Raw genomic sequence first — 56,462 nt, 5'->3', positions numbered from 1 at the left:
GGTCATCAAGACAAGAAAAGCATTACAGCAAGACAGTACTTTTTGTTATATATATTTACCCCTCGCAACTATATTTACCATAACAGATTTAATAATAGCAGGTTCATTTTAAATGTTCATGTTATGTTCAGCACATAAACACACACATTCCATGTGCCTCAAATCAATGTCGCAGCCTGGCTTCTCATGTGAGCAGCGAGACCACAATGTAAATAAAGCTACTCATGCCTACACATGACCTCACCAGACAAAGAGCCAGAAACTCTTATGTTTGAATAGGGTCCTTTACATGTTGTGCACTCAGGGCCCTAAATTAGGTTTACTAAGAGAAAAAAAAAAAGAAACACTTACAGTACTGTGCGTGGGTCTCAGGGCATTATATCTATGATCATTGGCATTTGATTTGGATTGGAATGTGACCGACGGTTGGATCTTATACATAAACAGACTCTCAGAGTTAAACTCGTACAACGTGTGTATGTAATGCTCAAGAATGTGTTGAATAAACCTGGAGTAATGGACCTTTTTCACTGCAGATCTTTTGACATACAATAATAATAATAACAACCGGTTTTACCAATAACAGAGACCCACTCTGGATTTAAGAGAGCCAGGGTCATACATATAGTTGATGTGGAAGGGACACTTTAACCTGTAGAAGCTGTTTATGCCCATGATTTTACAACTACGTAGATGTTACCTGTATTTTCTGGACGTGTTCCAATAAAGTGGTGAGATGCTCATTGATATGCGTCCCTGTAGATGTGCCTTTCAAGTCCTCTCTCCTGTGTACTCTCACTGAATGACCAACACTTGCATCAGTCTATGGGAGGGAGCTGCACTGACTGGTGTCAAATTTGAGGAACTGAATAAGGGAGGAGCAAATTCACAACAGCAACAAGAAAACAGCCTATGGGAAACATCGACACAAATCTTACTAGAAAGTTTCCTTTTTTCCCTCCCAGGGATTTTTTTACCCTCTCGTTATGCAACATGAGCAGAAATATGATTGTGAAACCTGGGTATTTAGTGTAATGACTGTTAACTGTCTGTCAAATACCTATGTTTAACTTCTGTTTGATGCCTTGCTCGAAGGCACCAACAGTAATTTAGGTAGTGTTCTTCAGCCTCTACCTTTACCTTCTCGACCTTCTCCTGCTGCCACATGCCTGAGGGTGCCTGGGGATTCGGGCACCACCTAAGTGCGAGTATTGCTAGAAAGAGCAGAGACATCTGCGAAAATGACCTCAGTTAAAATCCGATTCCCATCAAAGACTGTGGGGAGAAACATGTTGAAACACAAAGCACCTCCATACAATGCATCAGCAGTACTCAGGTTCACACTGAGATCATGCTGACCTTTATTTTTACATTTTTTTGTTCAGGCCGTTTGCGGAACAAAGGAATCAGCTTTCATAGCTTGCTCACTCATTTGTATGCCTTCAAATTGCATTGGTCCGACTAAAATCTGACCAGGTTATGCACTGGAACAGTGACGCCACTGTTACATTCTGCCACATTTACCACTGATGTACGGACAACCAACTAAAAAAAATACATACACTAACAGTTGTTGTCACATAACTTGCCATTTATAATTTTCCAACAAATTAAAATAACCTGAATACACTAAACATACACAAGGTGAGGTCAAATAGATCTTACAGTGTTGGTACACGGAGCTGTAGAGTGCTCATGAGTTTAGAAGAAAATACTGGATGAAGACAACAAACAAACCCAGTTTGAGATTTCCCAAATATCAGACAACATGTTACAGCAGGTCTGGTACTGTCTTATCTTGGCACTTGGGGGGAGGGGAGGGGGGGGGGGGAGATCACTCATACAGCTGTGGCCTACAATGCTGGCACAGTGTGGGATCGACATTCTACATACAAAATAACCATCAAACTCCTACCACTCTTCTCACTCATAAATATTATACCATGAAAATGTCCTGCTCCTGCATATTCATATATTAACCTTCAGCGTGTCTTTTGTCTGGTGTCACCATAAAAAGCTCAGTAGCCATGGTTACCATGCCACCAGTGACACTTTTACCTTATAAAGAGGGAGGAGCAACCGGGATGTCTGAAAAGTAGGGCTCCATAGGAAACCAAACCTAAACCAGCACGAACGAGCCAAAGCAACAGTTATGTCAAATCAACCAGAGAGACATAATCAGTGGCTCCCCATCCTCCTCCCTCCGTACAGGTCCATCTGCAGAATCTCACCAGGAGACTGACGCAGTGTGATTGGGATCGATCTGATGGTTGTGTGGGTAGAGTCATCGTTGATGTGATGAGGAAAACACTTCCTGCCTGTTAGCAGATGGGATGAGAATGTGTTGCACAGCGAGCTCAGGCAAGCAAACGTGCTCGGAACACAGCATCTCAGATCTTCATTGTTCGAGAGTAAAGTGGAAGCAAGCGGGCACAAACCATCCCATCACATCTCTGGAGCTCTGGTCTCAGATGTAGAGAGAACCGTCAGCAGGTCCCACGTAACCAACCCCAATCAGAAGAACATCAATCAAAGTCCAAATACCCAGGCCCCCAAAGCTGAACAGTTTGCCCAGACCCTCTCTCCACTGGCCCAGATAAAACCGATCTGCCCCAAAACCACCAAGTGTGATGCTACAGAAAGATGAGAGAAAAAATTATTAAAATAGAGTCAGAACTGCAATCAGACATGTTGACTCAAAAACCTTCACCATTATCTCTTTTCTAACGGTGGTGGTTTTACCTGAGCGCTAATGCTGTTGACCATTTGTATCCTCCAGTCCAGTTACAAAATAAACGTTTCAGAAAACGCCTTTTACCTAAAGAGAGAAGAAGACATTTAGTGGCCATAATGAGACATTCTCAATGCTCGTGACATTTGCCAAAAGCAATAAGCAAAACAGAGACATTTCAGAAAGAAAAACACAATCTCACTGTCGGCTGGCCCTTCATGTACTCGTTAAGTATTATGTATCTGCCTTTGTGTGTATTTCTTATTCTATTCCTTTTAATTTGTAATTTTTTTTTTCTTTTGCATTGTCTTTGTCAGAGCAAATTTTCATCATACCTAAACAGTGTACATGATCCAACACGTCACAGGTGGCATTGTAGCGCTTGCGTGGGCAGGACACCGTCATACAGTTGGTGGCGTTTGAACAGCGATATTGAGACGGATCGAGCTGCCAGCAGAAGTGACAGGTGATGGACAGGGAGAAGTTGCTTTGCCGTTGTCCTGATTCTCCCTGTAAGTATAGTAAGACCACCAGGTAATCAATGTAAAGCATTTCCCAAAATTATGATAACTTCTGTACAATCACTTTGTGCATCACCACAGATTATGGTTAGGTCAGAAAGTTTATAAGTTGGGTTGTATGAGGTTGTATGGTCAGTGTTTTCAATATAGCCGACTGCTCTGCAAAACTTCCTGTACTGGGAAGCAGCCGTGGGTCAGGCGTAGAGATGAAACAATTAATCAATTAATAATCGATTACTAAATGAATCAACCATTTTGATAATCAAATAATAAATAATTTAAGCTTATTTCATTATTAAACAACATTACTTATCGTTTCAGCTTCTTATACAATATATGAATATATTCGTAATTTCTTTGCTACATATAATAAAGAAATCTAAAGTGAATCATTTTGGTTTGAGGACAAAACAAGACATTCGAGAACATAATTTCCAGGTTTGACAAACACCGATCAACATATTTGAATGTTTTCTGATATTTTATGGACCAAACAATTATTTGATTAGTCGTGAAAATAATGGACAGATTGATCAAATGAAAACAATCGTTAGTTGCAGCTCTAGTCAGGCGGATGCCAGCTCAGCTAAAGCATAGCTCAGACTAGAGACCAGCAACTCCTGTGTCATGCAAATTCAAATGCCCTGCGGACTCAACTGTAGGCAAGTGAGTGGTTTTCCAACTCAGACAAACTTCTCTTTCCTGTCAGAAAAGGCTGTCTGATGGCAAGATAAAGTGAAAATGTTCTAAAGGTAGCATTCAGTTATGCCGATGTAGATTTTTATTAGGCAAGTATTTTATTAAAAGGCTAAAATGTCCACCCCCAGCTGCCTCTCTGTACAGGGGGTGTGCAGAGTGCAATATGTGGCATTGTGCAAGTACCTCATAAAACCTCAAAAATCACACAACTATCAATTTAAATCAAGAAACATTCAAACAACATCCAGTTTTAAAGATTAGACAGTCTTATGTGCTATACTTCCTTTGATTCAAAACAGCAGCATGATCACAAAGTCAAGTGCTACTTACTATGCAGTGAACTCCTTTTTTGGGTCTACAAGTAAAGGAAGCTGGCTTTCCATAGACACAGTTATAATGGTAATTGCACTCAGTGCAATTAGCAGGCAGGCGACTGCACGGACCCCCACTTGGACATTTGAAAGTGTGGTTCTCTTCATCTGCAGGAGACACTGCAAAACAGCAAACACAGTTATGGGAACTGTCTGATTTCTTGTTAAAAACAATCAACTGTGTTATTACAAAGCTACACAACTCTCCTGGTAAATTGAGGAAGGTTGTGGGGAAAGAGTGAATCACTAACATTATTCCCCTGACAAAAAGGCCATTAAAGAAATTGAGAGTGAGCAAGGCTATTTATCCCTAATTGTACCATTATTATATACTGGGCAGTAGGGCTGAACAAAGAAATTGTTAAAAAAATCTTGATCTTGAGTTTCACCCACGTTTTCAGGATAGTTAAGTATTTTTAACTGATCGAGAGTTTGACATTGTTCGGTTTAATACTTGTGATGGCACTCAATAATACTAATAATACTAATAGTAATAATAATAATAATAAGCCCATTATGCAGGGCCTAAAATTTCTTTAGGCACAGTTTGGCACTTGAATGTTTTTAATATTTGTTCATCAGTACAATTTTTTGATTTGTGAAAAAAATTGTGCCAGAAAATTGTGATCTCAATTCTAAGCAAAAAAAAAAGAAGAAAGTGATTCACATTTTCTCCAGAATCATGCAGTGAAGAAAAAAATATGTTACCAGCTGAGCTGAGAAACAGCATGGACTATACTGTTTTCATTGTCTGTGTGTTATCGATGCAAAATCTGGTCTTGAGGACAGTAGGGGAAACTATAAAAAGGTCATTTTGAGTACTTGACACATGTAACAACATCAGTCTGCAGAACAAGCACAACATTATAGGTGTATGTTAGGATTAAAAAAATAGCAAGTCTGGCCTATGGTTTGGTCTGGTTTTTAGCACGGGCATAAAAATGTAGAGATGACTACTGAGCACTCATGTAATAAGTTAATATGTAATAATGATGACCAAGTAACCATAAATTGGGGTTAGAGCTGAACTGTTAGGGTAAAATATGTAATTGCAGTTTTTATTTTTTTTAGGTCAAGATTCAGTTCAACATTTACAAGATTGAACATTACCACATGAGATAGCATCAAAATATGATCGATTATACTGCAAGGATGATATCAATATGAATTGTTTATAAAATGTATGAATTTAATTTAACAACCAAAACAGACATGATTAAAGTCAAGCCTTAGATATATAATAATTCTATTTGTTTGAAATTGTTTAGCCCTAATCATGTGTGTGTGTGCGTGTCTAATGATGTATACCAACTAGGACAGCCACCAAAACTAATTGTAACATGTTTATCTATATTGCTGCAGGAGTCATTCTCCTGTATGCTTTATTTCAAGTAAACCAATCAAAAATGTCCAATAACTATGTAAAAAAAACTGGTGAGCTCAGAGTTCAATTACAGACAATTTAATTCAGTTTAACCACTTTACCATTGCAGCCTGACGTGTGATTAATATTGATGAATGACTTGTGTCGTGTTCACCTGAGGATGCAGCAGGAACCACTGGGCTGGTGATGACAGGTCCATGCTGGGCATCTCTGGTGTAAGGAGGATCCTGGTCAACATGAGGAGAGCTCATGTACCCTGACATGAAGAAACAAGTCAAATTAATCAAAAAGATCTGAGTCTTCCAAGTCAGCTCACTCGTTTAATTTTGTTTGTTGGTATGGGTCACAAAAGACTGTGTAGTAAAATCGCAGACACAACACTTACTGACCTGTCAGAGCTCTACAAAGCCCAGTCACTTTCACTAAATTTGAGACACCCACTGTCTAAGAAGTCCCCCCCCCCCTGCTTCCATGGATTCAGTTCAGTGAATAAAAGGTAATTAAAGTGACTTTGAACATGGAATGTTCTTGGAAACGTCTGTAACTTACAAATCGCACAACGCTTATCACAAATGATGATTGGGAAAGCCCTGCCTGGTCAGATGTCTTCATTTCGAAGGTAAGGTCAGAATTTGGCATAAAGGGTGGTGTTGAAATGGTGTGGGAGATATTTTCTTGTGTCTTTAGGGTTCCCTTTATACAAACTGAGCATCGTTAGAACAACACAGCCTCCCGGAATTTTATTGCTAACCAATAAAAATGTTTTATAAATAGCTATGCTAGTGTTTTTTTTTTTTTACATACAACATATTGAATGACTAGTTAGCCTGTACATACTGTAAAGGGCAATTAACCAAAATGACGTTATATTTGACAACCAGTTGTCAACACACGACGCATCCCACATTATTATATCAATTAAAAAATAAGTAGTTGCTGTAGCTAGCGTTAGCTCGCTGGCTAACCAGTTCATGCTAACTCAGGAGGAGGCTAACGTTGTGGTACAACAACGGCAAAATTGGCCCGACGACGATGTCACTGGGTGCAAATATACCACTGCCCCCGTAGACTCACCGTTAACGCACTGCAAGAGAAGGTCCATAAACAACAGCGTGATAATTCCGTAGGTTTTGGAGCACCGTCCTCGGTCCGGTCTCCATACTTGACAGACTGTGGCCATTGTTGCCCGAGAGCAGCCAGATGCTGCGTTCAGGCTACGTAGGGAAAAAATAAAACAATACACAACATTTATTCACTGTTAAACTGACAGAAATAAGCCAAAAATGTGCTTGGTAATGCACTCACGCGGGTCTGAGTCAAGCAGTCTTACATCTATACAAGACCTGTGAAAACACTCTTTGGAAAGGTGTGCTTCATGTTGTGTCGTGTTTGAGGGGTGCATTGATTGACTTCACAAATCATATAAAAAATAAATAGCAATAGCAATATAGGTGACAGAGATACAATTATCTGTCACCTATATTTCTAGCCAGTTTTATAGTTGTTTTCATGAAGAGCTACATTTAAAAGATTAATTTGCCTCCTATAACAAAAATCGCCAAACCCTACTAAAACATTTGGTTAATATTAAGTTGTAGATGGAGCCTCTGGTACTATTTGTGTTCATGATTTTAATAAATTTTTATCACTTTGGGCCAAAATGTCACATTTAATTTGAAGTTTGTGAGCTTAAGAGCTTGATGTGGAAACATAGTCTACAGCAGTAATTACCAGACACTGGGTCCAGACTCATGGGTTGCAGGATATAATGTAAATGTGCAGGATTTTTTTTTTCCAGTCTTTTATGTGTACGTTTTAAATAACTCAAATACATTTATTTTTAAATAAAACTGAATCACATAAATTGTCGTTTATGACACAGCAGCTTATGTCAGTTGGAAACTATTCAAAGTGGTAGCAGTTGTAAGAGAAATGGCTATTCAGAATCAAAATTTGCACAAACATCATGATAGTTTATAAAGTTTGTAAAACGTGAAACACTACACTAGTGCACTCCTGTGGAAACAGGAAACCATGAGATTTAAATTTCACTGCCTAATGCCGTATCAAGTTTATATAATTGCCTGATATTGAGGCCCTGTAGTGCTCAATAGGTAGACAATCATTGTTGAATGTCGAATTTCCATTGCTGCTCTATTTATAACCATCTCACTGAAACTAGTCTCTCATTACTTTGGAGTGAACTCATGAGGGATTCAGTACAAACTCCTGAAAGGCTGCATGTCTCTACACAATGTCCCTGCTGCTCTGGTTAAAACATTAAAAACACACATTTAATGTGAAGAATGAATACCCACTTTCAGAAAATCTTTTATTTCTATACTTCCCCATTGAGACAGACCTATGATCATGGCCATATTCACGTACACTTTCTCAGGACCACCTTCATCACCTTCTGTGCCACACTTTCTCAGGACCACCTTCATCAACACCACACTTCCTCTCTTTACTGCCTACGTAGCTGTTCACAGAGTGAGTTCTCGTGTTTATTTTTTTATCAAAACTCCTCCTCTGCGCTTCGACAGCGGGACTCTTTGAGCAGGGTCAGGCGAGCCAACACCTCAGCCACCGACAATTCGCCATGGACTTTGTTGTCCCTCGTGCGAACATTGACATTGTTAGTCATCTTCTCCTTCTCTCCGACCACTGCCAAGACACAAGAAGACACAACAGCTTGACACGGGCCAAGTCACACCACACAAACACAGTTATCCTAACACATTTTCTGCTCTGTGGATGGCATCCTGGAAGTTCATTTGCTTTATATTACATGTATTACTGACCAACTGACCAAGGATTGAATAGTGTGATTTACCAAGAACCTTACAATTAAAAAGTCTGGGCCAGGGTTTCACCATTGGTTCCATCATACCATTCACAAACCTATGCATTTTGGTGTCTTTTTATGTCTTGATATGCATCTGCTGATGGTGCAGAGTGCCAGGAAATGTGGGAGGAAAATGAGGGGAAAATAATGCAGAACAGGTTCTTAGGCCAGGAATTCGGTAATGTGTTTGGCATCAGTGACGATACATATAATATGTAGACAAAAACGACAGGATAGTCTTTAAATCAGGGGTCTCAAACTGGCGGCCCCCCACTTAATATCATGGTATAATGAAAAAATGGCCCACGACCTCACCGTCTTTTAAAACACAGTAGCTGAGGCACAGCTGCCAGTGAGGTGGTTGAATATAATATAGGTTTCCTAGCAATGATTTTAATTGCAGTAATAAGACATTTGGTCATAATTATCCCATTATTAAATGTATCATATACAACATTAAATTACATATATAAATACACTTGTTAGGGCCCGAAACGGCTCCTGGTACGAATTGTAATTACAGTTGTCCACACTATTATTTATGTAATTTAAAATACATGTCTGTTTTTGATATGAATACATTAATTTTGCATCATAAATAGTATTATTCAGTACACATGTGATATGATGATGTAATATGGTCAACAGTTGTTGTTTTTTTAAGCACTTTTTGTTCTCTAGGCCGGCCCCCTCTTGATCACAACAGATGCCCCCAGGTCATTTGAGTTTGAGACCCCTGCTTTAAATCAAAGTGAACTTCGCTGATCATTTTTCCCCTAAATGTGGGGTGTTTAATGTTCCTTTATATTTATAGCCACTACAATTACATGTACTGTAGTATACTGTATATCCTATGTCTGGAGCAGCCTGGAGTAGTAAAGAGGGTGGTGAAAATGCTCTCCAACCTATGTCCAATCAGTGCATACATAGCACACTTCCTCACCAAGAATGAAGTTATATTGGGCCAACTGTGCATTTCGGATTTTCTTGTTCAGAAGACAGCTAGAGTCCAGGTCAGCATCTGCCATGAAACCAGCTTCTGTAAACTGCTTACATACCTGACACACAGAAATACAAGTCATTAGTGCAACCCTCTTATAATTCTACAGCTCAAAACAGTGCACTGATTATGCATTGCCTTAATTATATGATCATATTAACTAAATGAAAAGTGGTCAAAACATAGAAGATGAATACATACACTCTTGGCGTAATCCTCACAGGATGGGTTGACAGGCACCAACATCACCTGACGTGGAGACAGCCACAGAGGCCTGGTGGAGGGACAGACGGGCGAGAATTAAATAATCATTATGCCCGGTTAAATATTTAAAAAAATAAATGGCAGAAAAAAAGGCTGGCCACCCGTCAACACCTTTTTAACCTAACCTAAGATGATTGAGAAGACAGAAAACAGCCTCACCATTTCCCTGCATAGTTCTCCGTCAGAATGGCAATCATCCTCTCCACTGAGCCCAAGATGGCACGATGGATGATGACTGGTCGCGCTCTGTCATCCCCATCCTTCCTGTAAGACATGGCACATTAGAGAGCACATTAATAATTGTTGTGAAATAAATAAGCAGCTATGTAATATATTATCATCATTTGGCACCATTGGCATCATTGTGCAAATGTTTTTTTGTTTTTTTTATCATAATAAAGTCTATAATTTTTTTACCATAATACTGTAAAAAATAAAATTCTATATCAGGGGTTTCCAACCTCTTTGACCACAAGGACCGGACAGCAAATTGTCACATTTTTGATGGATGAATGCGAGAGAATGAAAGCTACATCCTTATTACTGTGATTGCTATGGCAATTACTTATTTTTCTCCCCTATTTATCAATTAACTAGTTCCTCATACTTCAACATAGAAACTTATAATTCAAATGAATTGAAACACAATCCAAACACACTGTTTTTTATGCTACTTAATAGTTCCGCCTGCTCCCAACATAGAAGCTTCCTTCAAACTTCAGTGTTCACAAAAAGTGTGAATTTCATCCCTCGATCCAGCTCTTTCATCACCTTCACATATTGGTCACAGTTAAAAATTCATGCATTTTCAGTGTATTCCAAAATGTTATTGGAAATGGTGCGTTTTGCATGGAAGGTTCAGTTCTGGAGTGGATGACATCACATGCTAGGGTGGAGAGAGGTTGTTCAACTTGCTTTCCAGTTCACCAAAATTCTCTCTCCATACATGATTTTCAACCAGTGCATATACCGGTTTCCTACAACATGACTACCAAAGCACAGTGACCTACAGAATTTTAACTGCAACTCTCTGAGTTTCCCCACAGAGCACACTGTAAACTTGACTCTCAGGCTAAAACACTCAAGTCCCCAATATTAAAACAGCAATTTCTCAGCCTTTTTTGACAAAGCCTTCTGACACTCATGGTGAAGACATTTCAGCAAAGCAAACTACAGTCTTCTCTGTGTGTCAGTATCTCTGTATTTTTATTTTTTTTATAAATGGAGCTGTATCTCACAAGGTGCCATTGCCATAGCAACCACTAACTGGCAGGGCTGATTCAAATCAATAGATTAGACTGCACACAGCAAATATTCAGTTAAAAGCTAAAATGTCTGTCGAGTTGTTGTAGAGTGCAGTAGCAGAAAACGCAATGCCAGTCAGTGACGCAATACATTGTCACAGCTCATCATGCACTGGTGCTCTTAAAAGGGACACAGCATCTGTTTAGCCACCTGCAGTATATAACACACCGACTCTGCAGTGCACCAAAGCTTTAATTGAGTTGACTCACCCCACAAAGGTAAGGTTGAAGCGGATAGGCAGCTGGAAGTCAAGTTGAATGGTCGCACATTGGTGGTAACGTCCAATTGCGTCTTTGATCTGAATGTCAATCTTCAACAGGACAGAAAGAATTACAGCCATTTCCAAGCCTCAGGAAGTCACGTTTATTGTGCATTTCGGAGAAAATATCAGAAATGTTCTAACCTTGGGGCCATAAAAAGCACCATCTCCTGGGTTTAATTTCCATGGCTCCCCAAACTCATTCAGGCTGTTTTCCAGTTGCTGTCAAACATGATAAACAACAGGTCAACATACTCTGCCTTGTATACGTTTTCAACATTTTCACTGTGAGCCCTTAGCAACTGGACAATATTCTCTTGACAACATATGACCTCGAGGAATACAAAAAAGTGACTCATCCAGTAGGAGATAAAGTCTTTCATTCATGTTATCCTTTCATACTTTAGAGAAAGTCTGATGAACAAACATGACATTTTACCTTCTCAGCCTGGTTCCAGACAGAAATATCTCCCAGATACTTTTCTGGACGAGTGGAGAGATGAAGCTGGAAGGAGAAGCCGAACACATCGTAAACACAGCGGAGGAAGTCCAAACAGCCCTTCATCTCTGACTCGATCTGTGGCAAATGATAGGAAAAGGGAAGAAAGAATTTAGGTTTGCATGTGTTTAAATTATCTTGTATTGTTCCATAATAATGTTAAAAATCCTGATGTGATCACCTGGTCCATCGTGCAGAAAATGTGAGCGTCGTCCTGCTGGAAGCGCCTGACTCTGGTCAGCCCAGTCAGAGTTCCCGACAGCTCGTTTCTGTGGAGGACCCCGAAATCTGCGAGCCTCAGGGGGAGCTCCCTCCACGAGCGAGGCCTGTGGCTGAACATCAGGCTAAAAAGGACAACCACAGAGAAGGAATTCAAATAAATAAGACATTCATATACTATGAAAATAATTTATTAATATCACTTCTCTGCCTTCTTTCTCTCGAAATTTACCAGTGCCCAGGACAGTTCATTGGCTTGAGAGCAAAGACGTCGTCTTCCACAGGGAAGGAGAACATGTTCTCGCTGTAATGCTGCCAATGACCAGAAGTCTCCCACAGTTTACTGTTGTAGATGTTGGGGGAGGCTACTTCCTGAAAGCCTCTTCTCCAATACTCGTCCTAGAAAAACAGCAAATTTGCTCTGATTTGAGCACAATCACGACTTCTGACACAAAACCAAGAGAAACTGTAATAAAAAAAGAAGGAAAAGAACCAGTTTTGCCCATTTGATGTCTACAAGCTAAATATTTAAGGTCCTGTTGAGCTGTGAGGCAATTAACTGTGAATATGAAGCAGGAAGGGATTGAAATTTGGTTTAAAAGAAGACAAAAAAAAAAAAGAGGAGATACAGTCCCTGAACGCAGTGTGCTTAGTTACAACTGGCTGCACCAATGACTGCCATTGCATTGTTGTCATTGCACAGCACAGCATATTCTCACTTATGGCACCATTGAAGGAAATGCACAGCATGCAGGTTTTTTTTGTTTTTTTTTTAACACAGGAACTGAAGTGACGTGATAATTATCTTGCACCATATCTGTGCACTAGTTTTCTTGGCTTGGCCTGGTGTGTTGATGTTAGCTGTGAACGTCTTCAAGATGTCAAAATGTTCTCTGCAAATACATCACAGAGCCATACACTCTGCGTTGCTCAAGATTCTGATCATGAATGAGTTTCTCTCTAGCCTACGTAGTGATGTGATGTACTGAATTTTCACCTTAAATCTAATGCAACACGGAATCTATCACCCTGGGAGGAAGTCAACACTTTACTTCAATGAACACGATTGAGCTGCTAAGCATTTAATGAGAGGCACAATCTGAAGAAGCTTCACAATGAAGCTCGAAAACATCTTTAGAATGGTTATTCTAAATTCATTCACTGGAGTTTGACAGGAAAAAGCTCAATGGATAGGAATTTAACTGCACTGTTAAGGTCAGTGTTTCACTTGTAGCTCCTTTGTGATTGCCTGTTTTTGGATCTCTATTATGGACAAATGAAAATGTGAAAGCGTGTGAATAAAAAAACCAAACAACCCTTAGTTACAGCAAAACAGTAGGAAGAAAAGAAAGAGGGTTTTGTTGTGATGAAGCACATTCTACTGTCATTCAACCACATGCCTTTTCAGGGATTCTTTTGTGCGACCACACTGTACAACACCACATAACCCACACTCAAACCATATCTCAAGGCTGTTTTGTACATGTTGCACTAAAAAAGTGTGTTTATACTCTATTGTCTTTCTTATTTATTCAACATTCTGGTTTTAATGTATTCGGTAACACTTTAGATTAGGGAACACATATTCACCATTAACTATGTGCTTACTAACATGCATACTAGCCCTTTATTAGCACGTATTTAAAGCTTATGTAGGAAAAATCTTAATTCATGTTGTAATAGAGGTAGAATAAGGTTCTGATGCTTAATGTGCTTAATGACTACTAATAAAGTAAAGCTAATTATATATGTTAGTAAGCACATGTGCTCCCTAATCTAGTGTTTCCATGTGTTCTTATTCCCATTTTCCATATGGGATGTGCAATAAAAGTACATCTGTAGCTTGCAAACCGAGGCCTCAAACCTCCACAGAATGATATTCACAGAATTCACAGAACACTGTTACTTTTAATAATATTGGCTCTGATTTGCATTTGGTCACATGCCTACCCTGATGAACTCAGCAAGGGTGTTGTAAATATAGGCTCCTCGTGGCATGAAGAAACAACTGCCTGGACTGAGGTCATGGAAGAAGAACAGCTCCTGATCCTGTGAGGCAGACAGAGAAGACAATTTAATGAATTCATGTCCTTTTTTCCTCTCCGTGCAGGTAGAAGCAGAGGGGAAACTTGTCCAGGCACAGCAGGGGGGTTACCTAATCACCGCATAACAGTCCATCTGTCTGTGTCTGACCACTGAAGTGTGCCTGTGTGTGTGTTTCATTCACCATTCCCTTAAAAAAGATAATGCAATATATTCGTTTACAAGGTGTCTACATCTGCATAAACTCAGATCATCATCACCTAAATCAAAGCAAAAAAAAACCCCCAAATGATTAAATATTATAATGACTAATGTTTTGTCTGGTGCATTCGAAAACTGAATTAATCCGTCTCATAGAGCGCTCTCAGGGCTAATGAGAGACGAGTCGAGAGACTTCATTAACATCAGTCCATGACAAAGAAAATTAACATGTACAGACACAGAGATGCAACGTGGACCGAACCATGTGCAGCGTATTATTTAACAACAACCAAATAAGAATATTATTATATAATATTTTAAGTATTTTCACAACATTTCAGTACCTATTAACTATCACTTGTATGCGACAGGCTCTGGAAACGGTAGGAAAAAAAATCCATCTACTTTTTAACTTGATAGATAACTGTAAATGATCAAGAAGAGCCTTTAAGGAGGATCAGTGGAGAACCAGGATATTTCTACTCTAGAGAGACAAGGGTTTAAAGTCTGGCTCATTCATTCATAATTCATTGAGAGAAGCCTCCTCTTCCTCTATGTCCTCAAAAACTGAGGTATAAGAAAGATGCTTGATCTGATTTATAACTACAGCAGACGGATCCCTGCTGGGGCACATGATGGGATTTTTTTTTCCCATCTAACTGCTTGGCTGTGAATTTTTTATTTTTTTTGCTTCCACAACACACTGACCAAAAGAAAGGGGTCACTATTTGAAATCACGCCACATAACATCTTTACGACGTGCCACCTTTGTCACCTCCCTCCGACTGGCCTGTACGGCGATAACTTGACTCCCGCGTTTAATATGGAACCATGTTATAATCAGTGCTGATTGAGGTGCTGCTGTCTGCATCTCCCATGCTGTGGAACCAGCTGGGACTCTCAGATGACTCAGAGCTTGTTTTTTTGTCTTTTCAAAGAGGAAATACACAGAAACATAGCGCCCTCAGCTGGCAAAAAGCAGCACCAGATGATTTACAGCACGACAACATGGCTTTCATCCACACGAATTGGTTTCCTCACACCTTTAAAACCATAAACCAAGACTCTCATGAGTGTGAAAATGCCTGCAGAAATTAGATATCAGCTATAATAGTAAACAATATAAATCAAAAATCATTTTGCTCAAAGTTTTAGTCTCTGGTTTAGACCTGGGCTCGCCGGTTGGGCTTGAACATGACTGCATACAGTGACTTTAGAGCTGCAACTAACGATTATTTTCGCAATCGATTAATCTGTCGATTATGTTCTTAATTAATTGTTTGGTCCATAAACTGTCATAAAATGTTAAAAAACGTTGATCAGTGTTTGTCAAACTTGGAAATGAGGATATTCTTGAATATCCTCAGTTCAAAATTTGAACTGAGGATATTCAAGAATATCCTCATCATTAAAACTGAATCATTTAAGGATTCAGTTTTAACAATTTCTTTGTTATGTGGCACAAAGAAACGAAGAAAAATTCACATTTAAGAAGCATAAACAATCAGAAATATTATTTTAACAATGAAAAAAGCTTCAAACTGATTAATCATTTATCAAAATAGTTGACAATTAATTTAGTAATCGATTAATTTTTTCAGCTCCAGGTGACTCACTTTGCCAATCTTGCGATGGTCTCGGTTCTTGGCCTCCTCCTGAAAATGTTCCCACTCCTTCAGCATCTTTGAGTCCGGGAACGAAATCCCATAGATCCTCTGTAGTGTCTCCATGTCGGAGCGACCCTCCCAGTAGGTGGACGAGTTCTAACGACGGAGGTAGAAAGTCGTCAAGTCGTTACTTTTCCCGAAAGACACATTTTAAATAAATTAGACCCCGTGTGCAACTTGAACATACTTTATAGATCCTCATGGCCTTGATCTTGCCTGTATGTCTGACGTGGGGACCTCTGCACAGGTCAATCAATGGTCCACATCTAACCAGGAATATTAAGATACACAGCAGTAAATATTATATACATATATATCAGAGAATAATAAGAAAATAATTAGAGCTGAAAAAAAAAGTATTGATCATTAATCAATTACTAAATTAATCAACTATTACGAAGTTAATCGTTAGTTGCAGCTGTAAAAAAAACATCTGACAAACTAACCTGTAGACTGTAGTAGTGGGGGTGGTGACTTTCTCGTTCAGAATGCGACACTTGAATTTGTTGTACTGAAAGATATCGAGGAAGTTAGAGGTATTTCAGGGGCAGAAGGAATATTCAACACACACACAGAACACTGTTTGTCTTGATTAAAAGATTTCCTAAGAGGTTAATGGAACAAAGTAATTTTATACATACAATGTCAGTCCATTGATTTTCATAAAGAGATGACTAATATACACCAAAAGCTCTCTTTCTCACCTTAAACATTCTCAGAAGTGTCTCCTTGCTGATCTCGAGCCTCTCAAAGGGCTGTTTTTCCTTCATCACAGTCTTACACAAAGTCTCCAGGTCCCCAAACTCAGTGCTGGACACTCCTCTGAAAAACAGAATCATTCAGAGGGGGCAAATATCGATATATTGATCAACAAATTAAGTTGAATTAAACCAGTTTCACTCGCTGGGCATCACTACTTCATGTCTCCTCATGGTGGCGCTGCGTAAATGAATGAGGGACTTTATGCAATATAAGGCGGATATCATGATATATCACTATATGATTGTCTTGCAATACATTGTTTTTCACCTAATCCTTGTATCGTAATTTTTTCGCCGGAGTTTGTTTGTTTGTCTGTCTGTCTATTAGCAACATAACTTTAAAAGTCACAGACGGGTTTGGATGAAATTTCCAGGAAATGTCTGCAATGGGACCAGGAACAAGTGATTAAATTGATCCATAGACATTGTCACTGGTTACAACACTCGCTGTTCGACCCAGGCGTGATGGCAGGGTGTATTTTGTAGGCACTGAGCTGCCTCGGCAAAGGTCTGCGCTCTCCGAGTGCTTTTCTAGTTGGTATTGTGGACCTTGTATCGCATATATCGTATCGTGATTCCCAGCCCTACCAAAAAGCTTCACATGTAAAAGAAAATCTAGCGAGAACAGTAAAGACATTGAGAGTGAAAACTTTCTCACTTTTCTCCATCGAGAAACATGTCGTAGTAGAAGCCATTCTCTATGGGCGGTCCATAACATAAACAACCTCCAAAGAAACGCTCCATTGCCTCCCCCAGGATGTGAGCACTGGAGTGCCAATAAACCTATGGGACACATGAAGAATTTAAAATTAAACCAAGTATGAATTAGATACTGCTGTACAACAGAATAAGACAAAAGTCACTTTATTTATGCCCATAGGTAGATTTATTTTTCCGTTACAAACAGCAGACATTACATAATAATACCTGAAATTAAAACATTATCAACTATAATTTATAGTTCTGTTCATTAAAAATGTTCTTTATACTCACAGCCTGAGCGTCCTCGTGGTCAAAGCGCAAGATCTCAAGAGAGCAGTCCTGTTCGAGAGGTCTGTCCAGGTCCCAGAGCTCACCATTCACCCGAGAAATCACAGCATTGTCAGCCAGGCCCTGGCTAAAAGACGAGTGCAACATGGTTGTCTCAGTATTTGTGTCCAAATGGAACACATCGATTTATATCCCTAACAAAACAGTCTGGAAAACATACTGAAAAGCATTAATTACATTGATCACAATGGTCACAATGGTCACTATTAGCTGATAATATAACTGCAGTGTGAACAGACTTTGTGAAATACTGTCGTGAAGGTCTTGGCCAAAGGTTCAACCGACCTGATATCACAAGCACATTGGTACGGTGTGGTGACCCAAGCTTTGCCTGCCACCTTTCCTCCGTCCGGCAGCTCCACCGTGATGGGCTTGCCGTTTGTAGCTTTCTTGGCCAGGAGGGCGTCGTTCTCTCTCTTCAGCTCCTCATAGAGGCTGAGGCGATCTGATATGTATGTGGGCCAGGGTTTAAGCTACAGTGGGGAAAAAAGAAATAACAAATAAGAAAAAGGATAAAGCGGGCGAGAGGGGGAGAGAACAACACTTCTGTTCCTTCTCTAGCTCTCTTTACAGGCTCACAACTAAATCTGTAATGTGACTAGAGACTGTCAAACAATAAACATAATAAATAACGTCCAAAACATCATCATTGTGCACTAGCATAGAAGTCAAAGAGGAGCGGCCAAGGAGGTGGCTTTAGTCAAAAACAAGTTTTTCCAGTGATCCTGCCTACTACAGCTTTAAGGCCACAGTATACTTCTCCGACTGCTTAATGCGTAACCACGGAGACCCCTCGAGCCTTCATAGTTCTCTGCGTGGTGCCGGATATGCACTGCAATTTTCCGCCCGATCAGTAGGGATCGCTATGCAAGGTCGTTGTTATCTCGGCCTGTCCTGAGGACCAATTGCAGACCTTGCCATCTCCGTTGTCCCTTGACGGAGTGACGGACACTTATACAAAATATTTTGTGAACCCGGAGACGACGGAGAGACTCTCCGACAGCCTCTCCGGCAACGTAGAGGGGCCTCCATATACTATGTAGAGCACTATACGCAGAAGTATACATTGGGCTTTAAACTCAAATCAATAATTCTGAAAGACAAGGAATACAACAGAATAATCAATGTGAAGAAGTGAAATGTGACAACATTTGTCCCTGTTAGTGTCATGGCTGAATGAGGGCAACTTCAGGATCTTAAAAAGGTTAAAAAATAAATAAATAAATAAATAAAAAAAATCACCTCTTTCACACCAGAGTTTCCTTGAGCCTTATCCTGCTTCTTCTTCTCCTTGTTCTTCTCACCAGATTTGAGTTCTGGGGCTGCAGCCTGTGAACAAACAGGAGACTTTATGAAACGTTATGAGCCTGAACGTAGAACAGTGGACGTGGCCAGTGCTTGCACACACACATGGTGACACAGCTACAGTTATCAACTACTTTTAAAAAGGTACGCATATACAACTGCTTACATAAATATATAAATCAGCCCGTCACATGGCTGCAACACAGTGTCGGCACGTAACCATGGTCATGATGACCCACTGATGTTCAAAGAGAACGAGGTTCTAGCACATGGTTGTTTGTGCCAGATCAGTTTTTCTAAACTATTGATTTCCTGGGACTTTCATGCACAACCATCTCTTTATGCGGGATATAGAGAGAATGGCACAAAAAAGGAGAATATCTAGTGGGCAGCACTTCAATAGGAGAACATACCCTGTTCATAATGAAGGTCAGAGGAGAATGAACAGACTGCTTTAAGATGATATAAAAGCAAAGGTAACCTATGACACTGATTCAAGCACTTATTACAACCAAGGTATGCCGAATACCAACTCTTTTATCCTTGAATCAGATGGGCTACAACAGAAGACCACACTGAGTCACTCTTTATTTTTATTAGGTGTCCTGTGTACTGAATGAATGGGAATGGAAGATCAAGACTAGAAAAGCGCTATATGAAAAGTATAAAAGTAGCAGGAAATATAAATAAAGTACAGATATGTGAAAAAAGCAGGGCTATTCAACTAAAATTTCCAGAGGGCCAGCTTTCCTGTACTACTATTTTGTGTTGCATGTACAGTAAACGGATACAAATAGATACAAAATGTTTTCAATTATTTAACGCGTATTTACTGAAATGGCTGCTAGTTGCGTGCTAAAAAGTTAAGTAACAAAACCGCCAACATTCAGGTGCAATACAATTTGCACCTGCGGTCACAAACGGTCACAATTGCCTCTTACAAAATTAGAGGTAACAATATAAACAACATTAAGATGCAATGGCCACAATAGGCTATTTTTGCAGAAATATAAGTAACAGTACTAATAATATTCAGATACAACTGCTACAGTTGGCTCTTAGTGAAAAAAAAAAAAAAAATATTCTGGTACATACATAGGCTGCCGCGAAGTGCCAGAAATAGGCGAATCTACGGTTTTATTGGCTTTTTAATAATACATTCATTATTTATGGGTCAATGGACCACGGGCCGGTCTAAATTGCTTGAAGGGCCTGATCTGGCCCCCGGGCCTTAAGTTGAGTAGCCTTGCAGTAAAGTAAAGCCACTAACCTAATTTTTGTTCGAAGAAGAAATAAATTGTCTTGTTTATAAAGCCTCACCAACACCTTATAGTCTTAACGTTAACTATAACCACTGAATATCCAACACTTTAATTGTCAAAACCTCACAAATTACATTCTACTGGACTTAATGGTCAAGCGTGGGCAGCTATTTCTGGAAATGTGGTGGTATAGTTTGTCATTTCAGGCCCGTTACTCACAATGGCGGCACTGGGTAACATAACATGCTCATGCTTTTCTCTACCTTATCACAACTGCCATGCCGCTTGTTTGTCTGCTTCTCTTTACTGTTGTTGGTAGTTGTTGTTGTTGTTTTCTCTGGAGCTTTGACACACTTGGCTCCTTGTTGCCTCCTTCCCTTCGCCTCCTCCAGCCCCAGCTCCGCCTGCAGACCGCGACGGAGGTGCAGTAGCCGGTACCTGAGCTTCTCGTTCTCGGTACGTAGGCTCTCCAGCGCCGGGGAGACCGCGGCATCATCGACAGACACCGGACCTTGGCTCAATCCTTCTCGGAGAGCGCAGATTTCCCCGGTGAGAAGCTGGATCTGCTCCTCCTGGGCAGATAAACGTGCTGCCAAGCACTCGGCCATCTTTAAGTGAATGAGGGGTTACAGACAGCGACGGCTCACTTCCGGTGAGGGTGTGCTTAAAATAAAAGCCCAGAATTTAAATAGGTATAGTTTTTTTTTCTTCTTTTTTTTCTGCCTCCTCTCTATTGGCTCAGCTGGCATAAACACGACACTAACGTTTGCCAAGACATCACAAGACAGAGAGACGACCGTTGAATTTTGAAAGTACATAATGTTATCACGTAAAACACTCCAATATATATTAGTTGGGAATGCTGACTTTCAAAATGTTGTACATTTATTTATTTGTTTGTTTCTAATATCTACCAGGGGTCGTTTTTATTAAGAACAATTTCTCCTATTATTTGCAGTAACCTCGTGGTGACGCCTGGGGGCAGTAACGTGTTTTCCTGACGACAGCGTGTGCTGACCGATAGTCCCGCCTATGACCACGCCCCTCTGCCCGACCTGCGTCCATGTAAACAGTCGATCCTCATTCATGTGTTGTGGACTTATCAGGCTGCAGGTAAGTGGCTTCCGTAATACCTCAGTTGACACTTCTGACTACTCAGGTTCCATTTATTAGAGTAACAGTAACCCACACTTGACCAGGGACGCTGCACTAGTTGCATACATGTTAGCTAACAGCCCCCCATACACACTTGTTACTAGCTAGCTAAAAAGTAAAGCGGGTTACAGCTCCCTAACTGATTACTAACATGAATACATATCACTGTACGGTTTAATACCCTTAAAATACGATTGCTGACCTGTATTCGGGATAAACCAAGCAACAGTAAACGAGGAAATGATGAATTAAACGTTATAAGCAAATTAGTCACAGTGAGGGCCAATTCACTTTCTCTTTTAGAGGCTGCACCTCTTTATTATAGATAATGTACACGTCAACGTTGCTGTTATAAGTTATGGAAACATGGCTTAATGTCTGTGTTTTGTGATAATGAAAGTGATAATGATAAACACACCCCTGAAATGAAGTGATAACGATTGGCTGACTTTAAAATGTAACCATGTATCAAAGATCCTGTTGTTAAGACAAAGGTAATACTAACAACACCATCAGGTGCAATGACTGAAGGCTCGATGTCCACAATGAGGCTGTACATGAAAACAAGACATACATTACAAATACAAACGACATCAAAATGAAAGAAAAATCTGGAGCTTTTGGAGTTTAGTTCAGATCAGTCTATGCATGTGCTGTCTAAAGCAATTTGATCTTTGCAGCACCATATCTTCTTGGGAACTTTGATGTTGCTGTTGTCAGCATGGCCTCAGCCTCAAGCTATGCTCCCCCAAAACTGTCAGACTTCATCCTCACAGAGCGGCTCGGCAGTGGTACTTACGCGACAGTCTATAAAGCCTACAGAAAGGTGAGTGTGTAGAGTCTTGGAATACACCACACACAGCAAACTCAAACATAATCATTCATGTTTCAGGTTTCGTGTTCTTATCCAGTGTCATATTAACTATGTTAATTATTAATAGTTTATTGGCAGCCATTACCACTTGCAAGCACTATGTGAAGCCCAATTTTGTTTTGTGGTTAAAAGTGAAAGTTGAAGTCTCGAGTTCCTAACTGCTCTGATTGCAGGGAGACAGTCGAGAGGTGGTGGCAGTGAAGGTGGTTGAGAAGAAGACCCTTAACAAGACTTCTACAGAAAACTTACTCACTGAGATTGAAATCCTCAAGACTGTGCGCCACCCTCATATAGTTCAACTCAAAGATTTTCAGGTGAGTTCAGTTACACCTCTTAGATTGTTTTTCTAACTTGTGGAAATAATATGAGCATAGGAATAGCTTTGTCAGTTTAAAACATTGACAATTTTCATCTTGGTAACATAATAGACAAGCTGCTAGTCTTTATTCATGGCCAAGACAGAAGAACTCAAAACAGACAGTCTTACTATATAGATTAATTATAAACTTATAGATTTCTTTTCATAAAAGGACATCTCTTTCATTAGTGGGATGCTGAGAACATATATCTGATTTTGGAGTGGTGCTCTGGTGGAGATCTCTCCCGCTTCATCCGCAGCCGCAGGATTTTATCTGAAAGTGTGGCTCGGCGCTTTCTGCAGCAGATAGGTGAGACATTTCCAGACCTATTTGCAAAGAATGTTCCCGTTACATTCTCTCGTTGTCAGATATTAAGGAAGTGTAGCTTGGAACTTGTGCCCATTGTGAATAAAGTTAAACTGGCTACGCTACAACTTACATTACAACCTGTGTTTACAGAATTATAAAACTTAGTTAGCAGTTCTCACATGTAAATTGTTTGAAAAACTTGGTTTTCTTTTATTCACACAGAAATCTGTGTTTGAAAGTTGTCATGGTTAATGCACGCACAAGAAAGCAAAGATATGATGATGACTTTTAATGTGCTAGTATATTTGCACAGGGAAATTATTAGAGTTCCCTGGTGCAGACAGTGTTTAGTATTGCTATTACTCTCATTATATCTGTGTACACAGCCTGTGCCCTCCAGTTTCTCCACGAACGAAACATCTCACACCTGGACTTGAAACCTCAGAATATTCTTCTCAGTGGCTCTGCTCTCAAACTAGCAGGTGATCTCATGTGCCCTGAAACCAGAGAAATCAAATCACTGTCACTGTTATTTTGGATACACTAAATTTGTGTACATTGCACTGTAAACATACTGTATATAAATGTTGAGCTTTGCAGGAGTGTTAAAGGACTTGTATTCCCTGGGACCACTCACAGTAAACATTTTTATTTATAATCTCAGATTTTGGTTTTGCTCAGTACATGTCACCATGGGATGAGCAGAGCGCACTGAGAGGTTCTCCTCTTTACATGGCTCCTGAGATGGTGTGTCGACGTCAGTATGACTCCAGGGTGGATCTCTGGTCAGTTGGAGTTATTTTCTATGGTGAGTTTCATTGTTGCAGTTCATAATCAATTAGATGAGATAGATTAAAGGAAAACCTGTATGGTGAACGGTGTAAATGTAGCTTAAAATCATGCATATCCTATATTTAACACCTTTTTCTATGAACAGCACACACATTTTAATCATGAATACATTGTAATAACTGCCTATCTTTCTACTTGTTGTTTTTATTTGAATGTAGAGGCTCTTTTTGGGCGAGCGCCATTCGCATCAAAGTCTTATGCTGAATTAGAGGAGAAGATTCGGAGTAACCAACCTATTGAGGTAAGTTTTAAAATAATCTTCCTTTGAATAATAATAATCTGGTTTCGTCATGGAGTATGATATGGCCTAAAATATATGATGTATGGAAATGTGGCAAATTACAAATATGACTAGTAGTAGATTAAACATCCTGAAGACCAGCAACTGTTTATATTCTGGGAAAATAAATCGACATCATGAAGCGACTCCAACTAAAGCACAGTGTTTCATGATTTTACATTGACATAGCCATCCAAAAATATAATCAAAACATTTCCTCAGACTATTTGTTTTCACTGTAAAACCACTAGATGTCATGCTTTCACGCTGTACTTGCCTTTCACTTAAGACGTTGTGGCATTAGAGGCTCTTGATGCACTTCATGCTCATTTCTTGTAAGATATCCATGCTTATTCATCATATCAAAGAGCATTCCTGAATACAAATAAAAATGTCTTAGTATGTTTGCAAACGCAGGTGTAGAACAGATATTTGTGACAATATAAAATACACAAATTGCCAAAGTTTAATCAACAAATAAATACAATTTCAATTACTAAGTTTGGTATGTATCACTCTCTGTTATTTATATGGCATTACATTTCTGTTTGGTTTTCAAACACATCAAACAGTTATGTCTAAACTCTTGATATTAGGAATGTTAATGCTCAGTTTAACTGCAAACTGGTAATTAAAAGTTGCTGCTGTTTTCAGATTTGCTTGCTACATACACAAACCACAGTTGGTTTGCCACAATAAAAACGATAACTGTGCTCTTGATGACAAAGGGTTTGCAAAACACTTGAGTTCTTGTGCTAAGCATTAGGCTCAGACTTTGGATTGCATTAGCATATGGTCCATTACCCAGGGATTCACACAGAGGGGTTTAAGGTCATCTTTTGACAGAAGCCAGTGATGTGAGACTAGAAGGTCTCTGGCAAAAATGTGCTGTCCTTTTCCTTTGGACTGCGCTGTGGATTGAGTGTAACTAAATAAGGTTGTGTTTTGTGCTTGAGCTCCCTCCTGGGACCAGGGTATCCAAGGACTGCAGGGACCTTCTGCTGCGCCTGCTGGAGAGAAATCCAGATGTCCGGATCACCTTTGCAGAATTCTTTACCCACCCTTTTGTGGATTTAGAGCACATGCCAAGTACAGAGAGCCTTGTGAAAGCGGTAAGAGAATAAGAAGAACGAGGAAGTATGTGCTGGCAAGTGGTTCGTGTTCATACGTACCTGATGTGCCTTCACACATGACTTTGAATGCATATATGAACTGTGTGTATTCAGTGATGCCAGTTCCTCTCTTCTCTTTCAGAAAGAGCTGGTCACGCAGGCTGTTCAGAAGGACCAGGAGGGGGAGAGGCCTGCTGCTCTCTCTATGTACTGTGCTGCCCTAGAGCACTTTGTCCCTGCTATTCACTGTAAGAGCAACAGCCACTCTCATATCCTGTTTATAGACCAAGGATTCAACAATGTACTGCCTTTTTTAACCATAATAAACTTGCAAAGTAAATTCACTAAATGAAACACCTTTCCTCTCTATCTTCTCCAGATGAGGTAGATCGACAACGTAAAGATGCCCTCAGGCAGAAGGTACGCCTGAAAACACTCCCTCCAATCACATTCGGATTACTTTCTGTTTTCAGTTGTTGTTTTTTTAACGCTCCAGTGGCTTTCACTTGGAATTAAATCTCCTCTATGAAAACCATATGGTGTAGATGGGGAGCATATGACGTGGTTGATGTGATTAAGTCAATGTAAGAGGTCTTTCCGCAGGTCAGGCAGTATGTGTCCAGAGCTGAGGAGCTGAAAGCCCTGGTGGCCTCAGACAACAGACTGAGCTTTGAGGAGGCCAGAACCTCCAGGGATGTCCTACGAGGTAACGCACACACACAGCTCAGTGCAGACACAGAGCCACGACATTCAGGCATCAACGTCACAGTTTAAATCAGATGAAGGTCTTTTTAGAGGAAATCAAAAAAATCAAATGAAGTAAAATAAACTCACATGGTGGAGTAGCGGCGAGCACTGTTGCCTAGGGATCTTTGCATGTTCTCCCCATGTGTGCGTGGGTTTTCTCTGGTTACTTGTTTCCCTCCCACAGTCTGAAAACATGCAGAAGTTAATTGGACACTCTAAATTGAGTGACCCTAGGTGTGAATGTGAGAGTGAATTGCTGTGTGTTGACCCCGCGATGGGCTGGCGACCTGTCCGGGGGGTACCGTGCCTTTCGCCCTGTGTCAGCTGTCGTTCATGTGGAGTATAAAGTGGTAGAAAATGAATGAAAGCACAAAGCTCTTAAAAACTATGGTGTTATAACACTGCAAAGCTCCTTTAAGTGGTTGTTCACCACTAAAGAAAGCAAAAATGTTGGATCCACAAATGACTCATGTAAAAATAAGTCATTTTGTATTCCCTTGCTACAGAGAACAGTGTCAGCTGCAGACTGGCTGCCCTTTCCTCTCTTGGGGATTTTGAGATTTTCTCAAGCACATTTGTGCTCAATTACCCTGTTCCTCTAAAATAAATATTGATAAATCTTTAAGAATCAATGCCTCTTTAGTCCACAATACTGGAGTCTTCAGATACTACACTAGACATGATATAAAGTAATACACAAGGACTCAATTTATTTTTTCTTGTTTTTCTATTATCTCAGAAATGTCTCGAGACCAACCACGACTGCTGGCTGCTTTGGAGATGGCCTCTACTGCCATTTTTAAGGTTAGACGGGATCAGTGCATGATGATAACTCTCTCCTTCTTTCACTCACTGCTTTCCAAACCACATAATTTTAAGAGAAATAATGAATCATACACAACTCATGGTCATTAGATGGTGTGTTATTTCTGTGACTAATTACAGACCGTTTAGGAGTGAAATAGTTTTATTAATAATAACATTTTTCAGTGGTAACTCACCAGCAGTATCTGTACTAAGTTTGTGGAATTATTGAAGTGCTATAATGGCTCAGCAGGAATCTATGAGATCTCATTTGTTCAACGCCAGTGTGTTCCTTTTGAATATAAACAACTGTGTGATTGAAAACACAAATCAACCATGAAAAGTTTTAGAAGTTAATTCACTGCTCAAAAAAATAAAAGCTGCTTGACAGAATAAAGGATGCAGCGTGCAAATGATTCACGAAGACCAGACAGAATAATAACAACAATTGTGTTGACTAATTGTTATTCTCTGATAGGAAGAGGGTGGAGCGGATGTTCATGAGACCTTGGACATGTACCAGCAGTGTTTAGGGGAACTACTGTTGGTGCTAGCAGGTAGATAAACTCTCCTTTACATACACAATGGCTTCATGGAATTATTCTGTCCTTTTCTGCTGTTGGTCTTTATCATTACGACCAAGATTTAAGTGCTCAATGCCAAGAACCCCTCAGTATTTGACACAATAAGCAGACAAGGACAGACATTCATATAAAGCGAGAAACGGAGACGGGTTTACATAATGGCTGCACAAATAAAATTATGCCGACCTAAAAGGCTGGAAAGAAGAGTCACAAAATGACTTGGATAGACAGCAAAGCTTTAGAGAAACTTAAGTGGAGACAGAAAGAGGAAAACAGACAGACTTTGAACCAGACAGAGAGAGACATTTAAGGAGATGCATATAAAAAGACTCTGTCTCGCAGAGAAGGAAAATAACCTGGTGAAAGTAATTTAAGTGGGTGAAAGACAAACTGACAGAGCGAGTGAGGTGAAGCAGCTTGGAGAGAGACAGGGACACTTACTTAATAAGGCAGGGAAACTACAGAAGAGACTCCAGTGACTCTCTTTCTGTGGCCTGGCGTTCATTAGCCCTGGCTCATGAGCTCATCTGGAAGACCGGGCCTAATGGAAGAGGTGGGATGGAGTGATCCACATGTGGCTTTGAGCCGGAATGAGAGCTGGTGCCAGCGCCCTGTGTGTGGTATGCTAGTCTTGCCATCTGCTTCCTATTCAGGCAGCACACTTCATTTCTTTGTGTTATTGCACACTGGAAACAAATAAAACTATTATCTTACTAATGGACGAGAGCTTGAATCATTCAGCTCAGGCCAGTTCCCGCCAAATTTCACCCATTTAGTGCTGGTACTTTATTATGATACTAATTCAGTGCTATTTAATGCCAGAATCTTGTTTTCACAACAAAATATGGCAGGTGCTCAGTATATTGGTTATTTATCTTAGTTAAAATGTAAACAACAAGTTTACGTAGGTTTATACTTATACTGGTCATAGGTAGAATATGAATCCATTTGCTACTCTGAGAGCTTTGGCAAGTTACAGAAACTCAGTGGTACCCAGATTTTGTATGTTGGGATGGACATAATCAGGAGGAATATATCTGGGTACATATCTGTGTGTGCTTATTATGTGCGAGTGTAGCCCCCCAAAATGGTTTAAGATAATATATGTGTTAAGAGGAACCCTTATCTTCTCTGTGGCTCTGTGATATACTATAATCTCATGCCATCTCAACCAGCGGCTCTTAAGCAGCACATCAGAGAACCACCAGGAGGATTGTGGGAAGAAAACATTGGTTCTTTGTTTGGCGAGGAGCTCTTTTGTTGTGCAGCTTTCCAACATGCCTTTGCCAACAGAATCCCCTTCTCCTGCTCCCCTCTCCTCTGCCCCTCTGTCACTCCTCCCCTGCTGGAGAACTGACTGTGAAAACTTTGCCCTACATAAGAATCATTTTCGCCCTTGAGCTCCCAGTCTGCATGCTAGAAAAAAAATACAATCTGGTAGTTGACCCCTTGATGAACAAACAAGGTGATTAGGTAGTGAACTGATTCTGTCCTGCCTTCATCTCCTCATTAATAATGTTTTTTCTCTTTCTTGGTGAGGCAGCTGAGCCCCAGGGCCGCAGGAGAGAGCTGCTCCACAGTGAGGTGAGTGAGCAGGGAATGGCTTCCGGTTCAGTGCTCATGGTACGAAGGCCGTACTTTTTTACGCCCCCAAAGAGCCCTCAGCTGATTATCTAGGTCTCGGAACACACTAGTTGCTCCATCACATGACCAATGGAGCACCTTCTTTTGGTCGTATGCGCTTGTTCTGTGTGGTAACAACCAAATAACACAATTTGTCATCTATACAGTACTGCTTCATACACATCGATCATTGTCCACTTCATAATTGGAAACCTACGGTGGGATACATGACCGTGTGAATAGAGTTACATACGTGTAGTGGAGGAATATAACTCTTGGAACCTTCAGCTAAAGTATTTAGATTTTTTTCCCCCTGAAACTTAGTCATTCTCAGAAACTGGGTCAGGACCCACACATTGGTTCATGGGAGATTTTTTTAGGTCATCAGATAAAATTGCTAATGTCTTTTCCCAATCTCCTACTTAAGATTTATCAAGTAAGGCATGCGTAAAATGGAGTTTTGATTCATTTCTTTCAAACATGCATCTCCTGGAAGTTTACCAATTCACTGTAATACAAAAACATGTCAGTACAAAAAAATAGTCATAAATGTCATAAGATATACAAATGAGCTCTTCCCCTGTTTAAAAACTAGGTTCCCATATTACAATCTCATAAATCACTGATCTAATTCATTAATGTTATGGTGCGTTTAGCTTCTACAGAGACACTTCTTTTCCCTTAGGAGGTTGTGGAAACAAAAACTAAAAGACTAAAAAGTAAGCGTTGGACTTACAAAATGTTTCTCCACAACTGCTGAATGTGTAGATAAAGAACTAAATATCAGTTTGTGTATCTAATGATTACACTGCACTGCATGTGATGTGATAACAGGTTGTTATTGCAAATCAATCATTATGATTTTAAACTCCCATTCATTACTAGAGACTAAACACAGTCTTTGTGCCGATTGAGAGCCGTCTTTGTTGAGTTAATGCGGATATTCAAAGTGTTACACATCATAATATAGTGTGTATATAGTTGGAATATATATTATGTTCAAATGAATGAATGAATAATCGGTTTTGATATTCAACAGTAATTCCTTTAACCACCAACATAAATACATGGGCCAGTAAATTTGCTCTGACTAGCACTGCAATTGTAAACATTAGCATTGATATTATGAACACTAGCATTGATGTAATCCTACGACTAACATTTCTGACCGGCTCATGTAAAACATGTGTGTACGGCTGCTGTTAGTGTTTGTGCATTGTTTAGCTTGCAACTAAGTCTAGAACAGACAACATTATTTCACCAACAAACCCCACAAGGGGCACGGAGGCTCGAGTGGGCCTCGTAGACCTCCCTATTTGAAGTTTTATGGTTGCTTGTCTTAAGTAAATTCAGATGCGGCTGTAATAATCTAACACAGCATTAGGGAGACGGGGCGGGGGATTAGATGGAAAGCATGTGTGTATGTGAGAACCCAAAAGAGCCAACACATGCTTGCCATGGCTGGTCTCCATGTGCGTTCACATCTACTGTAGAGCTCACTTTAGTCTTTCAAAGCTGTAATTCAAGTATCCTGGCTTCCCATGTGTGAGCCGCAGCTTTGATCTAACCAGCGTGTGTGGATGTAGTGCCATTATAGTTGAACATACATGAGGTCCTGTTGTCCTGTGTTTCGGTAGCTGCACAGTGAAGCATAAAAGTCACCTAACTGTTGAATGGTGAATTTATCTTTAGACTACTATGTTATCGGTTTGTCCTTTGCTCACCCCTGTAGATTTCTTCCACATTTAGTGTAGGTGGTGATTAAAGGAATTATGATTAAAGTGCTGTGGCTACATAAGTTTACGGTCAGGGCTGGATACTCAAAATCTGTGGCCAGACTGATTATCTACCGCAGAAGATTGGTGTTTTAAAGCGACATCATGGAAGCCATCAGTTAAGGTCTCCAGTCATTATAACCTCAGAGGTAGCTGCAGTAAAGCCCCAGGGCACTTGCTTCACCCCCTGTGACATTGTGGTGATACAACTAGGTATGAAGTTCAGCCAAGAACTTTCATCATCGCCAGAGCATTGATTAAAGTAAAGAGCACCCTCCAGCAGATGATGATGGCGCTTACGACTTGCACGTTTGTACCATGTGAAAAAAACCCAGAACATAAGGAATCAGATCAGCAGAGCAGATCACTTTAATCTGATTTGGACATGGAGTTTATGTCCACACACATCTTTAAGTTATTACGCCTCCCGCTCCAGTAAACAAGCACAGCTCAGAACATACATCTGGTGGTTTAAACTATTTTAAAATGGGGAGAGATATGGAACGAATCATCATCTACACCAGAGGGAATGGAGCTTATTAACATAACATAATGTACACAAATGGTAATATGCAAAAGCTGTAAATACTTCAAGTATTAATTCAACATGCTTAAGCCATAAAATAATTTTTAACGCTTTTCATTGAACTTCATTCAGTATTTGGTTGGTGCGACTCTTTTGGCCAAAACTTTAGATCATGTCTTCAAGAAGCATCGTATTGGTCACAAATCCATTCTGCAGCATGAAAACCGCTGTGAGCTTACAATAAAAAGAACAAGTCAGTTAATTGCTATCCGGCGTTAGCGGCACCAATGATGACAGGATTCATTGTCAAGTACTTTCAAATGTCTGCACACAATGTCACGACAGTAAATCCAGAAGTTAAGATTTTCCTGGAAAGAGTTGGATAGTTAGACCAGTCAACCGACACTTCCACCCCAAGAGATGAAGAAAAAAAAACCACTGATATAAATCAATGGAGGCAAGAAAAGCCTGCGCAAACATTTGCAATAGAAGTGGAAAGTAGAAATACATTTGTTTGTCTTTCCTGTCTCACCAGATTAAAAGCCTTATGAGCAGAGCTGAATACCTCAAAAAGGACATCAAGGTAAGAAACGTCCAGAATTGTAGACATCCATCTTCAGACTGCATGAAGAAATCTAAAAAGACACACATGTTGAAAAAGAGACTATGAGCAAAGCAGTACTCATCATTGTATGCTACAAATTCAAACCAAAACATAGTACATTACCGTTCAAAAGTGTGGGGTCACTTAGAAATGTCCTTATTTTTGAAGGAAAAAATCCCCTTTTTCAATGAATATAACATTTAATGAATCAGAAATCGCTCTATACATTGTTAATGTGGTAAACGACTATTCTAGCTGCAAATGTCTGGTTTTTAATGGAATATGTACATAGGTGTATAGAGGCCCATTTCCAGCAACCATCTCTCCAGTGTTCTAATTGTACATTGTGTTTGCTAATCGTGTTAGAAGGCTATTGGATGATTAGAAAACCCTTGTGCAATGATGTTAGCACAGCTGAAAACAGCTTTGCTGGTTCTTTGACGAAAGCAAAGTTTGAAGGGCAAAATTGTTATTTGGAAAAACAATCATTATTTCTAATCTTGTCAATGCCTTGACTATATTTTCTATTCATTTTGCAACTCTTTTGATGAATAAAAGTGTGACTTTTAATGGAAAACACAAACAAATTGTATAGGTGACCCCAAACTTTTGAACGGTAGTGTATCTAAAATGTTATTGATAGTATAGAAAGGGAGCTTAGCTTGTGACCGGAGGGTTGCTGATTCAAATCCCGACAGGTCCAGAGCAAATCAAAAATGTGGTCCAGTGAAAGAGCAGGTGATTTGTTGTATCGACCCCTAGAGAGAGAGAGAGAGAGAGAGACAAAGATATTAGATGTACATGATTGTAAAACCATTTCGGCTTTTCGTTATTGTCTGCTTGTTAGTTGTAGGTGCTTACTTGCATGTGTTTATTTTTCAGATGCAGGAGACTCAGCGAGACGTGTCCCTGGATCGAGAGCCTTTTGCAGACTCCGTCCGAAGCTGTGAGTCCCACTCTGTGTGTCTTTTGAAGAACATTGAAATGGTTGATGGAGGCTTAGTGAGGAATGGTCATCTCGGTCTGGTCATTTCTGCGAAAAAAACATTTCCACAAATAAAATATGAGCCATTCTCTTTCCTTCTGTGCCGGGCCTCCATTGCAGGACTGTCTGGCTCTTTGATTTCATTTCAGTGCTCTGTCCTCTGCCCTCTTGTTAAACCTACATAGTGAAAGTGAGAAAGTGACCAACACCCAGACAGCACACACACACACACACACACACACACACACATACAGTACAATTGATTCCTTAGTATTACATACTGTAGTATTCACATTACATATATGTCGGTGTCAGAATGCTCAGTGCATAACATTCCTTAGACTATAAACAAACTAGTACATTATATTAGAAGCAATATGTTATTTTTCATGTGATTTCCATTTGAATATACATGAATTTCCCCCAGCTGTAGCCTTCATGTACGCACCATTTTTTTTTTCCAGTATTTTCTGGGCTCAGCTCGGTATACCTAAAGCCGAGACAATATCCTGTCCTTAGCAAGAAATTCCTGGGGAAATGTGAAAAGTCGGGGGACTGGGGGAAGGGCACCAGTGATTCTAGAGGCTGCTCATGTTTCACCAAGAACGTGGTTTCTTACTCTGCTGCTGTTATTTTAATAATAAAACCATGGCAGAGTCAGCATTGTGAGCTGGAGCTGATCCAACAGCAGCGAGACTGGGAAGGGTCACAGCAACACCCATGTCTGTCTGTCTGTCTGTCTGGTGACCTTGGACTACACCAAGGCAAGACAACATGACTGTGTAATATTCACATGTTTACATTACGACGTGTAAGGCTGAGAGTCCAAGTCCACTTAACATGTCCCAGAAAACCCTCCGCGAGTCTTTGCAGTGGTCTCTCTGTGGTGCGATGCTTACAAAGAACTTAACAGGAAACTTGATGACATTTGTTGTATGTGCAGTTTATGTGGGTTCAGGCTGTGTGTATTCTTATATATAGCACTGTCATTACTAATAAATATATATAATATATCAACTACAGCTACAATATGCTGTACAACATAGGGAACATAGGGATACAGTTAAAAAACAATTACAGTCTATGAAACAATTATAAAGAGTGATTTATATCACCAGACAGATATTGATCGGAGTGAATATGTCAGTTTAAACCGCTGTTTTGAGATGAGATTTCAAAATGGATGGTAATAACGAACACACATGTATTGATTGACAAAAAACACACAGTGGTACTACTTGGTATGTTAAGCATGATGGCAGTAATTACATGTGAAAGGGAGGAAATGGCATTACAATAAAGATTACTTGTGTTTTCAATGAAAATGTGTGGGTTTTTAAACTAAGAAAAAGTTGTATGTGACGGGTGTAGCTACTGATTTCCTTTTTCTTTATTATTCAAAACGATTAATATGTTGTATGTCTTGAAAAAGTGAAACCTAACGCCCGCCGCTCTAATGTGTGTCCTCAGACTGCTGTTTGCAGTAAGCGTGACGTCGACCGTGACGACCAACTTGGGAACCCGGAGGATCAGGCAGCCTGGCATCGGTCAACCGACCAGGTTTCTGCATCACACCTGAATTATATTTAATCCTCTCAGTCTGTCTGGGTCCTGCCAAATTTTTGAAAGCGTTTCAATCACAATTTACAGTGCTACACGGTCATTTTATGGTAATAATGTATACGGATGTAATATTATGGTCATATTAATACCAGTAATAACAGAAAATGTGTGAAACGATATTGCACTGATAGTAGCCTATAATAATGTGCCTGGATATTACTTTGAAAATAACATGTATTGTAATATTAAACCCCTATTACCACACCAACAACTAATAAGATCGTATCACCATAATATTACATTCCTGTTACAAATGATAACCATGCAGCGCTTTCATATCAAGTGTCACCAGTATTTCTACGAGATGATTTGTTAGTTTGGCTGGTAAAATACTTGGTAGCTGTTGAATTCTGGATCTGCACACTGGTGAATGTGAAAGTTCCCCCCCCTGCACTTTACACTGTGTCGGTGCAAACTGCGTAGCCTCAAATCCACGCCATTGATATGCAAATGTGGGACAGCTTGTAATGACAATGCCACACTGTCATGGTAAACTAGTTAAACTGAGACAGTGGCGCTCAGAAGTGTTAGCAGCAGTGTGCGCAACGAGAGCTGAAAAATTCAGTCAAACGTCAGCTGTGACGTGAAGAATCACGACAGTTTGAACTGAAGTCTTAAGTACTTTATATTGAGGTCCTGCCAAACTTGCACATACTCCCTCTCCCCCCCGCTGCCCCCCCCCCCCCCCTCTCTTCCCCACTGCCTTTACTGTGGGTCAACCACAGGCTCACCATGCCCTCTCCACTGATGGAGCCCTCTCCACCACGATGAGGGGAAAACTGGAGAGGTGCGGCCTCTGCCTTATTTACACTAGTCTTGCATTTTCTTAGGTTTTGGCAATGGACGGGGATTTGAGGCTTACAGTGTGCTGTGGCACTCAAGGAAAAATGTGTAACTGGGCCTCCGTGAAACAGTCACAAACTTCTGAAACAGTTGTAGCAGACTAATATTATCTACTACGGGAGCTTTACTCTGTGAATATTACTTCCAAAGCGACTGTAGAATAAGTGAAACTGAAGTCAAATGAGGAAAATATAAATACTGTAATTTGCCTGGCAAAGGTTTCCGCCCTGCTGTGTTATTTTATTTTTTTATTTGAATGTTTATACAGCTGTAATTTTATAATAATAATGTATTTATTAAGTGAGAAACACTGTGGAAAATAAAAGTCTCTGAAGCCTCTTGTAGTTTGAAACGCCCTTTTTAGACATTTTGTCACCAGCAGAAGTGAACTCCCATGTCTCTCTGAAATCTATATGGAAAGATTTATCTGCCGTCGTGGGAGAAGCGGCTGCTCTTCCCTCGCCCGGCGTCATCATCTGGAAGGCTACTCTGCAGAAACAGCTGGATCTGCTCCATGAGGGGAGGAGAGAGGAAAGCAGCCAGGGGGGAAGTAAGGACATTTTATAATTATATGATTTGTTTGGACGCTTGGAAAAACTATGGAACCTGAATTTGAAAAATCTCAAAAAGTACATGAAATGCAAAAAAAAAAAAAAAAGAACACAGAAAAACAACATTATCTTTGTTTTGCTTAACCCTTTAACACCTGACCCCAAAATGTCCATCTGGACTTTCTTGCTTATTTTAACCATAAAAGGGCCAAAAAATGCCCTGTAACTAAATGTTTTTGCCCATTTTTTTCCAGAATAACTTCAATATATGGCAGTTATTTACAACTTACTGCATGTTAAAATAGTGTATTACAAATGTAATCCTTTAACACCTAAGCCTCAAAATGTCCGTCTTTCTTTTTTGCTTATTTGAACTTAAATACTAAAAAATAACTTTAGATATCTGGCCGTTATTTACAATTTACTGCATGTTATAGTAGTGTATCAAAAATGTAAATTGAAGAAAAACACTGGGTGTACATGAACAACAGTATAAAGCATTTAAAATAACATTTATGTCTCCAAATGTCCAAAAACAGACCAAAAACTGGAGACGATGCACAGGCGTTTTTCCAACTCTCTGCTCTCTGGTGACAAAGACGCTGATTCGCCAGCTTCCTAAAACAGCCAGAGTGAAATTACCGTAATAACCATGTTTTTGGCTTTGACGTGCAACTCAGCTTTCGGAAAATGTTGTGATTTTCCAATGGAAAATCCGATGGCGCAAATGTGTCATCTGCGATATGCTCGGTGTTTAATTTTTACAATGAGTTGCACTTCTTTGACTGATCACTTATAATTAACCAATACTGTCATACTCTTTGTGCTAAAGTAGTATTTATGCCTCTAAACATTACTGTTAAAAAAAAAGGAACATTCATTTTTTAGAATTGCAAAGACAGATGAGCACTACCAAAATAAGGAAAAGGATCAAATATAGTGGCAAATCTGATCGTTTTGATAGTCTTTTAAATATTCAATAGTGCTTGTACATGGAAATCTCTTCCTCTTCAGTCATGTTACTAAAGACAATGTGATGAGTCACTGGTTTTTACTAAAGAGAATAATGTTTCTGTAATCCCCACTCTGCATCTGAACCTCTGTCTATGTTTTCTGTTAGTGGGTTAGTCACACTGTAAATTAATGATATATTCAGTTATTCAACACTGTCAGAATCAGAACCAGCAAGTTACAGACTAATGCTGGAACTGAAGTGACTTAAAGACATAGAAGTCATCGAACATCTGCTTTCATCGTGGTGCGTTTGCTGCAGCGCGTTTAGCGAAATGTCACATGCACTCGGAAACCGACTGTGTTCAGCTGCAGAGTTCTTCTGTGGCACTGGTTGAGGGGAGCTTGGTTTGAGTCTGAGAAAATAACCGTGATGATGTCATCAGAATTATGGGCTTGGAGACTAGAAATTTATCACAAAGCCTGCGTTACAATTATGTTATGACATGCTGGTGTCAAACACCAAAGTGGCTCGACATGAAACGCCGAGTTACTTTAGGGCAAATGGAAGAAGTGGACTTTGACGTTCATTAACATCCTTTAAAGGAGACTATACCCTATTATACCCTCTTTCTACAAGTTAACCTAGTTCCCTGGTGTCCTAATGAACATGTCTGTGACATGCTTTGGTCAAAATACCTTAAAGATGAAGCACCACAGCAGTTCAATCACCCTGCCTAAACAGCCCTGTTCAGAACGCTCGGTTTTGTGTGCCTGTCTCTTTAAATGCAAATGAGACACAGGAAACTACGTCAGCGTCACTGAGGCTCCGGCAGCTAACAGCAGTTAGCATTTGGAAAAGCCATCATCAGGCCGGCACATCTAGTATCCACTGGGCATGTAAATCCTCTGAGGCTGGAAGTTTGTGTAGAACTCTGTGCTGCACTGTGGAGCCAAGAATAGAACACTTCGCAATCTTCCGCTCTTCCGGATACTATTGCCCTCGTCTGCACTCTTGCGTTTTTTCGGGACAAAGGGGAGCTCTGCGACAACAATTCCAGGAATGTCTCATTGTGACGTAGCAATGAGTGCGGAAGTCAACATTGCGTGTTTTATCTCCTGTACTTAGACTGTGGAGGACCACAAAAACAGGTGTGATCTTTTTTCACACTTTGCCTCCTCATAGGGCCTCCAGAGTCCCAAATATAAGTATTAAAATTATTAAAAAGTTGATTTTGCATAATATGTCTCCTTTAAGTTCCTCGTTTTTTTGTGGAAGATTAGTTATGAAAGACACTTTAAAATAACCGATTCACAACATGATACATTCCTCAGAAAATCATCAATTTTTTGGGGTGAAAAAAAAACAAGTCAAGTTCTCCTAAAAGCAGTGAAACAATGTTGCCTCGGGTTAAAAAAAATGTTTTCCATCTTACCAATAATGTTTGTTTTCTGCCCTTCTATCTGGTTAATGACGATCACCTGGCTCGCCAGGTTGTTAATCACTCCCAGACCGCAGGTTAGCACGGAGAACAACGTGGCCTCGAGTCCTGGAACAACAGGATGGAGAACCAGTGTGTGCTTTGTTTGCGGGCTGTGATGTCGAGGGAGCTCTAATTGGTTAACATACCCATGGTGTTGGCCATGTTGCTGCCAGGAAAACCTTGGAAGTTGCTCGGTTCTGGGAGCGATGCCAAGTTTTATCGCAAACCCAAAAGTGCACTGAATATCGTTACAGTAATGCAACGCAGGCGGGGGGGAGGGGGGAGAGATTGTGAGATGGAAAAAGTTAACCCTCCTTCTCCAAACCACAACCTACAGCATTGTGGCTTTAATCAGCCTCCATTTTGCTGCACATCCAACAACACTTTGAGCCTCCCCACCTCCAGGCTCTCCCTCTCTCTCTGTGTTGATGCTGTCAATGCGACAGGGATCCAGTCAAATTGGCATAAGCGTCCCCCCCCCCCCCATAAAGGGGGTCTCTGTGCTTCAGACCTGAGGGAGCTGTGTGCCCTCGACTCCAGCAACCCCTGCCCTGAAACCAGAGAGCAGGTCAGCCATTTACCGTGGCTCGATGGCTCTCATGAATGGAACATTGTACCTACGAGAGACAAGAGCCTCCTAAATCCTCGGGTCACTCCCACTTTGGAGCGGAGGAGATAGAGAGGGGGGTTGGAGGGAGTTGTTTTAGAGAAATGTTGAATAAAGATAATTTAGAAAATGGGCTGCAGCACAGTGCTGCCTCTGTATCCCCTCCCCTCTCCCTGTTCCCTCCACACACTCAACTCCCCAAGGCTGCTCTGCTCCGGCTTGTTTTGATTTTGCTCCCAGAATCTGAATGAGGATCTGGGGAGGAAGGGAGGGAGCAGGTTGGAGAGGTTTTAAGGTGTATGGCAGCGGTTAATTCAGCCTGAACCAAATAAACTGTAACTAAAGCCGGGTCTTTCTGTGCCTGTAGGTCCTCTTTGTTTTTAATTTAATGATTAAAAAGTGGCTTGTTCAGAAGTGGTGCAGAAGTTGCCACCTGTTCTCAGAATTGTCTTTATTTATAAGGATCTAGCATTATCTATGCCGTAAATAGTCTTTTTGGGGTCCACTCTGTAGGTTCTCATTCAACCAGGTCATAGTTCTCCAAAGGTCATTGAAACTCTTTCTTTTTAAAAATATGACTTGAGCTACAACTACAGAACAGGTGTGCATCTCTTTTACAGTAGTGAATGCACAAAAAGTACATTTGAGTCCACTGTTTCCACCTAAAATCCTCACCAGGGTTCAACTTAATCTACCATATTAGTAGATTAGCATACCCAGTTGACTATATATCTAAATGTGAAGAAATAGCACTGCTTGCTGAAAGCCAGGAAATAAAGAAAACTCAACTTTATTTGTGCCTATGAGGCAAAGGGCAGGTATTTCATAGCCACCTCCTCTCCATCACCAGTGACGCACACACTGAGCCTCTAACTGCAAACAAGGAGCCACAACCATACTTTGACAAATTCCGGTAAACAAAAAATTGTTGAATAAATCACATTTATTACTGCCGTGGATGTCTCCGTGCTCATGTCACAAACATTTCACAACTGAAGCTCATTATAACATTATTTTATTATAAAACTCACCCTCACACATGAAAGGCACTGCTCTGAGATAGTTATTGCAAAAAAAAAAGAATCTACTGTAAATCATGAAATGTTTTTATTTTACTACATAGAACTTGTAAAATATGTACACATTCTTCATATTCTGGCTTCATAATTTAAGATTTATCATCACATGTTCAAGACTTCATTCCAGAACATAGAACATTTCAAATCTGGCAGCTTCTCCAAAATAGAGATTTTGTGTTCTGTTTTGTTGACGTTCCCTTTCTGCTAAACAGATTAGACAGGAGAGTGAAAAGCTGCTGGTTTGAATCCCTGGACGACTGCCGGGGACCTTTAGACCTGTTTACTGCTCATCAGAAAAGAAAAATTTACAAAATAAAAGTTCAGCTTTCTCAAATGAGCTAAATCACATTTCATTTATCCTGACCTTCATCTGTATAAGTGCAACTTATTTTTTTTTAAAAAGCACTTAGTGATACTGACTGACACGTAAACAGAGCTCCCACACCTGGTTTTCACTGCAGCACTCTCAGAAACAGAACTTTCCTTAAATCAGGGGGTGTCAAACGTACGGCTCGTGGGACAGAATCGGCCCACGAGAGAACACAACTTCACACACAAATACTATATTTTCCAGTCCCAGATACCTGTGGCTGATGTGTACGTTGTTATGCACATTTGGGTAAATCGAGGAATAATATTGTTGAAATTGCACTCGTTATATGTTTCATTAAATGTAAAACAAAGGGAACATTTTGGAGTCCTTGTTTTTTATAGGTTATATATACTATTATTTTACTGCTCCGGGCCCATGAACAAACATGAGTTTGACACTCCTGCCTTGAATGATCCTCTTCTTTTTGGTTCTTAAAAAGACAAAATGAACGACTCTAAACGCTGTAGTATACATGCCAAGGCTGTATGTGGCGCTCTAACGCGACAACAATGACAAAGTTGCATCAGGGAAACCCAAGTCCTTTACCAGTCCCTGAATTTGAACCAGCGACCCTCCTGTTACAAGCCCAATTCCTTTCCTTGTGGCCATTAGCTGCCGTTTCCATGTGGATAAAGATGCGCATTCTCCGAAACTTGTTCTTGAGTTCAGCGGCCTTTAAGCTCTTTGAACTCTTCTTTCATTGTTGTTGACACAATGATTATTGAGCAGTAAGATCAATACTTAACATCCAGAATATTTACTTTCTACAGTGAGCGTAGGAAAACTCGCCGTGACCGGCTGATTCCGGAATATACTTTGTACAAAACCAAGCGTGACGCTTGGTGAAGGCCTGGGTAGACCGAACAAACTTCAGGTGTGATGTGTTGTAACAGTAACACCAAGGTTTCCCGTTTGTTGTCGCGTCAGTGTTATTAGAGGAGCAGTAAAGATGGTGATCTTTTAAAGGCATGAAAGAGGGGGGGCAGGCAGTAGAGAGAGAACAGAAGAAGGGGGAGGTCTCAGGAAAAGTTCAATAAAACAATCTCAAACAGGGGAGGAACCCATGACACGGAGTGCTACACAGCCAGCCGCCGCTTTAAGTTCATTTAAGAACTTGATCCCACACCATTGCCTGTCCTCTCTCAGTATTTCCCACAAATATTTGAAGTGTGCTTAGCTGCAACAATGAGGTGGCCCCTGAAATGAGAGCAGAGCAAACAGAGACCGTAAAAGGGTCCAATGTTTGTCTAAGGTCTTAATAAGGCCACACTTCCAAGTGTCATTGAAACCAAACCAAACAAACCAGAGCTATTTAAAGGCACAACAACACAGCAAAGTCTGGGTTTGGTTCATTTCCTCTAATTATCACCTCCAAGTATTTACTTTTGTTTTTGACAATGGGCTTTTTTGTTGTTGCTGTTGCCACTTGGCAAACAGAGAACAGTTCAAGGACATTTACAGAATAAGATGGGAGTTCTCTCTCTTTATCCAGGAGATCTGGGCTCAAGCTCTGTGTCTTTTTTAACAAGTCACTAAATCCTTCAAAGAAATCCAGGAGTACACAAGTGTTTCAAGTCCCCATCATCATCATCATCTAATCAGTAAATAATCCGAGCCAGAGGAAGGAACAGGAGAGTGATCCAGCTGGATGTTCTCTGCGCAGAGGAGTTTTCCGTGTGCACCTCATCTCTGTCGCCCTTAGGGTCATAATCCTCATCCTCGTACATGTCGTCCACGTCGGGCTGGTCTGAAATCACATTGTGGTCTCCTATGGAGCACAGTTTGCTCATGTTCTCCTTGACCACTTCACAGAAAGGCCTCTCGACCCCATCGCAAACACAGCGGTTGAGCAGCACGCCGTTCGGGATGAAGAGCATCTGCTGGATGGTGGCTTTACACTTGGAGGAGCACTTTCTGCCGTTGAACAGCTGCCCGCAGTATGTCAAGTAGGCTACGAGGGAGGTGTGGCAGTTGCTGTCCTCCTCGCAGCGCTGCCGGGCCTCCATGCAGCCTATGCCGCCGGCGTCACTCGGGTACCTGCGTGGGAGACACGGCTCTATGGTGCGCTTGGCGCTGAGGCACTCCAGGTCCCGGGCGCAGTCGCAGGTCTCCAGGTCTGGCCCGCTGCGCGTGTGGTTGAGTCTGATGAGCGCGTTGATGCAGTGGCTCGGACACTGCCTCCTGGTTCCTCGGATGTTCCCTTCACACGCCGCCAAGTACTGGCTGTACGCGAGGTCACACTCGGGTTCGTCGTGGCACCGCAGCAGCGCCTGCCAGCAGATGAGCTGGGCATCGCTTGCCAGCAGCACCCACGGGAGAAGCGCCGCCAGGGCGCTGCACCAACATCTCATGCTTGGATGTAGTTGTAGTTGTAGTTCGGCGACGTGCACGTTCTCCAGCAATACATTGGGGGACGAGGACAACTCACACGCCCGATATCTCACACACACGGTGCAAACAGGGAAACAAATACAAGTCAAAACAATCCACGAACTCGCAACACAGTGGCCGAGTTTGCGTCCTCCTGGTCAGGATCTGACTCAGGGAAATCACCACGCGTGGCTGCAGAGGCAAGAAAACAGCGCAGCAACAGTCATGTCGGTTTAAAAGTGGCTGCACTTCCCTGATTCTGCTCCATGGCACCGGCGCGCACAGAGGAGCGAGGAGGACACCGAACCTAACGCGCCGTTGTTGTTATTGTTGTTGTTGTTGCCCACAACTCACTTTGCAGACTTGAACTCCTCTTCTTTGCCATTGTTAGTTTCGACTCTTCTTCTCCAGCTCTCCGGCTCTTCCACACTCCGCATCCATCCCGGCGTTCCGACGCGTTTTTCCTTCCTCGCTTTTTTTTTTAAAGAAAAAGAGGTTTCTCTGAGTCGCGTTTAGTCCCGCTACGTGCGTCTTTGTCCCCCTTCTTGCTGTTATCCTTCACGGTTCGCCGAGCATTTCCCCACAACACCCCTCCCTCTGTCCGGGAAAAAAAAGAAAGAAAACTTTTCCTTCCCCCCTCTCTCTCTTCCCTCATTTACGATCCTGGCCACTGATTGGTCGTCATTGAAGAGTCAGTCGTGGGACCCAGCGGCTGCTCGGCGCGCACAAATCCCCTCCCCTCCCCACACACAGTAAATGAGAGATGGGACACATTTTGATTTAGATGGGCCGCAGGAAAATGTTTATCATTTTCCGTGCCCGACACCCGGACTCTGTGTGGTCCCCAAAACACAAGTGAAAAGAGGGGGGGAGGTGGTGGTGGAGAGGAGAGGAGAGGAAGGAGGCAGGGAGGGAGGGAGGGAGGGGAGAGGGGGAGGCTTCCAAAACGCATTCCTCAGCAAGAAGCTCACATCTGCAACTTCGCTGCTCCAATTTTCAGGCGCGCAAAAACAAATCTGTTTCTTTTTAGCCATAAAGTGAGCGCGGGGGGAAACCTCTATGACAACCGCCCCATCGTTGAGGGTTTTTCTCTGAAAGGTCCCCGCTAATTGTCACTCTCTCTCTCTCTCTCTCTCTCTCCCTCCCTCTCTGTCTGCACTATCTCAAACTGCCACTGACAGAGGAGAAAAGGAGAGAATGGTATTTTCTGGCCCGTTTCACCCCAATTGTGTCAGATTGTCCATGCAGCGGCCCTGTGTGTCTCTGCAGGCTGAAGATTGTTCACGCACTGCAGCCTATGAATGGAGAGGGGTTTTCAGCATCAATATATTTTACAGCTATGCCCTTTCACACCACACTTGAAAACTACCAAAAGCTCAGGCTTCCTTGCCATTGAAATGGTAACTAACTAAGATTTTTTTTCTTCTTCAAAAGTTCCCCAGCACCTACAGGGCTGTGCCAGTTTTACACCACAAAGCTGAATGTATATTATGTCCAGCATGAAAATCGAGACGACAATATGTAAGATTAAGTGCTTTGAAATGTACACTGTTGATAGTGTTGTTTGCTGCACACTGACTGGATTTCTTACCGTTGATATGCACCATCTCATTTCAACGGGGTAATACGATTTTAAAGGTCTTGTGCCATGGTTCTCAATGGAGTACGCAAGCTTCCTCTGGTGGTACTTGGAGAAATATGCCACTTTTCCACTACATAGTTCCGGCACGGCTCGATCCGGCACATTTTCTTTGCTTTTCCAAGGTGAGCTGAGCCGATGCTATGTGTGACGTGTACTGATTGGTCAGACAGTGTCGTAACTGGAAGAGTCATGAGCGCCACATCCGACAGAGGAATCAAACCGAACAATGCTGAACTGTAGATCAGTTAAAGAGACTTCAAAATCCTGAAGACGTGCTTCAATCTCCAACATTTAGTCAGGAAATTTCAAAAATCTCAACATTTAACAAAGGAGTCTGGTGTATTTAGCGACAGCGCACCCGAAAGCGGTGATTGCAAGCTGCATCACAACCCCTTCTACCGTATTTCAGTTCAGTGACTGTGTCAGACGGAGTCTGTGCTCCGGTCATTAAAGATTATTTAATTAACAGCAGTCTAATGATTCAGTTACACCAAAAACAACTGCTTTACAAGTCACTAGCAGTGGTGTAGTGTGGTCTACTATAGTGGGTATACTGTCAGCACGGGTTGCCAAACCAGCAGCACAATAACCTTCAAAAAGAGTTTGCACATGATGAAGAGAGAGATGTCATCTCTACTCTTTATTTGCAAAAACAAATTATATAAGTGTAATTTCTGTGGGTACACCCTGTATACCTGCGTATCACAGCAAATACACCACTGTATAAACCATGCGTACAAAACAAAAACAATGCAGCCGTGCTATAATGACTCATAATCCGAAACCATACAAAACCGCGTAGAATTGAGCCATGCCGAACCGAGTCCAGGTGAGCCTAAATGATCTTATTGGGAATAAATCTACTCCCTGTGAAAAGTCTTTAGCTGACTTTGCTCGACCTATATTTACACCACTGTATTTTAAGCGTTGTTGATAATGGTGTTATTCCTCGGGTGGGACTTATGGTATGAAATGTTTGAGTACTGCTGGGATCTTTGCTGTGTATAGGCCTTTCTTAAAATCAAAACAAAACATAGTATTGCCATGTTACCGTGTTATTATATTGACTTATTGTGTGTTTGTTTACACAGTTCACCCAGAATAATAAATAGGTTTTACCTCGTGTGAAAAATCCTATGCTTGGACGTGGAGCATTGATAAATACTGACATGAGCGTCCAATCATTATCAGTCAGCCTCTGTGTCCTCTGCTTCCTTCTGTCGTCCTCTGTCCTGAGTGTGTTTTGTCTCCATCTAGTGTTCAAGAGGCTGCAGATTAAAGAATACTGATAAATGAGTACAGAGTGAAGTACAGTCCGAGGCAGGGAGAAAGTATATTATAATAAAAATGAGTTTATTGCAGTTAAAACAGCGATATTGTGAAACAAAGAACCAAGAAGGATTTCCTGTAAAGAAAATTGCACTAGACGGCTGCACAACATTACATTTGTACATTACTATTGTAAGTTTGTTATTATTAGAGTTCTTTAATGACTATTTCACTCTAGTATATATAGTAAACACACAAAAATCATCATTTTATGGCTTCTGCTCCACCCATAAATATTGACTACATCATCAAAAATGACAGATGAGTTCATTAAAACAAAAAATTATTGCAACTTTTCCCTCTGCTTCATATATATTTTCTTTTTCAATATTATGAATAAACGGTTCATCTATCACACGAACAACAACAACAACAACAACTGTAACTACACTGTAATGAAAACACCAACATGTTCATTCAGCAGCGGAGTGGCACCGACAGTACGGAAATCACCACCCAGGTTTAACAGGCAAAACGGAATCAAAAAAAGAACGTGAATAATTAACGTCAGTTGAACCGTAACAGTGACCAACACCCTCCACACCACTGTCACATGAAATCAAAACACAAACGCACGTGAACGTAACACGACATCTATACCGGCGTCAGTCGCCCCAAGCCTTTTATTATTTGGCGAAGAAACGGCAGAACATGGCGACAAAAGGCCCTCAGTCATCTGCACATCTTTTTCTTCTTTTCTTTTTTCTTTGTTACAAAGACAACACGTGACATCATCACATCATCTAAACAAACACGAAAAACCCACCAGCACAAAACTGCACGACGGAGACGAAGGGAGGGGTCAGTGAGATGGAGGATGGGGGTCAAAGGGCACACAGGTGGTCGACAACTGTGAGGGGGGGGCGTGACCTGCTCTTGACACGACAGGAGAAACGGGAGATACATTTACATCTTACACAACATAAATGTTTGGATGTATAGACACACACACACACACACACACACACACACACACACACACACACACACACACACACACACACACACACACACACACACACACACACACCCTTCACATACACACCCTTCACATACACAGTTTGACATAATTTATGCCTATTCCTTTGGCACAGGACGTCCAAAGCATTTTACATTTATCTCATCTGAGCAGCAATAATTCCTCTTATTGTTATTGAATGCAGCACAAAACAGATGCTTGTTCTTGTGTATCTGACACTGAGTTTTCAATTTCAGGTTGTTGTACCCGTTTTTTTTTTTGTTTTTTTTTAACTGTATTAATTTCCTCACAGCTTATAAAATGCAGCAAACCTAGGACACCAAACATACTCGTCTACAAGCTGTTTGTTGCCTCTGTCAGCTTTAAAAAAAAAATGTATATATTATATCTCAGAGGAGCAAACAAGAAGGCTTGTTTTTGTTAAAAAGCCGCTCACAGATCATGAAGCTTTCAAGAAGACAACCTTGTACGGAAGGACGTCAGGGGCACACTGAAGAACGGGGGGAAACTAGGAACGCCACGATATGGTGGGTAAAAGATTATAGCTGATTCAATAGGAGCCTTTATCTTATCTTATCTTAAAATGACTCAGTCAAGGGCATATTTGTGGCCCTCTTCAGTCTGAGTACAGGAGATAAAACACGCGATGTTGATTTCCACGCTCACTGGGACGTCACAATGCGCAAAATTCCTGGAATTGGAAAAAACGGGAGGCCGCAAGAGTTCTATTCTTGGCTCCACAGTGCAGCACAGAGTTCTACACACACTTATATTGGTTATATATGACGGCAATGTGCCTGTTTCGAACCTGCAAATGATCACTTTTCCAAATGCTAACTGCTGTTAGCTCCCAGTAGCCACTGTGGCTGATGTCATTTCCTGTCCCTCAAGTTTTGTTTTATTTTTTTTATTTTGTAAAGAGATACTACCAATCCGAGCGTTCTGAGCAGAGCTGTTTTGACAGGGTGATTGAACTGCTGTGGTGCTTCATCCTTATGGTATTTTGACCAAAACATGTCACAGACATGTTCATTATGACACCTGGGAACTAGGTTAACTTGGAGAAATCTGGTATAATATGATGCCGAGAATAGTAAGTTACTTACTACCAAACATTAGCCGGATGTGTTGCTCTGAATACGTATTGCCGATGTTAAATGTAAACAAACCCCACAAATGGCTCCTTCATTTCATCTATAGTGTGAATTTACTCACCAGGCTCCTCCATCCAACATAAAATGTGACGTCCTCCAACCAAGCAACTGATTCCAGTGTCCTCTCCTGTTGTTGCAAATGCATCAGTGAAATAAGCTGCCGTGCTGCGTGTTCGAAAGCACTAAAAACTAGCACACATAGTATCTGAGACGGTACTGTGTTACTACTGGTCATGTGAGGCGCGGACAACAATTTCAAACACCAGACAACGTTTTGATATTCAGAAGAGAGAGTTGTTCTGAACAAAGAAATAATCTCATTGGTTGAATCAATGTGAGGAGGAGCAACACAACCACACTCTGCCCAATTCTGAACAAATACGTATGGCTATGGTTAAGATCTCCTTTCTTTTATGAGTACTATTATCAGCCTTTACTTGTCCACAGGGAGTCTGTCCAACTTTGCACAAAATAGGAAAAGTGTGATTATGTGGCTCTGCCAATTGACATTCCATTGAAGCAACGTGACTATTTCTAACTCCGGAGCAGCTCTGCCTCTGACAAAAACACTTGCACAAACTAAAACTCAAATCGACTGGGACTGAGAGGTTACATGAGACTGCAGTTTTCCGTCTGCTTTTTCAGGTCTTCTAGCGTGGCCTGGGCTTTGTCCTTCAGCTGGTCGATGTCCACGTTCTGGATGTTGGACAGCTGTCCCAGCACCGACTGCTTGTGTGCCTCCTCCTGGCCGTCTTCGGCGATCATCTTGGCCAGCTCTGTGGGCAGCTCGACGTCGTCGCCCGCCTGCTGGATCTGAGTCTCGTCCAGCTCGTTCTGAAGACGCACACACACGGCAGATTATGTGTATGTATGCAGGGGGAACGGCCAACAGGCCAGAGAGAGACAATGTTAAATGGTTTAAATCCATGTGGTACAGTGCAGTTCACCCTTATCTGGCTTGTGTTTCCACCCTGAGTTGTGGTGGACGGTTAAAGTGTAGCTGTGATAATAAAAAATAAGTCCCATGAATAAGAAACACGTGACAGAGTCAAAAAAAAAGCAACAATAGAGGATGTAACTAAAGAGACAGGTTTTAGGACATAGTAGTATGTCCTAAAAGTAGTACAAATTGTCACACAGAGTTTGTGCACTTGAGTTAAGTTTCGTTATGTCATGAACAAATACACTGAACAAAAATATAAACACTTGTTTTTGCTCCCATTTTTCATTTGCTGAACTCAAAGATCAAAAACATTTTATATATACAGCACGACAGAACATTTTAGAGTGGCCTTTTATTGTGGCCAGCCTCAGGCACTCCTCTGCCAATATTCAAGCCGTCTGATCGGCATCTTGATATCCCACACCTGTGATACGGGATTTCACAGGGTTGGTATCATCCTCTGTCCTTAGACCTTCGACCAGGGTAAGGAAAAACTACCTGGGGAAAAAACCCTTATAACAGTGAAAAAAAGCTAGAAACCTTAGGGAGAACCAACCACAGGTGAGGGATCCACTCCCTGGATGGCAGTAGATGTTACCCAAAAAGACAAAATAGACAGGTTTTGTTTGTTTGTGTCTGAAATCACACTGTAGTAGCCAGAACACTGTGCTAGTTTTAACCCAATGGATGGACGCCAAACACTGTGGCAGTACAGATCGATTATCTTGGCACCCTTCTCAACATTTGACAATGGAAACACAAACAGTTGCTCGCCGTGCCAAACTATACAGCTTAGTGGAAACAATAATACATGATTCTCTTTCTACTTTTTGGAGTTCTTTACCTTTGGTAATCTGTACTTTTCCCGGAAGTGAGTTCTCACTGTTGCTCTCTCCGCTTTCTTCTGGGCAAAATTTGCTTCTCGTTCTTGTCTGCAAGAGAAAATATAAATATATATTTCAGCCCAAGGTCACCTCACACCTGCACCATCGTTCACCTATATTCCACCTGAGGCAACACTGCAAACTCTGAGCATGAGGAAAATCAGTTTTCCCTCAGAGTCGTGTGCATTTGCATCACTGCTTCTGAGAGCATAAGGCTCTTACAGGATTAAGGGCCCTGGAGGCCTTGAGACCCAGTGTCACCATGTGTTCTCCTCCAAGTACTGGGGGTCGAGCTGGCGGTAGGTGGAGCAGCAGCAGCGGTTGCAGCAGCAGCAGCAGCAGCGGTTGCAGCGATGTCATTGGACAGAGGGCAGAATGAGATGCTCAAAGAGCCCCAGATGTAGCACTGTGGTCGTCCACATCCCAGAAGGTTTGAAATCCCTCAGAGGGGCGCTGACAAACTAACTGCAGAGTCTTCCTACAAAGCTAATACAACATATTTTTTTAGTTGAGTGTTCTAACTGTATCTACAGTGATGTGATGCCTCCAGCAGAGGGCAGAGACTTGGCTGCTGGCACAGTTCTCGATGTATAGCTCATAGTTGTCCCTCATAAATTTGCTCAAATGCCTCCGTAAACATCGTGAGTCAACGACGTGACACGATGCTGAACTTAGCAGACTGCGTTGGCCCCCGAGGCCACACACACACACACACACACACACACACACACACACACACACACACACACACACACACACACACACACACACACACACACACACACACACACACACTGTGATGACACAGTGATGTGTTCCACAGCAGAGCGTCAACGCAGCAGCAGAATCTAAAGGTTGTGCCCACTGTGTCGGGGACAAAGTCAGAGTGGCCAAACACTGGAACTAAAGCTACTGGAAATGACAGGTTTAAAAGATTACAATACAAATTATTTATGAAGAACGTAAAAAAGATAATCTAATGGTAGAAAACAAAGATATGAACAAATGTTAAATATAATTTTCAGTCAAACTGTGGAATATTTAAAATGCAGGCTTAAAAATCTATGTTTGGATGATGAAAATGAACAGAAATAAACAAATATAATCTCATCCCCCATAGCATAAGTGGGCTGGACATCTTATATCACATATCTCTTTTAGCCAATGAGTGCAGAGTGTTCCTCTCTCAAGGGCACTAGATGACCGGGGTTGTCAGTGTTGCTCATGAAGTGCTGAGGGTGATAAAAACATGTGACATGCCCTCTTCACCCCTCCTACAACCTTATTCTGCTCTGATCTGAGCCGTATGGGCTCGGCTGTGTGATCTATGCTCTGTCAAATAACTCACTTCTACTGAAGGTCACACTGCGACAGCAGAGCGTCAAGCATCTCTCACCAAAGGGCCTCCTGTGGAGCTCAGTGGGCTGATCGTCATGCTAATACTGCCAGAGTTAGGACTTCACTTCCCACTCCTTAAAATATCTGCACATGCCACTGTGGCACATTTTATAATCCCAGTCTGTGTATTAAAAAAAAAAAAGTGTACAGTGAAGGTCTATTATGGGATGTGGGGTCCTGCTTTAAGGGAGGCATCACACTAATCAATAGTGAGTCATTGTCTGCTGGGTGAACTGTTTGCTGAATGACCTTCTTGCTGTTCTCAGATTGTCTTTCAACAGCCAGGAGATACATGTCCAAACCAATGTGGCTGTGACGGAAGAAAAGAACATCCAGATATTTCAGGTTTTATGTGACAGACACATGAGAAAAGAGAGTTGAATAGCAGACGAGGTATATATAGATAAGTAGAGATGTGGATCTAGTTTCATCCACCTCCTGTGCCACAATGTTAGAATATGAAATTGATTACAACTTGCCTTAAATTAATCCAATATGAAATACTATTAGTACATTATTGGCTGTTTTCTCCCCTCAGACTGTATCCAAATATATTTACCACACGTTTTTTTGCTTCACTATTTCCCATTACGCACAGTATGGGGACCTTTTTGGTCGAACGAATCCCTGCACACATCACTATGGAAGACTGACTCCAGGTATTCCGACATAAAAACGACTCTTTTTTATATATATAAATTGCTCTATTTACTCAGAGAGTAGGAGCTCCCAGGGCGAGAGGAGCAGCTGCGTGTGGAGCGCTCGTGTTAATGCGAGCATTAATGCGTAAAAAGTGCGCGGCGCACTGGGAGCGCTCAGCTATTTACACACGAAAGCACACACACGCACGCACGCAGTCTAAATGTGCCACACTGCCACACAAACTGACACACAACTTCACAATCACAAGCTTCAGCCGCGTTCTTACTTTTCCTCCTCTAACTGTTGCTGATATTGTTCAAATTCCTCTTCAGTCATTCCCTTGGTGGCGGCGTCTGACTTCTCCGCCTCGGGTTTCTCCTCCGTCAGTCCGCCTGTCAGGTTCTTCAGCTGTCCTCCCACCACGTGTTTCACCATGAACGCCATGGCTGCGCCTCAGAGACTCCTCTCTTTGAACGGAGTTAAGTTGAACGTCTTAGTGCGCGCTCTTGGATGGAGCGGCGAAAACGCGTCAAGTAAAAACGCGTAAACGACACTTCGATGGAGGGGGGGGGGCGGGGGAAGTGTCGACTCGCACGAGCGCAGGCAACTTTGAGAAGCTCGGTGGGAGCGAGGAAACCGAATGGAGATGGAGATGATTCCAGCGGGAGTGGTCTGGGAGGCGGGAGTTTCAGCACCACTGACCGTGGACAGCGCAGCACCGTGGAGGAGGAGGATGGATGGATGGATGAAGGATGGAGAGGAGCTGCTCAGTTATGAGTCAACAAGTTTGGCGGTGAACTCTACCAATCCTGAGAGTGCGTCCACAGACACTGTGCGCACTCCCCCCACCCAATCCCATGAAGCACCGTCGGACCGGGCTGTGCACGAGATCCCGTGATTCACCGTGTGATTATACACCTCGGGATGGAGACAGACAGACAGACAGACAGGACTCGGTGTCCGTGGGGACACACAACACGTGACGAGTCTCCGTGTCCGCTGGCTGTTTTTGGTGCCTCCGTGGGTTATTTCTGTGCGCACTGGAGCCTAATAGTTGTGTGTCAACACTCAAAGAGCTTCCTAATTGCAAATTAGTCAAATGGCTGTCAATTCACCCGGGCGTGAGAACATTTACTGGTCTAATCGCGTAGAAATTATGAGTCCTCTTCTCCACAAGACAAGAGATTGTTTAATCTCCAAGATGATGGAGACACCTTTGACATCCACACATATTCAGTGTCTTTGTAAGTGTCCCTTACACCTTAACATGCTGGGTCTGCAGTGTAGAGGTCGACTGATGTGGATTTTTCTAGCTGATTTAGTTTTCTTATTATCATCTGATAACCTACAACAATTCAGTGCACAATGTACACAGTGTTGATGTTTGTTGGCACTTGTGGGGTTGCACTTCAAACACGTCCATTGTTACTAAGCGACCGAAACCTATGAGCTGCTGAGATGAAGTTGCTGCAGCGCCCTTGATTTAATTCATATATTAAACTAAGTGTACCACCAGCTCTGCTTTTTCTCTCACCCTAGTTGTGCTGATTGATGAGTGTGAAGGACAAAGGTGCGTGAAAATGACACTTTACACTCATCAGCTCCATCTGGCTCTCTTAAGACAGAAGCAGCAGCCTCAATATTGTGCTACTAAAGCGAGACAGCTGCAAACAGAAATCTACCGATACAAAAACCCAAGTGGTTAAATGCTACTCGCCCCTGCGCTGCACACAGTCAGTCCCTGATAGTATTGCCTATAATGACACATCGTACAAATAATGTTACGTTCTGTTCACGACAAATAAAGAGAAGCAGGAAAATGACGTCAACAACAAAACAAACACCAAACGTTGGCAGCGTTCATCAAGCTTCTGATTACTCCGAGAATAAAAATAACTCGGCATAATATTATTATCCCCACAGTCACTCATGTGAGTGAGGTGTGTGTGTGTGTGATTCCAGGTCCTTATATGCTTGTTAGGCTGTTTATGAGGTGTTTCTGTGACACACGGTGACATGTTGTGAGGCAGCGTTCAGCTGAAAAGCCTCTCTACTCAAAATATGACCTGTGTGTGTGTGTGTGTGTGTATTTTAAATCTCTCTCTCTCTCTGTCAGATTCTTGACATCTAAAGTGTGAAAAAGAACTTTGATCACAAGTCAACAACAATTTCAGCGTCCTGATCTTCACAGCAGTCTGACACCGAGCCTGGCCTACTTTCCCCAGTCCCTGTGGATAAAGATACAGACACAGAGTCTGCGTCTGTGTCTTTTTTTCTTCTTCTTCTTCTTCTTCCTGTTGTTGTTATAGACTCAAAGTGATGCCCTGTTAGTCTGTACCCCTGAGTAAGTGACCTTCATGTCTCAACATCCCTTTGCTTTGATTTTCACACCCACAGGATTATTTCTCAGTTTAGGTCTCACTTTTTGATGAATCATCACCGAGACCTGACTACAGGTGGCGCACAACAGGAGGTTTCAGTCCAAGATGATGCACATTTTGAGGTGTTCAGTCCAAATAGTTTTTAACCGTCTGTGAGCGGAATTCTTATCATTTTCTAATAACTCAAAAATGATAAGAACCATTTGGATAGCATGTGCTGAGGATAAAATTATGAGATTTTGGTGATGATGTGGATATGAATGACCACTGGAGTGTCTTAACACTTTGGGAAACTGAGTACTTAGTGATAGGAAACAAGGGGAAAGGAAACAAGCTTGGTTTCTCATGTGAGAATTAAAGATTCCAAAAGCTACCTTTTCTCCATGTTGAAAGAGATGTTCAGGGACATGATTTATGTCTGTAAAAGTGATTAAAGCTGCTGTAAGCAATGTCATCTTCTGGCTAACCGTTTGTCCTTTGTTGCTTTGTACCATTGCTGAATTGCACCCTAACCTCACGTCACATCCTTGCTTTGTTCTGGCTCCTGATTGGATACAAACTGTTCTTGGGTCACTTGAGAAGTTTCTCATTCAGACCTGGTATTAATATCCGTCCTCAGAGATGTGATTACATGCAGACAGAAGTACAGAAGCAGTTCTATACTGAAGTGAAAAAAAAAATGCTCCGTGTAGACAACGACAAAAATCATTGGATCTACCCCTGATATTTCCACCAGGTGGGGTCACGGCAGAACGGCACCATACGGTGGCAAGAGTTTCACACCAGCAGAGGTGGTTTGATGCCCTGCAGGGCGTCCACAAGGTGTTAAACCACGCTGCGCACCAGGACGGGAACTGTCCCCACAGCTAATATCAACCAACTCCACATGACCTGAATATTATGTCCATGATACAGAGGGGAAAGAGCCTTAGACAGTTTGTGGACACATTTTTTTTAGCTTTTTTGACTGACTTGTGTGCCGTACTGAAGTCAGCTCCCAACAAAGCTGCAGTGATGGACAAAAATAGTTTGACTGAATTTCACTTTAGACCAGGAACGAGCTACAAAGATATTCTCAAAAGCCTGGCACTGCAAGGACTCATTATCACCGAGAGGCTTCTGAGCAGAATCCTGCGAGCCAGGATGCCAGGACTTGGATGCCAGGACAAAAGCTCTTGGAAGGATCATGGTTACAGGGAGATGTATACGAAATGTAAACAACAAGGTTTTCGTATCAGAAAGGAAGATCATAGGCTCTTCTCTCTCTCGCTCTCCCACAGCTGACGTTTAATATCTTTCGTTGGCTCATTATACATATTTCATAGCCATGGTCTATTTTCCTGTTTTCCCCAAAAAAACCATCTATTCTCAACGTAGTTTTAAATCTTCTCTGCTATAGACTATAACCTGCTCCCATAGATTAGTAAAACCAACAGGAAATTCAAAAGGTGACGGTCAAATGATGCCAAATGAAGGATGAGTTTTTTGTTGCTATGAGACCATGAAGACGTTTGAGTTTATTTGATTGAAATGACAGGTTTCATGAACAAAACTAAGATGACATGCTTGTGCTCCATTAAAAAACAATTACACCCCTCCCCCAACCCCCTCATCTCAATAATTGTGTCAATCTTTGCTGATGTTAGTCTGACGTGTGAGAGTTTAGTTTTGTCTCGTTCATAATAGATCGTCAAACTGTGCCTGTGGGAAACTGGAGTGTAAAAGCGTTCTCTTTTATCTCACTTGTATCATATTCTCACAGTGGGTTAATATGTGGTTCATTTAGACCTTAAATGATGGCTTTGTCGATGTGAATAAAATCAATTTCAACCACATAGACAGAGCCGTTTCCAGGTTCTCCGTCTGTTCGGGGGCCCCTCTGCAATTGCCTAGTTTGCCCTCAACGGCTCTGCACACAAGGTTTGACCTGTGGATGTATTTTGAATCCAGAACACAATAGCGTCTTATTTCAGGAGAAGTATTTATGGAATTATTTACGTGTAAAGTGTACCGTTTCAGAGAGTGGCTGTGTCCTCGAAATGAATCTTTCTGCTCAGAATAAAAAAATCAATTTACTGGAAGTAGCGATGAAAACAGGGACACGGACTTGGATTCAGATTACACACTGAGCATGGTTGACAGCGCGGAGGGAAGCTGTGGAGACACGGTCGGTGATAGAACTCGCATGTGAAAAATGTGCAGCCCAAAAGTGAGAAAAAGATGAAAGTGAAATGTTTGGCAGAAACGGCCC

At 41.4% G+C, this 56,462-nt stretch overlaps 5 protein-coding genes across 5 annotated transcripts; 1 reads left to right on the top strand and 4 right to left on the bottom strand.

Moving 5' to 3' along the window:
• Positions 1-1,409: 1,409 nt before the first annotated feature.
• On the bottom strand, positions 1,410-6,889 carry tm2d3 (TM2 domain containing 3). The gene is made up of 6 exons (XM_083900457.1): positions 6,781-6,889; positions 5,861-5,962; positions 4,282-4,442; positions 3,067-3,241; positions 2,743-2,818; positions 1,410-2,633 (listed from the first exon to the last, which is right to left on the bottom strand). The coding sequence occupies exons 1-6, from the start codon at positions 6,884-6,886 to the stop codon at positions 2,468-2,470; spliced, it is 786 nt and encodes a 261-aa protein (XP_083756583.1). The 5' UTR covers positions 6,887-6,889; the 3' UTR covers positions 1,410-2,467.
• A 1,161-nt stretch (positions 6,890-8,050) lies between these two features.
• tars3 (threonyl-tRNA synthetase 3) lies at positions 8,051-21,003 on the bottom strand. Its single transcript, XM_083901166.1, has 19 exons — positions 20,653-21,003; positions 19,065-19,151; positions 18,108-18,295; positions 17,766-17,889; positions 17,431-17,555; positions 16,716-16,833; positions 16,458-16,522; positions 16,199-16,277; positions 15,961-16,107; positions 14,051-14,149; positions 12,333-12,499; positions 12,063-12,225; positions 11,822-11,959; positions 11,527-11,604; positions 11,333-11,433; positions 9,978-10,082; positions 9,756-9,828; positions 9,498-9,612; positions 8,051-8,373 (listed from the first exon to the last, which is right to left on the bottom strand). The coding sequence occupies exons 1-19, from the start codon at positions 20,995-20,997 to the stop codon at positions 8,225-8,227; spliced, it is 2,466 nt and encodes an 821-aa protein (XP_083757292.1). The 5' UTR covers positions 20,998-21,003; the 3' UTR covers positions 8,051-8,224.
• Positions 21,004-21,487: 484 nt separating this feature from the next.
• On the top strand, positions 21,488-34,552 carry ulk3 (unc-51 like kinase 3). Its single transcript, XM_083901244.1, has 17 exons — positions 21,488-21,502; positions 22,225-22,370; positions 22,592-22,732; positions 22,966-23,086; positions 23,473-23,568; positions 23,751-23,894; positions 24,097-24,179; positions 25,175-25,330; positions 25,473-25,578; positions 25,710-25,750; positions 25,934-26,036; positions 26,817-26,881; positions 27,360-27,438; positions 29,009-29,049; positions 31,925-31,972; positions 32,876-32,939; positions 34,449-34,552. The coding sequence occupies exons 2-17, from the start codon at positions 22,266-22,268 to the stop codon at positions 34,463-34,465; spliced, it is 1,410 nt and encodes a 469-aa protein (XP_083757370.1). The 5' UTR covers positions 21,488-21,502; positions 22,225-22,265; the 3' UTR covers positions 34,466-34,552.
• Positions 34,553-42,087: 7,535 nt separating this feature from the next.
• Positions 42,088-42,840, bottom strand: LOC310936502 (growth arrest-specific protein 1; the record flags this gene model as incomplete). The annotated part of the gene is made up of 1 exon (XM_083900575.1): positions 42,088-42,840. One exon carries the CDS (start codon positions 42,838-42,840, stop codon positions 42,088-42,090), a length of 753 nt encoding a protein of 250 aa, XP_083756701.1.
• A 5,732-nt stretch (positions 42,841-48,572) lies between these two features.
• On the bottom strand, positions 48,573-52,274 carry cplx3b (complexin 3b; the record flags this gene model as incomplete). Its single annotated transcript, XM_083900469.1, has 3 exons — positions 48,573-48,797; positions 49,751-49,838; positions 52,117-52,274. The coding sequence occupies 3 exons, from the start codon at positions 52,272-52,274 to the stop codon at positions 48,573-48,575; spliced, it is 471 nt and encodes a 156-aa protein (XP_083756595.1).
• Between the last annotated feature and the right edge of the window lie 4,188 nt (positions 52,275-56,462).

This window comes from Microchirus variegatus, assembly GCF_963457635.1.
Source record: "Microchirus variegatus genome assembly, chromosome: 14".
Taxonomy (NCBI): domain Eukaryota; kingdom Metazoa; phylum Chordata; class Actinopteri; order Pleuronectiformes; family Soleidae; genus Microchirus; species Microchirus variegatus.
The sequence above is the reverse complement of the archived record's forward strand: the minus strand, read 5'-3'. Positions and strand labels throughout refer to the sequence as shown.

Coding starts and splice junctions, on each gene's coding strand:
- tm2d3 (XM_083900457.1), bottom strand. CDS start 6,886: ATGGCCACAGTCTGTCAAGTATGGAGACCGGACCGAGGACGGTGCTCC. Junction 2,819..3,066: donor GGATCATGTACACTGTTTAG/GTATGATGAAAA, acceptor TTCTCTCTTTAG/GTAAAAGGCGTTTTCTGAAA. Junction 2,634..2,742: donor TCAACAGCATTAGCGCTCAG/GTAAAACCACCA, acceptor ATCTTTCTGTAG/CATCACACTTGGTGGTTTTG.
- ulk3 (XM_083901244.1), top strand. CDS start 22,266: ATGGCCTCAGCCTCAAGCTATGCTCCCCCAAAACTGTCAGACTTCATC. Junction 22,371..22,591: donor TCTATAAAGCCTACAGAAAG/GTGAGTGTGTAG, acceptor CTCTGATTGCAG/GGAGACAGTCGAGAGGTGGT. Junction 31,973..32,875: donor ACCTCAAAAAGGACATCAAG/GTAAGAAACGTC, acceptor TTTATTTTTCAG/ATGCAGGAGACTCAGCGAGA.
- tars3 (XM_083901166.1), bottom strand. CDS start 20,997: ATGGCCGAGTGCTTGGCAGCACGTTTATCTGCCCAGGAGGAGCAGATC. Junction 16,108..16,198: donor AGGCCATGAGGATCTATAAA/GTATGTTCAAGT, acceptor CTCCGTCGTTAG/AACTCGTCCACCTACTGGGA. Junction 9,613..9,755: donor GTGAGGATTACGCCAAGAGT/GTATGTATTCAT, acceptor TCTGTGTGTCAG/GTATGTAAGCAGTTTACAGA.